Source organism: Chaetodon auriga, chromosome 9 (genome assembly GCF_051107435.1).
Source record: "Chaetodon auriga isolate fChaAug3 chromosome 9, fChaAug3.hap1, whole genome shotgun sequence".
NCBI classification, from domain to species: domain Eukaryota; kingdom Metazoa; phylum Chordata; class Actinopteri; order Chaetodontiformes; family Chaetodontidae; genus Chaetodon; species Chaetodon auriga.
This window is the reverse complement of record NC_135082.1, coordinates 6896182-6967912: the sequence shown is the minus strand read 5'-3', so window position 1 is coordinate 6967912 and position 71731 is coordinate 6896182. Positions and strand designations below refer to the sequence as shown.

The 71731-nt window shown below is 41.7% G+C and overlaps 3 protein-coding genes and 2 non-coding genes across 8 annotated transcripts; 1 reads left to right on the top strand and 4 right to left on the bottom strand.

Annotated features, from left to right (window-relative positions):
• Positions 1-27384: 27384 nt before the first annotated feature.
• LOC143326131 (centrosome and spindle pole associated protein 1-like) lies at positions 27385-41671 on the bottom strand. 4 transcript variants are annotated; one of them, XM_076739643.1, is made up of 29 exons: positions 41552-41669; positions 40470-40616; positions 40236-40308; positions 39945-40048; positions 39557-39616; positions 38567-38895; positions 38345-38445; positions 38075-38171; positions 37735-37792; positions 37284-37555; positions 36113-36231; positions 35836-35977; positions 35540-35645; positions 35010-35045; positions 34513-34660; positions 34267-34395; positions 33785-33897; positions 33386-33535; positions 33103-33246; positions 31975-32085; positions 31744-31810; positions 31456-31582; positions 30888-31027; positions 30656-30784; positions 30247-30287; positions 30074-30134; positions 29369-29478; positions 29121-29268; positions 27704-27982 (listed from the first exon to the last, which is right to left on the bottom strand). In XM_076739643.1, exons 2-29 carry the CDS (start codon positions 40566-40568, stop codon positions 27840-27842), a joined length of 3357 nt encoding a protein of 1118 aa, XP_076595758.1. In that variant the 5' UTR covers positions 40569-40616; positions 41552-41669; the 3' UTR covers positions 27704-27839. The 4 variants fall into 4 exon arrangements, with proteins under 4 accessions (XP_076595760.1, XP_076595758.1, XP_076595759.1 ...); XM_076739644.1 differs by having other exon boundaries at positions 38567-38892; XM_076739645.1 differs by lacking the exon at positions 35010-35045 and having other exon boundaries at positions 27385-27982.
• Positions 41672-43357: 1686 nt separating this feature from the next.
• snx25 (sorting nexin 25) lies at positions 43358-59579 on the bottom strand. Its single transcript, XM_076739123.1, has 22 exons — positions 59366-59579; positions 58364-59103; positions 57479-57563; positions 53173-53389; positions 52295-52467; positions 50607-50793; positions 49973-50043; positions 49562-49752; positions 49186-49317; positions 48707-48856; positions 48418-48543; positions 48147-48311; positions 47439-47570; positions 46917-47057; positions 46350-46463; positions 45884-45961; positions 45523-45606; positions 45296-45413; positions 44982-45048; positions 44542-44723; positions 44340-44440; positions 43358-44252 (listed from the first exon to the last, which is right to left on the bottom strand). The coding sequence occupies exons 2-22, from the start codon at positions 58712-58714 to the stop codon at positions 44187-44189; spliced, it is 2931 nt and encodes a 976-aa protein (XP_076595238.1). The 5' UTR covers positions 58715-59103; positions 59366-59579; the 3' UTR covers positions 43358-44186.
• A 1246-nt stretch (positions 59580-60825) lies between these two features.
• Positions 60826-63729, bottom strand: fgl1 (fibrinogen-like 1). Its single transcript, XM_076739122.1, has 7 exons — positions 63664-63729; positions 62722-62890; positions 62426-62585; positions 62204-62301; positions 61655-61743; positions 61138-61325; positions 60826-61024 (listed from the first exon to the last, which is right to left on the bottom strand). The coding sequence occupies exons 1-7, from the start codon at positions 63727-63729 to the stop codon at positions 60826-60828; spliced, it is 969 nt and encodes a 322-aa protein (XP_076595237.1).
• A 2491-nt stretch (positions 63730-66220) lies between these two features.
• trnal-cag (transfer RNA leucine (anticodon CAG)) lies at positions 66221-66303 on the top strand. Its single transcript has one exon. It is a non-coding gene; the product is annotated as a tRNA-Leu (tRNA).
• Positions 66304-66784: 481 nt separating this feature from the next.
• Positions 66785-66867, bottom strand: trnal-cag (transfer RNA leucine (anticodon CAG)). Its single transcript has one exon. It is a non-coding gene; the product is annotated as a tRNA-Leu (tRNA).
• Positions 66868-71731: the final 4864 nt, after the last annotated feature.

Sequence of the window (71731 nt, the reverse complement as noted above, 5' to 3'; positions counted from 1 at the left end):
AGGAGGTGCTGATAATGCCATGATTAATGATGAGAAGTAAATGTATGTACAGAAAAACAGGCTGAATGTTGTGCAAGACCCTTTAAGCTTTGGTGGCTCCAAATGGCCATTGACGTGGACAATGATATGATTAAACTAGAGGTGTGGTGGAGATACTTCCCCTATATGGCATTTTTCATGCCTCCCTTGTCATCAAGAGCAAATCTTGTTGCTGGTGACCTCGAGCAATTTTATCTTTGACCACATCATAAACAAAAGCATCAAGCCTCTTTGAGAATCATTGGAGGGCAACTTGGGGGCTGCTGCTCTGATGTTAGCATAGCTTCGCTTTGAAGTGGCTCTGTGGAGTTTTCTTAAGACAAAAAAGCAAATGTTACATTTACATTCAGCATTAAATATTTCAAATCTGTAACAGGGGGGTTTAGGACACAATCACAGTACCACCAGAACACAGGTATATCACTGGTACCAACTTTAATTTTAGACTTGGCAGAAACAGATATGCAGCACAAGTTGAAAGACTCTTGAAATGTTTGGTGGACCAAACACTAGTCACAGGAAGGTTAAGATCCAGGAAGTGCATGATCAAATTTCAGAGACACTTTAAGTGTTTGGTGCAACACACACCAAACAGTCACAGACAAACAAAGATCCAGGAAGTGCAAGTTAAGGCTCGTAGTCAGAGACAAAAGGCTGAGATGTTTACAGGAGAACAGGAAAACAGACTTGGTCAAACGCAGGCAGGTTAAATACTGGACTGATTGGGAATGAAACTCAGGTGTGTGATCAGGTCAGTGGGCAGGTGGGCGTGGCTGCTAGAAACTCAGAAATGTTATGGGTTTTATTCTAGGCATCCGAAAACATCAAAATCATATTTCAGAGAAGTAGTGGGCTGAAAAGCTTGTAGTTTTTATCTAAACAGATATTTGCATTATAAAAACCGAAACAGTCGCCCTGGCAGTGCTTGTGATAAGGTGCGTTTCAGTCACTACAAGCAGTTTGTTTTTTTTTTTTATCACAAATCAGCCAAATTAGTTTTTCCTGCAAGAGCGAGACAGTCGAGGTAGATGTGGTCAAGACATCTGAATTCATGAGCAATGGATCATCTACTACTACATGTGCGGGAGAAAACCAGGGATTTCATCTATTTTTCCTTTGAAAGGTTTTCTCAGGAACATGATTGTCGATATTTGGGATAAAGCAGGCTTTTCCACACTACATCCCCAAAATCAATGGTTCCCTCAGTGGGGGCCTTAAGGACATTGTTGATTTCATTGTTTATTGATTTGAGTATTTCTAATAACATTTCATCATTCATCAACAAGGCAAAATTTACATTAACCATATTTTGTTGTAGTTTTTAGACACATCAAAACAGAGAACTAAGCAATGCAAATGAAAGAAATACATTCAACCAATTAGCATACTTGATTTTATGCATTGTTAATTCTAAGCTGAATATCTGCAAAGCACCATATCTCCACAAAGCACCAAAGCCTAAAACTGCTCACTTCTTTCATTCTCAGTGATTAAGAATCAGCCTATATTAGTGGCCTTTGTACTGACATAATAGAATACTGAAACATTCTTATGAAGGGGTGCCTTGGTGAAAAAATGTTTAGGAACCACAAGTCCTGCAGAGCTGTAAAGTCCCAGGAGTAGCTAATAAGTGTAACCATGGTTCTGTTTCTCCCTGGAATTTAGGCATACTTACTGTTACAGGTGACGCCTGTGTTTGACAAGTCAAAAGGTCTATATATGCAGTGACTGGAGTGAAATGGGTGCTGTGTTTGGACTGCGACTGGCAAACAGTTGGTGAATGTGTTAAACATTCAAAAGCATAACAGCCACAATGTCCTCTTCACAGCATTTCATTTACAGTATTTTGTCAGGCTCGAGGGGCTGGATGTCCGCCAAGGGTAATAACAAGCCAGAAAAGAATGATCCGCTATTTTAACTTGTGATGGAAACCTCTCCTCTGGCTATACTCTGTGTAGTGTCATTTTGTTAAAACTTTGTGGGAACAAGGCTGCCATACTCCTCCCCTCATCATTTATTTAGACTGGTAACTCTCATGATCCATCCTTTCACTGGAATATTTTCACTAAAGACCACACCAATAAGATATGGAATTAGAATAGTTCATACCACGGATATTATGGGAGAAGAGCAGAGATGATGAAGGTGGGGTGCATAAGAGTTGGGAGGGAGAAAAGTGGGGTTAAGGGATGATGGGTGAAGGATGGAGGCATGAGGGTGGAAGGATGAAGGGAAACGGGGAAGAAGGGTGAGGGATGAGGGGGGAAATCTGTGTCGTGAACAAATGGATGGAGGAGTGCGATGATGGACAGGTGTAGCTGGCCGCAGGGAAACAGGCGGGAACCTGAGTCAAAGTGGAAGGGAATGCACCAGGTGAGCTTAAATACCTGAGATGTGTTCAAGGTGTGGTCTTTGTTCCTGAACCTAGTTATAAAACTTCATTTAACTTTTGTTCCAGTGCGACACCCCCAACCTTGAAACTGTCCTGCCAGCCTTCGTCTTTTCTCTTCACTTCACATATGTCATCATGTAGATATTTATAGATATTTATCCAAATTGTTTTGAACACTCTCACTCATTGAACAATTACCTTACCTCATGCCTGTATCGTACCTCTGATGTCCAAACGTTAAATAATACACTTTGTGCTGGACTGTGAGTTCTTTCTTTGTCCTCAATCCAACCATGGCTGGTTGGAGGTACCTGTCTCATTGTTTTGGATAGTTTTTTTTTTTCTAGCCAGCTTGTGGATGTTTGAATGAATTTCAGTATTAGATTGGCACCATGTAGCAGAGTTTCCAAACAAAATGTGATAGTATGTGAGACAGATGTGTCGTAGGCGTGACTTTTGAGAACCTGGTGCCGACTAACCAGGAAATAAGCATTGAAAGAAACATTGCCTCTAGCATGGAATGCAATTTTTGTCTTCTTTCATGGTAGTCAAACTTACCATCACTGTGACATAAGGAGAAACAACATTTATGATAAGTAACGTGTAGTTTTATTTAACACATGCATTGCATGGTGATTCTAAGGTAGCCTATCCAAGGTGCATCCCAGTCCTCCAGCTAAATGATCTGAAGTTGAATAAATCTTTTTACCCACTCATCAATTTCAGCCCCTGAGCTGTCCTCCCCACAAGCCCCCCGACACAGCTGGGATAGGTCATCTGTAAAAGTAACACAGGCATTCATGTAGTCTAATGCTGATCCAAACAGGACTTTTAAGTATACCAGGTAAAGTACTCTACACATCAATCATTCAGCAAGGATGCTGCCACGCTCTGCCTCAACCATCCCTATTGCTCCACAGGGTACTGGACATCTTATCTGAGCAAGATCTGCTCTGCAAGCTAAAAAGTTTCTGATAAGTATATTCATGATGACTGATAGTGCATGCCATTGTTTCCTTCACCTCTACTGGATTTTCTTTAATATTGTCTCTCTTACACTGGCACAGTAGACACTGAGCAATCTAAATAGACTTATATCATTTCATAATTATGGTGAATATTATGTAAAAAGAATCCCCATATCTAAATCTGATCAGTAGACAGTATCAGCAGGCATTATGAGCATAAAATCACCCAGGACAGCAGCAGAACTTTAGTGCACTGTCAATCCAAAAACATGTTTTCTTCTTTTCCAAAACTACACATTCCACTCCTCTGTCTTCCACTATTGAGCCGCCATGTATATTCCACCTCATTATTTTGAAGATACCAACTCACCCACTTGCAAATGTCATCCTCCATGCCAGGCCAATAGTAACGATTTGTAATGGAACTGTGGGTTTTTTCCACTCCTGCCTTCACCAAAAGGGCTGGAATGAATATTTTGAACTGGAATATTTTCTTTACTTCTTCTGCACTGGACACGACTTTTACAAGCTGTTCTGACTTCTTTCCTTTGCATCTGTAGATGTAGTGCACGTCGCCATCTGGGGTCAAATGTATAAACAATGCGAGGACATGAAAAGTGGACTTACTGCACTATCCATGCAGTTTTTTGAATGTCTAAAAATGCACAGGTGGTGTGATTGTGCTCGCTGGTACGCATCTGTCACATCACGCGTACCGTTCAGTCTTTGGAGTCTGATTGGCATGATGTTGTGAGTTGGCAAAAATGTTGTGAATTTGGGTGGCATTTTATTTAGATCATTTTCCACCACATTGCATTAGAATGTGAAAAAAAATATCCAATTCAAGTGATGCATGATAGTGTGTTTTTTTTCAAGCCTTAATTTTGTTCTATCTTGAGTCAATATGTTTGCCACTAATTAGAATGATCTTTGTATAAACATGTTAAGATCCTATTAGGAGAAAGAATAACCTTCAGGTGTGACCATGTAACAGATTGTTAAAACACCACTTTATGGCTCACAAATCGTCGCTGTGTGTAGTAATGCATTTCTTGGCCTCACGCTTGAACTCAGACAGCTTTTTTAATCTCCTCCAGGATCCATGCCATTCAACTTCTTTCATTTTGTTGGTAATGCCAGCGCTCAGGCTTCCAAATACGATGATCCAAATCCAGATTACGTCGGTCAATCTGATCAGCCATTATTTCAAATTCACACTTGTTCTTCTTCTCCTCCTCCTTGTTAAAAATAAACCAAATGCCGGCCATTCATATGCAAATCGAGCAATTGGGGGTGTGTTCAAAGCCATTTATAGTAAATTGTGGGGACGGTCAGAAGGCTTCTGCACTGCACACAATTTCAGTATGATTGAGATTAAAAAAAAAAAAAAAAACCCTTGGGAACAGATGTGTGTGGGGATTTATAAACCCAACAAAAAGCCTGTGTATGCAGAGTTTTATCATGGCACATGAGCATCCTTACCCTTTATCCTGACAGTGTCAGCTCCTAATTATGTTTATGTCTTTTCTGGTTAACCTCTCAGGACACCAGTCATGGAGTTTCAGGTCCAGAACCTCTCAAACTATTTTGGGATCCATTGTTAAGCACTCTACCTGTCCCCCTTTCTGCACCCACCCCTACCTGTCTGCTATAGTAGTAGACAGTCTCCTGTGATACCCTTATCTGCTTCTTCTATGTCTACCTGCTTACTTTCACCTGCTTACCTCTTTACAAACACAAACCACACTGCCAGAGGCAAAGAGACTCCCCAAACCTCTGAATCACACTGAAAAATGCACAACATCAGCCTCTCTCACATACACACAAGCACACCTCAATTATTCACCCACTATCACTCTGTTGCAATCAACACTCGATCACTCCTCAGTATCTCTTACTATCACTGTCTAATCGTTGTCCAAACTCCTGAAAAATCCACAGACTTGTGACATGTTAACCAAACTGGACTGGTCCGTGCCCCTAGTAGTGTTTGTTTTCCACACGTGTGCATAAGTGTCACCCAGTTTCTGTCCCTGTTTATAGAGTGAGTTCACCTGCTGATTTATTATAAAGAAGTTTGGTATCTGCATGCTTTGTGACTTAATCAGACATAACGAAAACATATTGATTACCATCATCGGTTAGGGTGACCTTAATCAGGTCCAATCACCAATACCAATAGACCTGTAAGCTGTAAGATTTGAGTGTGCATCCAGCATCTGAACTGGAAGTGTGTACAGCAGAAAAGCAAGTTTGAAGACATATTGTTCTGCAGATTGGTTCATTCATTTGCTTCAATTCCTAAAAAGCAGATGTAAACCTATATCAGAGAATATGATGCCAGCTGCTATCAATAAACTTACCTGTTTAGCGATGTACGCCTCTGTTCCAGGCCAGTGATAATGGCTGACCACCACATTGTGTGTTTTCTCAACACAACAGTGTGTCCCAAAATGGCTGTAGTGAAACTACGTTGCCCTCTTCTTCTTTTGTGAGGTGTTGTTGCTTGCTGTGAATTCTACAAATGTAGGAAAGATCTCCATCTGGCCAAATAACACTTCATGAATTTAAGAGAATAAATGGGATTACCAATGGCATTTTTACTTTAAGCCGTGCTCTACGGACTCAAAGGTGCTGCACTCCCCAACAGGTTTGTCCAGTTGAGAGAATTACATGTACTGATAAGAATGAAAAAGGGGTATGTTGTCCAACCAAAAAGAACAAAAACAAAAGAAGGCAGCGACATATAAGCAGCCTCAGTGTGTACCGGTGCCGAGATATTGAACGTGTGCACTTCAACACCTGCAACATTAAAACATGTATATAACAAATATGTGTATCGCTGCAGTTTCACTCACAATTACCACCACCCCCTGAACAAACCTGTTAACTCATTTCCAATTTAAATTTGTGCTGCACACAAATGTGCTTTTTCTTTTTCACTTTGAATGAGCTTGTAGAAGTTTCAATTAAACTACATTTCTTCATTATGTTGCAAATAAATACCATACAAATATAATTCCTAGGAGATGACAAAGAAGTGTAAATATAAAACTTACATAATACATTCTTCAGGTAATGTGAACTTTTTTTGCAAACAGTTGCGTATTTACACATGCAGCAGACATGGAGTAACATTTGTATTCATCTGGAGTCAGTTCATGAATGTAAATTCAAGATTCACTCTCCTTTTTGCCTTTGCTTTGGTCTGCACCAGTACCTGAGGGAAGTATCTGGCTCTTAAGCTTAATGCCTCTTAATGCTTTAGCATGTTCACTAGCTGGTCACTAAGATAAAGTTGGGCACTGAAACAATGAACTGCTAAAATGCTTCAGAGAGCTGAGGGCACCTGCAGAATTGTGTTCTTAAGTCAGTGGCTTTCAGCCTTTTTTGGGTCAGCGCCCTGCCATCCATTATCCAGGTCCATTATATCATTAAAAAAGCACGCCATTGAATGCCAAATTACAGATTTGATTTAACTGGAGTTGGAATATTAGAATCATTAGTTTGCAGGGAGCAAAAAAGCCATGTGAATACAAATTGTATTTCTGTTGCAGAGAAGTTAGTGTCAGCCCTAGTGCGCCTGACATCACCCACAGTTTCCTGAAGAACCACTGTAAAGCTCAGTGACAGTGCCTCTGGCCGTCGCCATCTTGGCAGTGCCTGACTCTGCCTACTTCCTGGCTAATCCAAAAATGGTCAAAGAGGTGATGCAGGGGTGGAGCTGAGGTGGGCTGAATGAAGCCTGCTTGCTGTCACCTAGCAATTAACTATCACTCAAAGTGACCATGCACATAATTATGCAGAACTTTAAGCCTTAATGTAATGTAAATGAGTGTGTTATGTGGTTTCCCTGAACAGTTACCATGAATGTGGAAATTAGCATATATGTAACCGTGTTTATATCCACTGTAAGGTTATCTGTAAATAGATAAATACTTTTTCATTGTAAATATCTTGTGTAAATTTGTAACCATGGCAAAAACAAGGTATTCATGGTGTTGAATTCAATGCCTTCAAGAAGTAGAAACTCAGGGAACACCAAGAAACAGAGCGTCCATTTTCCTAAGCCGACACACTGAACACTGTGTTGGTGAAATTTTATAGATGGTAGTCTGACGTCTCGCTCCTGTGAGGACAGCAGGAACTGTACTACAGAAAGCTGGACCTGAACTGAAGAGTTGTTGCTATGGAAACAATATACCATCTCGTCTAATGGCATCGGTGTAGACTAGCAGGTTTTAGATCACTGCAGACCACATTCTTTTACAATCAGGTGCACGTTTCAACTCATTTTGTTGTGAATCTTTAGTGTAAACTCGCCTTAAACAATTGACCCCCTTTCAAAAATATTTTCTGAACGCCCCTGTTGAGAAGCGCTGATGAAGGTGGTAAATCATCAGTGTAACTACCAACTTTTACATCCTGTAGTCATTTCCTCTTTTATTGTCGAGAGAGTACATGTCGGTCCAATGATATCTATGTAACTCAAAAACTAAATCAGAATAACGGGACTCAAAAAACGAGGATAAACATCAATGAGATTCGTTAGGGGCATAATTATACATGGTGGCCCATAATGCTGTCCACCAGCAGAAGAGACGGGCGGTGCCGTAATGAAGTTGAAATGCCAAGCAAATGTCATAAAGCTGAAATATCACAGAGTTGAATTGGAGTTAATTATGAAAACAAACAGCCATGTGATCAAAGATGGAGTGTGATCTATTAGAGCGAGGGGAGGTACTGGTCCCGGGAGTGAAGCGCGGGACCTGCAGTTTATTAATATGGATGAGGCTCGTTCTCTCTCTGAAGTTCGAATTCAGTCTCATTTACACACTTATGCACGCACACACACACACACATACACACACACACACACACACACACACACACACACACACACACTCACAAACAGGCTCTCTCATCTCTTTGTCAGTTCAGTTCCTTTCAAATATTTTTTTCCTCTCTGTGTGTTCTCCCATGAGGAGCCTTGGAACAGCTGTACAACAGTTTATTATATCAACGATGAAGACTTTAATTTGCTCAAAGAGACACAACGAAAAAGAGTGGAGGAGGAAGGGGGACTGATAGCAGAGTTCGTCAGTGATTATCTCATTCATCGCCTCTTCATCACCCCAGCCTTTCTGTTCCCAACTTCTGTTCTTCTTCTCTTTTTGTTTGTACTCTAAATTTTCGGTAATCTTCTGAGGTTCCCAGATGCAAAATATTAATTTGGAAAGTAAAGTGTTACATTGCCAACAAAATCAGTAAAAAGTCTACGCTCAACGTCCGCTAGCTGTTTCCCTTGCACATCTCACAGTCTTCCCTCAGCAGATGGAGTTTGCTCAGTTGTCATCACATGGAGATAATAACCAATTATAACAACCTGATGTAAAGATTAACTGCGTTTCTAAAAAAAAAAATAGATCCATTCTAAATTTTAAAAAAAGCACTGTGCTCCTGAAAACAGTGGTTAAAAATGTACGAAACGTATTTTAAAGTTGCATTAACAGGCCTTTTCCACAGCTGACATTTTGCCTTGTCATAGTCAGGAAAGCAGGTTGCTAATAGCATTAACGCCTTGTGTGTGATGTCTGTATTCATCCACCTCCACTGCAACAAACTGCCACACTCAGATCCTCTTTTATGCCTTCCTTCAGTTGCAGTCGCTTCAATTAAGTCATTTTGGATGCTGTGTGACGTGCTGGAAAACACTGTAGATGATGCCTAGTGGGAGGTTAAATTAGCATCCTCGCTGGCAATTAGGTGCAACAGTTCAATGACATTCCCCCACTTTGAGGAACTTGCATGCTCATTGTTAGCTCGCTCCTCTTTAACAAGGAAACATACAGCATCAATGAGACTTTTTAGGATTTCTCTGTTCTTCTGTACCGTATCATTGTGGATGATAATGCTCAGCCGCTGTTCATCCAAATCCAGGTCGATTCTGTTGTGTCCAAATGTTTTCAGAGCAGTCTGGCTGTGAATATGGACCACAGGCTTTTCATGCTTGGTTATCACCAAAGCAAGTCGTTCAAGTCGCAATATCCCGCATTAGTCCAGACCATGTCGGTGGTGCCGCCTAACAGCAAACATGGGAAACAGAAAAGCCTGTTCAGTGTAGCACAAAGCCAATCCTTCCTTTTGTACCATTCAGTGCAAACAATTTTCCGTCCCTTCCTTTGTTGAAGATCCCTTAGGTCAGGTGTTGGCCTCCCATCACTTATTTTTTGTATTCTTATTCTTCCGATTCTTCTGAAGGCTGTGAAAATTGTTTTAGCTGCAATAGCAGTGTCATCATGTTGGTGAGCCAGCTTGAACTTGCTGGACCTATGAAGGAGCTGGAGGGTGTGTGAGTGTCAAATCACGGAAGCACTGTGAACTTAGGACAGCGGCACTAGCACAGTAACATTTAAAGGTAGCGTAGTGAGTTAAATAAATGATATCAAACTATATGGGAACTGACTGCACATGCTCAGAAGCACAATGTTAGCTGTCAAGATATTTCACTAAAAAACAAAACCTCATGGTGGCGCTAGAGGAAAAGTCAGAGAATCACCAAAGTTCGTAAGTTTCACCCTGAATGTCTGTACAAAATTTGTGGTGGTCCACCTATAAATGTTTGACCAACAGACCAATATTTCCACCCATAGCCAGGTTGCTATGGCTAAAATATGTGGCTCTTTAGCGGCTAAATGCTCCACTAGTTGCAAGCTTGTTTTTCATATATCCAAACACAATTTGTAACCATTAAAGTGAGTTTGCCCGACACTACATTAATGTATTTGTGTGTGTGTGTGTGTGTGTATGTATATATATACATACATACACACACACACACACACACACACACACACACATTTTGTCTCACAGAGCAGAGTTGAGGGAGACAAATCACCTCTCTGGCCCTCCACAGCAGGAGACAGCTCTTTGACAGAGGAACACAAATTGTCACACACTAGCACTGTGACACACATACACAGATATACATACACAGGACCCTCACGAGACTCCCGGGTAGGGAGACAAGCGACAAGCTGTCATTGTGCACGCGTGTGTGTCGGTGTGAGAGAAGCTCTTCTTAATTAGTGAGCTATCCTGATGACAACAGACTAGGGTCAAACTGTGCTGGGCTGCTCTGAGTGTGTGTGGGTGTTAAGGAGCGCCGTTTGACTTCTCTCCTTCATGACATGTCTCAGAGCTGAAAACACTCCCTAATCACTTCTGAGGCACGCACCCCCACCACCATCACCAGGAAATCCGTGCGCACACACACACAGTTCATGATGCATGTGATGGATTGCACCCAGGCCAGGCAGAGTATAGCTGCTCTCCCCTTTGTTTCTTGTTTGTTGAACAGATGCTTCACAATGACACAAACACGAAACCTGGAGCTGCTCCACTTAAAATCAACAGGAAATAACCTTTGTGGGTGCACTGGATATTGCCACAAATGGTGACTTGTTGTGACAAGTCTTTTAATTGCAGGAAAATGAGAGTTTCTTGAAACCAATCAATGTATGATAGATTTGTTTTTAGACCAGAAATAACCCGTCTAACCTTGAAGGCATTAGCTCTGTCCACTCAGCTGTCTGGCACTGTGCTCTTTTTCCATCCCATCAACTAAGACCACTACATTTGGCCATAAAAATCTGGGGGCTGCAGACGGCCCACATGTAGACCTTTCAATTAATAACCATAAGGCTGCTGGCTGCACAGGAGGCCACTTCCAGCTGTGTATCATGTTTTAAGTGGTTAAGTGCACATGATTTAATGATATCATTTTGTGCCTTCAGTGGTTGTGACTGCAGAAGAGGTCAGTTCAGTGAGTGAATCAGCTTGATAAGGGGCTGTAGCTGGAAGTACTGGAATTAGATTGACTTGATGCAACAGTTTATTTTGATGAGGTTTAGAGAGTAAAATGATGCCAGGCTGAAGAGTAGTGTGATCCTCTAGTAATATTTTTAGTGTAAAAGATATAGATATAGATATAGATATAGATATATATGTAAGTATTTCTGTCTTGTAAAATAAGTGGTTTCAATTTCACAATAAGTATTCAGTAGTGATTAAATTTCACAGTAAGGTATTCAGATACCTATGAGATTCAGATTAATTTGGCCTTTCTTTGCTTCCATACTCCAGATTCTTTAGATGAAAAATGCTCCATGTGCTGGCACTCAGTATTACGCTTCCATCATGAATGCATGGCATTCTAAAAGACTTTTCCCCCTCCTCTTTAGACAGCATGAAATATAATGATAGCTGTCACTAAGGTGTGAAAACAACTTGACCAGCACTAATCAATTCTTCAAAGAGTTTTCCATTTTCTGTCAGTTCACAGCCCACAATATTTCAGGCAGCTTATTTATCTGTATCAGACAAATGGGTGGAAGCAAAGCTAATTGAGACATTTCAAAAGTTTGAGGTTGGACAGCTTGATAGTCAGGTGGAAACGCAGCTCGGGTGGTGTAGGCTGTCTCTCCTGCCAAAAACTTCCTGCCTGTGTCTTTGAGTGTGTAATAGCCCTGCTTGTACTGCTGCCCCTTCTGCTATCATTATTTAGCTACTTAACACCATAAAGAGATACGGAATATAAAGAAGAGAATGAGGCCATGAGGCTGCAGTAATGGGCTTGTAATGGACTATAAAACAGCAGTAAAATCCACACACTTATCCTCACAGGCCAAATAACACACACACACACACACACACACACACACACACAACCCACATCTTCCACTCACTTCGCTCGACTGTCGTAGATCAAACGATAATGATAAATAAACTGTTGCAAACATCCAGTTTGACAATTGCACTTAAATATATTACAGGGAGAACCGGTTATGTTTGTTTTCTATAACATCTACCATTGTGTGTCAAAGCGTTTTGTAAAAGTGATTTTCAGTCTCCAGGAAAATGTCAATACCCATAATGCAGAAGAATAGAATGGAATAGGAATAGATATCGAAGCAGACAGCAATCACACACACACACACACACAGAGAGAGAGAGAGAGAGAGAGAGAGAGAGAGACAGAGAGAGAGAGAGAGAGCACTCACCAGCCCTGATAAAAGAGTCTTTGAGGCTGTAGCCTGGGGATTAGTTTTGAGGATTGCCCTGGGTTGTTTCTCCCCTGTCCTCCTCACTACCCTGTGCTGCCTTCTCCACCACATTTATACAGTGAAGTCCACTATGTGGATGTCCATCTAACTGATCCTTTAGATACATATTCATTTTTCAAATTGAACTCAAAACCGACGCTAAAGCGAGATCCAGGTTTTAACATGCTGAAAGACTGCATGATTCCCATAGCAAAATCATTTGCATTGAAAATGCAACAGTGCTTTGTTAAGGTTTTAATGAAGAAGTGGATTTAAGATTTAATGTTGAAGCAAATGACAGTTTAGGCATATATTTATTCACGCCAGACAACTGCTTCTGTTTCTAATCTCTTCTGATGAAAAATCAATTAACCACAATAACATTTGCAGTGGGAGAGAAAAGGCTAAAGAGAGCAGTGGGACCAAGATGCTGTTCATTTATTCAAGATTTCCCACTTCTCACACTATCTAGAAATCCAAGCTTACGATGACTCTCTCCTGTGTGCAGAGGATTTGATTTCCTGTTAAAAACGAGTCAGCAGGCCAAAACCTGCCGGGCTTAGACATTTGTCACACAGATATGGAAATAAAGCTGAAGCTGTGTCCCACTTCCACGCTACACACTAATTCTAAGAAAGGTTGAAAGAATAGGTTCACATGTTTTAGATGTCTGTCTTAAAACAATACTCACGTGTATGAGGTTCAGCAGCTCAGTCCTCCTGCTCGTACTTCCCTCTTTATGTTTTCTTAGACAGGCTATTATTTTAAGACCAGCTGTCATTTAACTATGTTGTGTGTTCTCAGTGGAAAAGTGACTAAATAAAGTCAGTATGCATACTAAAAAAAAAACACTTCAGTGCATTACACAAGGGGAATGGATAGTGGATGGTTGTACAACAGATTTGTGAGCATGGCAGAAAAGAAAAGTTAATAATTAGATCTTTAGATTTTGACTATTTGTGGAGTTTAATTGTTGCAGCCAGACTGACACACAGTGGAGCAGATATTGCATGATTTCCTGCCAGTATAAAATGGTTAAGTTGGGGGTTTCGTCTATTAATCTGCATAAACAGACAAACATTACTGAATTATGAAGATTATACTGAATGTCAGACATCCAGTATAGTCTGTATAATTAATATGTAGCTGAAAGCTAAATGGTAATGTTGGCATGCTAACATGCTCACATCACAGTGTTCACATGCTGATGTTTAGCCAGCCATGTTTAGCATGTGCATTATCTTTGTCTACCATGTTAGCATGCTATCCTTTGACATCCAACACTAAACAGCCCAACAAACAGGTAGCCATACCTGAAGGATGCTGCAGTGTCATTAGCTCTGTCAGTATCTGGTCATCAATATCATTGGATTCATCCTCTGGGCGACATGAATGTCTGTGCCAAATGGCATTTCTCTTGATAGTTGTACAAATATTTCACTCCAAACTAACTTTGTGAGCAGGCTTGATTGATATTGCCTTGCTTAGAGCCATACTGCTTGCTTGGGTAAAAGCTGTTTGGTAACAGACAGAGTGTAGGCGAATCACCGTCTCACACTGAGCTACTGAAGAGGGAAATGGCATGAAGTAGACTTTGGACATCATCACTGATTGGTTTTCTCTTTAACCATATGAAAGAAAGCCAATGATCCTGATAGGTCAACGTAAGAGAGGGTGCAACCACCAGTCAGGAGGGATAATAGCGCATGATGTAACAAACAGTGCAATGGCTCATGGCTCCCAGGAACCACGAGCACCCAAAAAAACTTGTCATCTCGTTTCCTGTTTCTGGGCTCGGTGGACTAAAACGTGTCGCATATCATCCTGTCACATAACTGTCCCATCAATCTCTTTTTTCACCACTAAAATAATCTTAAAGCAACCCTTGCAGGGAAGTAGTAAGAGAAAAGAAATCTCTTTGGTGATTCAGGCTGCAGGCAAGACATCAGAAACTAGACACTCAATTTTAGTTTCACAGTAATCTCTGTGCGTCTACCTGTAATCTGTACAGTGAGACACAAGCTTGAACTAAATCTCTCCCTTGTTTCTGGAGGGCAGAACACAATTTGTATGCCTTCAACAGCGTGCTGGTTTGAAGGCATACAAATTGAATTCAATGCTTGTGTGAGTGTGTGCATGTGTGTTGTGCTGTGTTGTGTTTAGAGCTAATAAAGCTGATGGCTCTTTGAGCTACTGGTTTGATTAAAGAGACTTACTCTGTCTTCTTGTGCGTCTTTGTTCCCTCATTCTCATTCCGAGTCTCTCTTTCTCATTTCCTCTTTCCCTCCGCTACAAACGCTCAGCAAGAAAGAATCAGAGAGGAGAGAAAGCAAAGGGAGGAGAGGCAGAGGGAAGAAGGTGGGTGGTTGTTAACCTTTATAGAGATGCCACTTTGTTGATTTTCCTCTGTGTTTCATCTTACTCTTCAACTAATTAAAACCATCAAACACACACACATGCACACACGCAGAGCTACGGGCATTTCTCAGTCTGCTAATTAAAGCATCTGTTTCTACCTGATCTCAGCTGCTTTGGCCTCGACTGCTCTCCTCTTTCACTCCATCCCTCCATCGCAACAACCTTTAATTAGATGAGAACTGGTCTATCACTTGTATGTCCTGATCATTTATGAGTCTGCGCTGCTTTTGCTGCTTACATTATTTTCTGCGATGATGCAGATTGATTCAGGTTTGTAGATGTGCTGATTTACTCCTTTCACCCCTCCCTATCATTTTTCCTCTGGCTCTCCTCTTCTTTTCCCACCTCACCAAACTTATCCTCCGATCCTTTCTGCCCCTGTTGGTGAAGAGGCTCAGTCATCATGAATGAACCCAGCACTACCTTGCCACAGTTTTGTAGAGACTTTTGGGAGTTTGAAGACAAAAATGTCATTTTTGCAAGGAAGGTGAATCTCAGTTCAGCAGAATGGAAAACTCTTCTCTGATGATGAAAGCCTTTAGCATTTCAGCAGTTTTAAAACAAGACATTAACCTCTGATAAGTGACAAGCACGTCAGGCAGAGCTACTAAATACACTTTGAGGTAAATCCTGTTAAATTATCAACAATAAAATAAGGGGTTTCCCAACATCCATTCCACTGTCTTCTGGATTTCACACAGATAAAACAAGAGTGTGATATCAGCCAAGGGCTTATATACCATCTTATTTTAACAGTAGCTGCAAATGTATAAAGCTTGTCCTTGTGAAATAATGTTGAGGAAGCACAGTGACGTTCCTGTAGTCTGTAAACTGAGGCTGGAATTATGTTCCTGCTCTAGAGACCTTGCAGGGAAGGGTGTTATGGGTAAGGGTAGGTCACAGAAGCTTGCAGAGGAACCAGTGTGGACTCCTTCCAAATTTCAACAAAGCGTTGTGTGGAATCACATCAAGCACACTCAGTGGCTGACCTGACTTCTGTCAAGAGATGAATGTAATGGAGAGAAGAAAAACAAAGGTAATCATGATACTTTTGAAATGCAGAACTTAGCATGGTCTAGCTTTAAAAGCAAGAGCTAGTGCAGACTGCAAGCTTTGGAACTACAAAACATACACAACTCATCTTAGACAACATGTATTCTTTGAAAGATTGTTGTAGTTGGAGGGATCTGTGAGTGGTGTGAGTAATTGCAATGTTCAGCAAGAACAAGCAGTAAGTGTCCTCTGCCTCTGGCTTCCTGTTGAGAGCTCAATGGACACTGCTTATCTAACATTTCAAGGTGCTGCAACTACAAGCACATCTTGTTTCTGACTATGATACAGTCAGACTCTTAAGTATGGGGGCCAACCACCTATACGGCTCAGCCCAAGGGTTAGACATGTAGCGACATGTGGAGCAGCAGGTGAAGGCTGCCATCATGGCGTACTGAACCTGGGTTGCGCATCCCGGGTCAGTAATTTAGAAGTTCTACCACACTGTTGATTTCCCTACTACCCTAAGAATGAGATTGTGGACAGGGATGTAAGACATCCAGAAGGAGTTTAGAGTACAACCAGTGCTCCTTCACAGTAAAAGGAAGAAATAAATGTGATTTGGCCACGTGATTTGGATGCCTTCAGGACTGAGCAGGTGTGTCTTGCCCGTCCAAGTGGGAGGACACCCATCTTCTGATGATACTGTCAAGATGTGTCGTGGAACCACTCCACCCAAGCAGTGATTTGAGCCTTGTCTCATTCCCAGAGTGTAAAATATTAACTTTGTCATGCCCCTCAGCATCAAGGTGGGCACCTTGTGCTTCTGTATGTGCCACACTGGGCTTTCAACTAACTCCAATATAAACCAATCCAGGGCAATATTTGACACTCAGAGCAAGGTGATGTAGTATATAGAGCAAGAATGTCCATGAACGGAGGAAGGTAGGGTGGATGAATGGGTCAAACACATGAATTTCACTAGTTTTGCGTTACTATGGTGAGAACGTGTTGGATGGCAGGAGCAGTTGCTGTTGGTGTCTAATATTGGCGTGAATGGGTTTACATTGGAGGTGGATGCTTCTTATGGAGATGCTAAAGGGTACCTCGTGCATCTGCATGAGATGTCGAGGGGTATGACAGTGTGTTGGTATATGACACTCTGGGAATGAGAATGGGCTGCTGGGTCCATGCTAACTTTCTCAAATCTCTAAAATTTGTCTCTGACAGGAGAACGTGGGTAAGTTGCGTTGTCTGCTTTAGGCTTAAAAATGCTAAAGTTTGTATACCTCAATTTAACTAGATACCAGCCAGCTGTTTTTTGCTGATAAAAACTGATATCTTAAACTAAAGGTCTTGTCTTTTGCCCCCCTCGTCCTTATTCTTAGCTTCCCCTCCTCCTTCTCCTCCTTTCATGTGTTGCTGTTTTCATCTGTTCCTGTACCCCACTGGGAAAATCCATAAATGGCCAAATAACAGATTTTCCCAACACAAATACTTGGTTTGTACTTGGAAAGAAAGAAAATAAGCGTTTTTTCATAGTCTACTGAGCAACATGGTCGAAGCAAACTATCTTTTCTGTCAAAAATCCATAACTCTGCAGGATGTTCATGTCAACCAATCAGAAAGCAAGAATCTTGCCAACACTCCCCTCCATCTCCCTGTGTCCCTCAACGATTTTTTTCTCCAGCAACACACACATATGTACAGTACACACACTCACACACACACACCCTGCCAAGCAAGAGACTCGGGGCTGGCAGCCGACTAGCGCTGTCATTTGTCAGCTACATCCCAGAGGAAACATAAGGGATAGGCCGCACAAGTGTGTATCAGTGTGTGTTGGTGTGCATTTGTGTGTCAGCTAAATTGGGCGTAGCAGTGATGTTGTATGGAATGATCAAACAATTGATCCGAAATTTAGTTTGATGTTTCCTAGCTTGTTTTTGAGGAGGGGGGTGGAGGGGGTGGGGGGGCAGGGAGGGTCAGAAGAAAAAAGGGGAAGAGGACAGGAGAGGCAAAGAAACAAAAAAGTTGTAGAGATTTTGGAGGAGACACTGAGTTTGAAACACTGCCAGCAGAGATCACAGTCCCAATCTGAATACATTTAAATACATTCTTTCTGTTCTTTTTAATCATAGTCACTGTGGCGACTGAAACAAGCCCCGTCTGCCTCATGCGTGAATATGTTATCTCACCATCTGAAGTTTATTGTTTGGAGAGGGACTTTTGAATTATGGTACGTCAGGTAGTCCTGTGTGATACACTACTGCCATCCAATGGTGAGACTAAAGAATTACTCATTCCCACTGGTGTCACAAACATTATTTTAAGATTAAAAACCTCTCAATGACATAGCACAGGATTAAAAGGATATAATATTTTTCTGTGTTCAGTTTCAATGAACTCTGGACATTTTCTATGCTTTATTAGAGCTGCAGTCCCCTCAAACACACAGAAATAGCTGCACAAAAACACTTAACTCATTAAAAAACACTCAGATACACAAAGTCATTCATACACACACATACGCTCACACACAAACTGTAGTGGGCAGTGCAGCCTTAATACCATCCATTACGCTGTGATCTCCTCTAATAGGCCGCTCCAGTGGCAGGCTAATTCAAGAGACTGATTAGCATAAGTGAGCTATGGCGTTCATTAGCCTTATCAGGGATTCATAACGCTGACCAAAATGAATGGGATCCTCGACACACTGTCCAAGACAAGCACTGAAGTCGTTTACATAGACTGTGTTTTCTCTCCACTGATACTGATACACACATAAACACTGAGACACAGTACAGTGGTTACATGTATGTCACAGTAATTTTTGAGGCAATGGAGGGCAGCATTGCCTTCAGTAGGTAAATGGAGAGGAAGTTTAAACAAAATGAATGAATGCTGACGAAACATTCAGCTAAAGTATAAAGTGCAACCAGCATAGATGGCTGTAAATCAACTAATGCCTGTGTCTTTCTGCTAACACGGTGACTCATAAGGAACTGAAACATAAAATATTCAACTTTTTCAGTACAGTAGTGACAAATTAAAGAGATATACACTACCAGCTAAGTCCATATGCATAAATTCAGGCACTAAAAAGCTGGGCTAATGCCCTCTGTGTCCCAAAATATGTATTTTTGGTGACTCATTATGCTCAGCTTGTTGGTCTAAAAGCTAATTTGATCACTGTCTTAAAGTTATGAGTGATGTCAAAGAAAAAGTTCTGATAAACTCATTGTACACTGCAGGTTTTAGTGCTAGGCAGGTAAAGTTAGATACACTGTATGACCAAAAGTTAGTGGACACCTGATGATCACGCCTTAATGAGCTTGTTAGGCATCCCATTCTAAAATCACAGGCATTAATATAGAGCTGGACCCCACAGTGGGGCTATAACAACTGCCACTCCTCTGGGCTTCCCACAGCATTTTGGTGTCTGTGAGAATTTGTGCACGTTCAGTCAAAAGAGCATTTGTGATGTCAGGCACTGATGATGGACGAGAAGGCCTGACTCTCAGTCGATAATTGCTCTGTGCAGGCCGTCAAGTTCCTCCACATCGAACTAATCATGTTTTCATGGACCTGGCTTAAGCACAGGGGCACAGGCATACTGGAACAGCAGAGGGCCTTCTCCACACACAAAGTTGGAAACACCCAAGTGGTCAAAATGTCTTTGTTTTCTGTCACATTAAGAAGACCCTTCAGTCAATCAAAGGGGCCTAGCCCAAACCTTGAAACAGCCCCAGAACAATACCCCTCCTCCACCAAACTTTGCAGTTGGCACTAAGCACTCTGGTAGGTCGTGTTCTCCTGGCATCCTCCAAACCCAGGTTCGTCCATCAGACTGTCTCACAGTGTAGTGATTCATCACTCCAACTCATTTCCACTGCTCCAGAGCCTTGTTGCAGTGTGCTTTACACCACTGACTGTTGCTTGGCATTGCACATGGCGATGTGAGGCTTGCATGCAGCTGCTCAACCATGGAAACCCTTTTAATGAAGGTCTTGACACACAGTACTTGTGCTAGTGTTGTTTCCAGAACTTTGTAGTGAATAATGCCACAGCTGCTCGGTGATTTTATGCACCTGTCTATGGAGATTTCATGGCTGTGTGCTGGAGTTTATGCACCTGCTAGCAATGAGTGTGGCTGAAACACCTGAACTCAATAATTAGCTGAGGTGTCCACTGACTTTTGCTTAGTTTATTTCCCACAGGACGCCAAAACAGTGCTGAGAGGAGAGTGATTTGTTTGTTGGCCAGAAACATGAGTCAAAATGAATAGCTAGCCATAACATGTTTAAGGTATCAACATGTCAATGTTGTGTATAAAGGGTGTTGCACTGCTCCTAAGTGGCTGAAAAGAAGGATTTCATTAGGAAGCCTGTTTTACAGGGATATGCACTTGAATGGTACTAGTAGCATTATCACTTGAGCTAATATCGTTCCACCACCAAGTACAGGAACTTGCAATTGACGAGTTAAGTGGCCTTGATGTGTAGAAATCGGTGCAGTCTGGCATTTTTTGGATGCCTGTTCACATTATTACAAGCATGAAAAGTGAGAGCTTAATGTGGCTGGGTCCTGCTTACAGGGAAGGTGAAGCAAAAGGCTTCCTGTTCCCCTCTTGTTTTGGACTGGACTGGCAGGAAAGTTAAAGACCATAAAATTAGTTTGGAGCAATAAATTCAACCAGCTGAGGGGTTTTTTTTGCCCGGACAATCAATTTTTGGATGAAGTTGCTAGCCATGCTATGCTGCTGTGGCCTGTTCTGAGTCAGTGTAATGCTGAGTGGGATGCAGTGTGTGTGTGTGTGTGTGTGTGTGTGTGTGTGTGTGTGTGTGTGTGTGTGTGTAGGTATATTGACACTGGTGTGTCTGGTTGAGTAATGGGGGCATAGCAGAGTTTAGATGGCTTCTATCCTCCTTCCTATCCAATGCTGGAGAAGGTCATCACTCATACAGACAGAGGGAGAGAGAGAGAGTGAGCAAGCGACAGTGCTCAACCAGGCAGGAAAGGGAGTGTGAACAAGCAAGAGGGTGTGTGTGTGTGTGTGTGTGTGTGTGTGTGTGTGTGTGTGTGTGTGTGTGTGTGTGTGTGCCCGCGCAAGCAAGAGAGCATGAATGAGACAGAGAACAGAGTGATGGTACTGAGAGGGACAAAGACAATGGAAGGAGACAGACAGAGGTGGAAAACGTGTGTGTGTGTGTGTGTGTGTGTGTGTGTGTGTGTGTGTGTGTGTGTGTGTGTAGTGTGCAAGTATAACAAATGTTCTCCCTTTTAGGATACAATAACCATGCCCTCAAACCCTCTGTCATCCCTTTGTTTTCACATTTTCCAATTGAATTTTCATATGCTGACCTGCTTCCCAGCACTGCGAAAGATGTTTATACGTGAGGACTGTTGTTAGCCGCTAGCTCAACCACTACAAAGCTCTAAACCCTCATTAAGCACAGCAAACACTCCAGTCTGTACCATCCCTGCATCAAACCTAGACTCCATCACCTCATCATAGAGCTGTCATACTTGTTAGTTGCTGTATAATTAAAAATTTGCATTGGCTTTGGTGGACAGATCATCAGTTATTCTCTCTGTTAGGTGGTAATCCACATCTTGGGTTTCTGCCATTACTGTAGTTTTGCTTGTAGCCTTTCTTGTTATGCAGCATTTATGTTGTAGTGGGGGAATCCAACATCAGAAATTTGATGGTAAACAGCTCTGCTTTCATGTAGTATGCAGAAAATCAGACCCAGAGGACAAATGATAAATGACCGCAGGCTCTGCAGCTTTTCATTTTCTTGTTCTCACTTGTTCAGGTTTTGGTGGATGATGCTGAAAACAAGCTCCCACGGGTTTTCTAGACACAGGCAAAATTCAGCTTCAAATGGTTTCACATATCGTCTTGGAGTAATTCTTAGTTTTAATTGAAACAGAGTTCTCTGCACATCTTCCTGCAACATACAGCTGAATCAAGTGCTTTGAGGACAGCAAACCTTCAGAGGACAAAAGGGACTGGGGCTCACCAATTAGCTCAAAGCCTTCATACAAACAGACTTTTGACATTGCTGCGTCTTCATCAGAGTCAAAGTGGATGAAGAAATGAGGCTAACGGCATACAGAATACAAGCTAGACCAGGTGTACAATAGTCACGGGACAATTGCTTGAACGGGGCTTCAAATCTATTGGATGATAAATCCAAGGGTGGGAGTTGCCATATTAAGTGGGTCTGCTCCATTACCATGCCGGCATTGGCCTGTGGTGCAATGAGCAGGTGGAGTCTGCACACCTTTTAAAATGCATCTCAGCAAGCACATACACCGGATGCCCCACTTAGTTCAAATGGCAGAGGCAGTGTGTACACCAACGTTAACCACCTGTTTATATATATATATATATATATATATATATATATATATATATATATATATATATATATATACTACGCATATAAATATTCACAAGCCTGTACACAAATCTACCAGAACTGGGACCACACAGCCGTTCTGCCCAATCAGTTTAGTATTGATCTACCTACTTTTGTCATGAAAAATCACTATTTTAACTTGAGTGGAGATTTCTATTCATAAGTTTCTGGCACAATGATGGATTCCCTTTGTGTGCCCAATTATAAGAATCTAGTCTATTCTATCTTTTTTTTTTTTTTTTTTTTCCAGAGAGAAATTTTGTTTTGAACCCTGACAAAGACACACATTTGCCCAAAATCTTGAAGCCAAGCTTAATGAATTTAACAATGTATCACCAAAGACTTTATGGAAAAAACTGAGGACATGAAATTAAGATTTGTCCAGCGAGGAACGCCTACTGACTGGACTGAGAGGGTTTATGAGATTGCACTGAGAAAACCCTGCTTGGAATAGTTGAAAAAAAAAATAAAAACTGACACAAAAAAAGGAAAAACTACTGATTCTCATCACTCACATGTCATAAAATCTGTTATTAAAACGGCATCTTTTAAAATGAGATCCCGAACTACCCCCCGATTTTCAAAGATTTGCCTCTTTTTGTTTGTAAACCGAGGGGGAAAAGACCAGAAAGTTGAAGCAACATTTAAGTGAACATAAACGTGTTATATGTAAAAAATGACTGAGATTATTCTGCAGTTGTACATTTTAATGTTTAAAATCATGACACCTCTACTGTTTTGTGGTATTGAAAAGGTCAGCCAAGAGGTGGCGCCCTTGAATTGCTGTTAAAGAGACATGAACCTTTTGGAGCTTCACTCGACAGACCCTGAGGTTTAAATGACACTGTTTGAATGTGCACTGGAACAAGTGCTCTGTAAATGACGGCACTATATTCAAGCAGTAATTTGTGACCCTTCTGTGATCCTCTGCAGAACAAGTGTTTAAAGCAGGGTTATTATGAGGTTGGCTCCATTGTAGGAAATGTAGAAAAACACCTCATTCCTAACTCACTCAACATTGCGATTTCAGTCTTAGCCCTGAATAGTGGAGGGCAGTGAATTATACTATTCCAACTGAATGAGTGAATACCAGAAAATATACTTAACATACAGCGGAGCAGCCAGCAGGTGATTGCTGGTATAATTTCTTTTCTGTGTGGCATCTGTGATGGCTCTGACAGATCATGCTTTGTTTAAGGAGACGTCTCCTCCCTCGCTGCTTGTCATTACTTCTCTCTGGATTGCGCCCCGGCTGTAGGAGAAGGAGTGCACCCAGCGTCCAACTGCTACACCCCAAACACATGTGTAAACATCCATCACATGTGACACATTAGAGGAAACATGACAAATTCACTCCTTCAGTGATGCCAAAGGGCTTCACTGTGTTCAGAGTGTGAATCCAATGTGCCTCTCTGTGGAGCAGCAAGGTGATGATGTCCCCACCTCGAGGAGAAAGATGAAGAGGAAGCTGATTTTTTTCTATTCCCCAGAACTTTAATGCTGTGAAGCCATGGTGAGCCTGTGCATAGTGTCAAGCAGCAGCATAATTCCTGTTTTGTGTACGCATTGCAGTTTTATGTTAATCTTTAAATCTCTTTTGTTTGTCCAACATAAACCAGACTACAGGGACGTTTCAGTATATAGACACATGTGCTGCTGCAGCTGATGAAGGATTTAATCTATCCTCTGTCATCTCTCCATATGACCATGACATCATCAACGTATCTTTTCCACAAAGCAGTCTTAAGCAGAACTGTGTTTTTGAGTGGGTTATGAACGAATTGTCTTCCCATAGACTCAAAACAAGACAAGCACAGGATGTGGCAGAAGCGCTGCACATCGCTGTGCTAAAGGATTACAAGTATAGGGATACTTGAGGAGGTTTGTGGTAAGAATCATTTCTGACTGTGGAAGAAGGAACTCATTAAGAGGCAAAATAGAAATCTGGAGACTAAGTAAATATGTGTGAAGTGAAATTGTGGTCAGTTGCTCAAAGATCTATTTAAATAGGAGATGTTTTTTTAAAACATGATTTGAAAATTGTTAAAGAAGATGATGACTTCAAATATGGATTTAGTGAATTCCAGAGATAAGGGCCTCTAAATTTGAGGGAAAAGAGATGATTTGAAGTGCAACAGTCAGGTAAATGAAAGCCCCTTGAACGTCTTGTTGAGTATGAATGAAGGTGATGATGATGATAAAATGAAGAAATTCTGAAATGTATCTGGAAGGTTATGGTTATGATACATGAATTAAAACATAAACACACATATTAGACAAGTATTTACAGAACGAATGGACAAGATGTTAAAGTACCTAAACAAAGGTGCTGGTGGCTCTTGAGGACTTGAGTTTGGAATCATTCTTAGAATTGTGATGGATATGTACCAGCCCAATCAATATTACAATAATTAATATATGGATATATAAAACTATAATACAGAATTACATCTGCAGAAAGGTGAATCAGAGAGCAACGTTTCCTCAATATTTCATCACTTTCATTGACCTTTTGCAAACATATTCAATGTGTCTTTGAGATATATCATATCATTTCCAGGGTACAGTAAAGAGGTAAACAGGTGCTGGTATCCAGATCAGGAGGAGGAGATGATACTTTTACCATCAAATAGTGCACAAGGAACTCCAGGGAACAATGTCTCTGCCTCAGTCTCGGCAAATTCAAGGCTAAGCGCCTTTCTTTTAGTGAAGTTAAAATCACTCAGTAAATACATTGAAACTCCAGCTCCTACTCTATTCTTCCTATAGGAGTGGGCAGCATTATATTGTGACATTGGATAAAGACAGGCTATATCCTCAGGTAGCCAAGTTTCTGATAAACCAATCATTGAAAATGTATGATTTATAGTAGTTAAGTATCAGGTTGGTGATCATAATTTATAGGAAGACTATGGATATTCAAGTGTAAAGCTGAAAAAATACATACTTCATTGTGTAAAATGATTTAACTGATCCTCATTCTAGAATTGGCATGATAAATGTGCATTTTTAAAATAATCAAGATTATTAACAGGATTAAAAAAATTCCTCATAGATGCCTGCATCATCATGGTTTCAGAGGGGTTGGTAATCCAGTTTAGTCTTCATCTTAACAAGACCATCAACACAGGAGATAGTGGAGTTAACCAAAATCTGCAGACATGTTTTAAAACTCCTCTCCTGTTGTTCAAAGCGATTCTTTGTAAAAAAAAAAAAAAAGAAAAAAAAAAAGACTTCTGATGTTCCAGCAGCTTATGAACCTCAGACAGAACCTCTTCTTCATTTCTTCTAGTCATTTTGATGATGTGAATTGTAAATGAAGAGCTTGCTCTGAAGAGATAGTCAATGAGAGGAGGTGGGATGAAGGTGATCCCGGTAGGCCCGGGCTGCTAATCCATCAAAAATCTCTTAGTGTGTTGACCATCCACACATTAGGAACTCATCACCTTATATTATTTAGATATTTCAGTAAAAACTGTTCATATGATTTTAAAATACATTTAAATAGTCCAGAAAAGAAAACCTAGATACAATCAGAAAGGCTTGTGGTCAAAGACCATGCTGCTGACAGGAAACAGGAAGTTCCAACTCAGAACATACAGCAGCTTGATAAGATAATCGACTTGATAGAGAAAAAGTGTTTGAGATGCAGCCGTATAAAACATGTGAATGCAGAGACTCAAAGATTTTAATCTCTGTGTTTTCCTGTCGCACTCATGTGCCAGAAGAATCCCATTTCTTTCATTCGGAGGTCTTCAATGCCTCTGATGAGACTGAGTAGGTTCCTCCGATTGGTTGTAAAACGTTGTTAAAAAGGAAGCATGGGGCCATGATGTTTTGTAGAGTTGAAACCCTGTTCAACCAATTATCCAATGACAACTGTGCACCTGGTCTATGTTGACTGAACACTATATGTTGTTCTCTACTCTGTTTGCACAATTAAAGGTGATGAATTAATCGGTGCACTCAAGTCGCTTCTGTCCTCTGGAAGCTTTAGTTTTAGTATGTGTCTTTGCTTTCACCAAACAGCAGAGAAAAGACATTATTCCGGCTGTGATTTAGAGACTCATCCTAGAGTCTGCTCCACAGACAGTGAATAATGTAACGGCTGCTTGGAGACTGACTCTGCAAGATTTCATTGGGATATGAGAGTATTTAACAGCAGCGAGCCCCAAAAACTGTAAAACCTGTGTGAGTGAAATACCTCAAACAGTGATACAAAGAGTCTGCAGCCACACCATTAGCTCTGTGAGACTATACTTAGATCTCAAAAATGACAATATGAACAATCGAGTGAAATCCTGCAGGTGAAGTGAAACGTAACTGCAGGTTCAGCATTTTCTGTCTCAGTGTCTTGACAGCATAAAGTCGATCACTTCATAGAATTTCTTTTGGATGGTATCGTGTCAACCCAACAGCAGATGGGAAAGTCTTGTTCCTTTAAGGAAAGAATGATTTTCTGAAGACTACTTTCCCTGACTAGACATTAATGCAGTGCTATTGGCAGATGATGTATGGCCTGGAGGACAGAGGTCCAAGCTGTAATGGCATTTCACCTGTATTTAATACAATATGAAAGTCTGGAGAATGAGATTTTAAAGTTTCTAGGTCAAAAGTTAATAGTGAATAATGACCAGTAGGATTCAGATATAGACTGTAAAATTACTGTTTCTTCATATTCTTTTTACAATATGTCCTCTCCCATAGTTCACTGTTCACGCTTCATGTTTTACAATCCTTAACCGCAGCCATCTGTTTCAGGAATAAGTCAACATTTTGGGAAATATACTGTTTACCACTACTTTTCAGTCAAGAGTTAGTGCAGAGATTTTGTCACCTTTGAACAGAACAAGGCAACAGTTGTGTTTGAGGAGGCACTAATCTGCATGTAAATGTAAACGATTTTTAATCCCTGAAAAAAACGGAGTTAATTACAGCCACAGGAAGTGTGGCGAAGTTCTATGTAGGATTAAACACAATGTGTTGGAGAACATCCGGTTTGTAAATTTGAGGCTGTGATGCAAACAAAGAAAATACACAGTTCATATAATCAAAATAGAATTTATTTAAGAATAACTTAGTCATCAATAAAATAATCAATTCCTATCAAAAAGAACACCTAGTTCTCAGCATGGTATCAGATATTGAGGTTCTCTGATGTAAACAATGGTTTAAAGGTCCAGTGTGGAGGATTTAGAGGCATCTAGTGGTGAGGTTTGGAGCTAACTGAACCCTCGCCTCACCCTCTGCAGATATGAAGAATTCATTCTTAGTTAACGAAAACAATGTTTGCTATTTTCAGGTAATTATACGTAAATGAAAACATATGTGTGATCATTATTGTGAAAATTCTATTCCATTTAAGCCATATTCTGTCCACACATGCCCCTAAATCTTCCACACTGGACCCTTAACAAAAAGCACATCCCCTTACGCATCATGATTCAGACGTTCATATTCACATATTCATTTGTCACAAAAGCCATGAGCCTCCTCATTGTCACTCCAAACATTTCAGAGCGTCCGATGTTCCCGGCTGCATCCAGGGATCCGTGGCGACAGTTTCTACAGAGCTCTGATGGTTTAGATTGTGAAGAGAAAAGCGGGGAGGGGAGGAGTCGTCATCAGACAGATCCAGCAGTCCTGCAGAAGAGTAGCAAAGAGCTAAAGACCAAACTTAGATACCCACTTTGTCTTTGTCGTGAAACAAGTGATTGCATCCTGCATGGACAGAGTCAGGTGTGTTGAATATACTGAACAAATATTTGCTGAGGAAATATTGTTATTATTGTTCTATATTATGGATGTAATGAATCTCACGGTACCACGATAGCAATATGGATCGATGCAATAGTGGGACTGTGACACTATCTGCCGTGACATTACATGGACATTCACCATCTATCCTTGTCAAAAATTATGTTGTTTTCGTTTGAACAGCAGAGGGCACAATCATAGTAGTCAGGAAGACACACTCCCATCATCCTTTGCATGCAAGCCAAGCTGCTAAAAATACAGCCAATGAGAAAATGACTGATGAACATGCCAATAACAAAAAAGAGATTGAGGATGCTCCATTGACTTTCAGAGCTGAGAGTGGCAGCATTTTGGTTTTCCCATTTCAAGAACTGACAACAGCAAAAAGGAAAATGACAAACGCAGAGCAACTTGCAAATACTGCCAGACGACAGTCAACTACACTGTGGGAAACGCATCAAACATGAGAAGCCATTTTACACATCGCCACCCAGAAAAACAACAGTAAAGCTTCAGCCAGGCCAAAGGAGCCTGAAAGAAGCATTTGGAGTTCTGCTTCCCTGCAACAGTCCAGAGCTGAAGAATAACAAGAATAACAAGATGCATCAGTGAATAAACAGCTGAAGACTTCAGGCCGTTTCCTGTGGTCGATGGATTTCAGAGGTTTGTAAACACACTGGAGCCAAAGTTGACAGTTCCACCAAGGCCACACTTTGGTCACTAATTTATTAATAAAGGGCATTTTTTCAAGTCTTTTGTCTTTTCTTTCTTTTTTTTAAATATTGCAATAAATATCATATTGTCGACTTTTTATCGAGGTATTATTGTACTATGAGCTTTTGGTATTGCTACATCCCTCTTCTCTATCAACAGTTTCATGCTTATTTGAATATTGGCTGAATTTAATGGCCCCTGTTTCAATTCTGATTCACTTAATTCCTGAATAACTGTTTCGTTCATGTGTGGATACATCCAAAAAAAACTGAAATAATTAAACAGCAGAACTCAATCTGTCAAGTGATACCGGCTGTGTTGCCATGACGACTGAGAGCCATCAGACGACACGTCCTGTCCTGGCTCCTCGCCTCACCGCCGGGCTCTGCTTCCTGCTGCAGCCTGTTACCCATGTAGTCATCATGTTGGTCAAAGTGCTGGCTGGAAGCAGCGCGACCCTGAAGCAACCAGAGGACATGACAGCAACGTTGTAGCTTACTTGGTGAATTCTTGAGCTACACCACAAGACATCCATACTAAACCTGTGAGGTGTAGTACCTGGGGGCGCTGTGACTGTTTGGCCAGCCTCCTCCTCTCCCTGGCTGACAGCAGAGGGGTTTTCTCAAGTTCTGGAGTACGCGGCACTGGCAAGGCATCGCCTAGGGGGTCTTAACAAGCCACACACACACACGTACAAACACACTGAAAAGCCAAATAAGCCCCAGGCATCTCAAATACACTGACTTACAGGGGGTACACTGTGCTGTAGCAGCTCAGTCATTATCAAACGCCTGCACCTCAGTGATGCCAGACGAAAAATGCTGCACGTCTTGATTCAAATAATATTTTTGCGGGGCGGCACGGTGGCGCAGCAGGTACTGCGCGTGCCTCACAGCAAGAAGGTTGCTGGTTCGAACCCGGGGTCGGGCAGGGCCTTTCTGTGTGAAGTTTGCATGTTCTTCCCGTGCATGCGTGGGTTCTCTCCGGGCACTCCGGCTTCCTCCCACAGACCAAAAACATGCTCATTAGGTTAATTGGTCTCTAAAATTGTCCGTAGGTGTGAGTGTGAGTGTGTGAGTTGTCTGTCTGTGTGTCTGTATATGTAGCCCTGCGATCGGCTGGCGACCGGTTCAGGGTGTACCCCGCCTCTCGCCCATTGCTAGCTGGGATAGGCTCCAGCCCCCCGCAACCCCGAAATGGGATGCGCGGGTAAAGAAGATGAATGAATGAATAAAATATTTGCATCATCATGCATCGTCTTACCAATGAAAGCACTCTCTGACTCCAGCAGAGAACCTCTTGCAGACCCCGCCATCACACTCTTCTGCAACACAGACAACTCGTTCAAGAATTCCACTCCAACAGTTACAAGTTAGTTGTTACAGTTCATATAAAGCAGGTAGAATTTATAGCTGAAGCATTTCTTTTCAACTCACCAGAAAATCATTTTGCTGTGGTGGGGACAGGTCAAAATAATCTGCAACACAAGGACATTATTTAGTTTCTCTCTTTTTACAATCGCATACAGCTGCTTTTACACAGCATTAACATGTGATCTGCATCTGGTTATCCCATCTCAATAATAAGGAAAGAAGCATGTTGACGCAGGTCACATCAGCTAGGCTACATCTGGAGGTGGTCTGCTTCACACAATGCAATCCATAGAGCATCAGTACATTTTTAAGAAAAATATCTGCCCAGCAAGTTCAAAGGTCACTAGCCCCGCCTCTTCCTGCTGTCTTAAATAAGCATGGTAAAAAATACATGTAGCAGCAGTCGCTAGCAAGTCTTTCCTAGCATTAATGACGCCCTTCCATGACTTCAACAAAAGCAGTGAGCTCTAACCATCCTGGGCTGTTGACCTCTGGTTGCTCAACTGGTGACATGGATCTCTGTAGTCCCTCCTCCTCCTGTTGCCCACACCCACTTCCTCCATCTTTGGAACCTCACTGAAGCAAAGCCTGGACTCACCATCTGTCTCATTAACACACACACACACACACACACACAAAACAGTCACAGCTAATAATCTCTTAATAATTAGAGTGCAGTGAAGACTGGAAGGCTCGTGTATTACCTGAGTATTTGAGCTGAAGGGAGTCGTGGATTTGCAGCAGGTTTCTGGGCCCCATGTTTCTGGAGTTTGGCCTTCGGACTGGAGCCTGCAGCCGCAGCCTGGCCATATCAAACACGTCCACAAGGGGGCGCTCCCGATGTCTGAACAAATACAAGCAAGGACACACACTATAACTTAGTAACAAAAATGCTATCAGTCACTCACACGGCGCAGCAGAATGCTTCCACTCACTGTTAACATAAGGTCTGAGAGTAAAGGGCCAATCATGGCTGACCAGGCTCTTTGATCTCACAGTATTCAATAAATAAAACTCCCCCAAAATCTTTCCATGTAACCCCAAGCAGCCGCACAGGTACCCCGTGGAGTACAAGTACCACTGGACAGGGTTTAAAAAGTGTGAAATGCACAGCAACAGATCCTCAACTACCAGTATATCCATTTGTAGTCGGATTCATGTGTCAACACTGAAGGTAAGTAACCAGCACGTCTAAATATGTCCAAATACTGCATTTATGAGATTAAATATAATAGGTCTGCAGTGAGAGTGGTGTATCTGCCGAGGTCTGACCTGTCGCTCAGAGGAGAGTCGAATTCCTCCCAGTCGCCCTGCTGCAGTCGACCCTCCAGACGTTTTTGTTCACTGCGAAGCTGCCGACGCAACGCTGACAGCTCACTGAACACATCATGCTGGTCACCTGAAACACACACAGACTACATCTGATACAGTCTTTTCACCCCCAATACTAATTATCAGCACTAAGCTTCAACTACAGGATAATCTGTGTGACAGACTGCTAAAGCTGCAGTGTCTTCATGTGTTTGGTTCAAACAACTAACTGCATAACTTCTACAGTACCTGCGGCTCGGAGCTGATTCCTACGAGCAGGGACAGGAGGGGACTGGAGACCAGACAAGGAGCGCTCCTGAAAGACAGAGAGACAAATGAACAGGTATGAAGACACATAGAAGGGGGAGAGAACACAGCGCTAACCTTTACTTATTCAGGGAAGAAGACGCTGAGAAAATATCCTCTTTTAAACAAAGACAAAGTTTGTGTCAAATGTTTGTCTGTGTGTGTGTGACTCACAGATAGGGGGGCAGAGTGCTGGCTATCAACAGTGGGGGGCCTGGGGGTGTACTGGTGTTGCCCATGTTTCTTCTGCAGAGTGGGGATTGGAGGCGACGGCTCCCTGCAGACCTAAGAACACACAGCCGTCCGTTCTCTACATGAAAGTTTCAAACACTATGGTTCAATTAAATTCAACTTGATGGTTGTCTCCCACTGTGTGTGTTTTGGTGTAAGTGAAGACGACCAAACGGGAAATGCTAAAACTGGCTACAGGGGACATATAAAGTATTTATTAAATGTTTATATACTGCTCATCAACATTAAATAGGGTGATTGACAGTGTTGCCAGTTGCTGCAAAAGGTGATTTCAGTCAATCAACTTCACCACATGATGTCAAATTTAAATTTGTTTCTTGTTTCTTGTTTCTGGGTTGTAGTTTTAATTTAACAAAAAAAAATCTTTGTCTGAGACTGTCTGTTTAGAAAAACATTCAACTCGTGCTCAAGTGAAGCGACACTGCTGCCACAGGCTAGTCCTGCATCCAAATGAAGAACGTCAAAGCAGAAGAAACATTACCACTTCCTACTTCTTAATGGCCCTGCCACCAAACACAGCATGTTGAAAATGTTGCTGAAAGAGAGCTCTGTGGCTGGTCAGATTCACGCCTTACACTGATTCATACTGTGGCAGTAAGTCGGCTGCTCTCTGTTGCTTTTCAAACTACCAATACGGACAACTGACCAGGGTTTTTCGGCCTCACTCATATGCAGAACATACATGTCAGCTGGCTGTCAGCTGTGACAAAAGAGAGAAGAGCACTCAAACTGTTCCTGAACAGGACCAGGTCCAGGTCCAGGTCCATTACACATCTGCTTATCACTGGATGCTAATTGCTGTATACTAAAATATGAAGAAGAAAGAAGAATCGGGGGGAGACATTCCCCTTCATTGTCACACATCATGCACATGCGGAACACTGCACACGAAGGTGAAATGATGTAATTACTGTACTAATAATTACATCATTTAAATGAAAAGAGGACTGACATTTTCAAAACTTGTCAACTTATCATTTCATGTCTGCTGTTGGAACTTTTACTGTCATTAACTGCAGTGTGATGGTGTTTGTTTTGGAGCCGTCTCACCTCCTCCATCCGAGCCTGCCTCTCCCTCTCGTACTGCCTCCTCAGGGCTGCGCTCTCCTTCTCTTCTGCCTCCTTCTTCTTCCTCTCTGCTTCCCTCTTCCTCTGCTCAGCCAGATGAATCAGCTCTTCGTTCTTGGCTTTTTGCTGAGAGGCAGAGAGGAAAGAGAGGCAGGCAGCGACAGATGAGTGAGGAAAGAAAGAAGACGCCGGAGGCAAAGGAGAAAGAATTGGAGGTTCAAGTTTAACTTCAAACACAAGTGTAAATGTTTGTTTAACTCCTCACCTCCATTTCCTTCCGTTTCTTCCTCTCTTGCTCTTCCTCATACTCCCTCTGGATGCGAGCCCTCTGCTCCGCCAGCCTCTTCTCCTCTTTCTCCTCCTCAAGTCTCGTCCGTTCCTTCTCCTCTGCCTTTTTACGCATTTTCTCCTCAATCTGTGACCAAACCCACATTAATGAGACAACATAAACCCACTGACATGACCCCAAAACCCAGAGCAGCTCTTTACTCGCAGGCAGGAAGGCAGAGGCAAAATGTTAGCAAGTGCTGGTGCTGGTAAATTCAAATTCACTTGCACTGCTCTACAAGCACGTAGCTACACTTCTAGAGAACAGGATGGTCGACAAGACAGGCCACCATAAGACACAGCCAGTACAAGTGCCAGCAGCTGTTTAAAGCAGTACCTGTTGTTTGAGGTAAGCTTTGTACTTGTCCTGCTCCTGCAGCTGTTGTTGGGTGGGCTGGTTGGCAAACACGTTGCCTCTGGCAAACTGGGGGGATTGGACATGGGTGAAACCTACGAAAGAACCAGGAAGAAATTCTATTGTAAGTTGGACCAAAGCACATTCTTTTCAAAATAAATTTTCCTTCAAGTCGAGGAGAGATCTCTCTGGGCAGGAGCCAAGGGTGTGACAACATTAGACGATGACCTTACGCCATGCTGCGGTGCTGCAGTGTATCAAAGCTCCATTCATGAGACCAGCTGTTGTACATATTCTACTCTGTGTTTTCTACTGTAATAATCTCAGTTTAAGCTGTCTGTTCTTTTTCTTTCTGTGTTTTTCCAGTGCAGGCTGCAGTGCTAGCAGTGCTAAATACATTGAGAATGAAGGTGGTTCTGGCAGCCTGTCACTACTGTCATGGATACTGCACTCTGCTACAGTACCAGAGACCCTCTCGTTGGGGTCAGGGAACTCTGGCCGGCGGGCCGTCATGGCAGCCGTGGCTCTCCTCTGCCACTGCTCAGGGTTGCTGTAGGCCTCCTCATTCAGCTTGTGCATCTGGTTGAGATCAGCTGGGCACAAGAATAGGAGATAAGACTTACTTATCCATGGAGAGGATGTGTGTATGTGTTATTATCTTGCATGGAAAAAAAAATTTATTGTGCCGTTCTCAGCAGTGTGGGACATACCGATGAGATTTCCAGTGCTGTCTCTGAGTGGGGCTCCTCCTCCGCCTCGACCCCAGGGCTGGTGCTTCTTCATGTCGGCCTCCAGCTGGGCCTCGTAACGTGCCGCCTCCTCCCTCTCCAGGAGCCTCCGTTCCTGTTGCTCCTGGATCTACATTACAAGTGTTTTACGTCAGAATTCTCTAAAGACAATCATTATTCTCTAAAACACAAAGAAATATTCTTTATCAGCAGCCAGTTTTCTTCACAACATCTGAGCTTGCATCAAAGTGCAAGCTCAGGCAGCAGTACAGAGGACTTCTGTAGCTTCACTATCATACAACAACTAGAGGAGTAAGGGGAAGGACTGGGATGGGACTGAGGTGGTACTGGGGTATGATGTAACACCTGACTAGAGGGAGATCTTGCAAACACTTCTACTGCAAACTCTATCAACACATTAATGAGGAAATAAGGGCGTAGCTTCACTTGCTTTGGGGTCTTAACTGGATCATGTTTACCTTGTAACGCTCGCTGCTCCCTCTCCTGGAAGCTTCCTGCCAACATATCACAGACTAGGATGCAGTGTTACCTCCAAAGTTACCTGCAGCCACTTCATTTCTGTTACTTCCTAATAATAAACTAGACCTGAGCCAAGGTGATCCTGTTCATACACAGCCATTATGGTCTGTTTACCCCACGATAAAGGTTGCAAGAACTGACTCAGCAGAATCCATCCAAAATGTTCAGACATATGGATCCATATCTGGCTCACTCTGCTTTTGTGCAGTAATCAATTTTGATTAAATCCACATCCATCAACCTTTTGCTGTGCTTCTACCTTTAGTGTCAATCATTGTTTGGGTTTGGTAATTTCATCCATACGCTTGTTGGGTACAGTCAATACAACTAAAAAGCAGTAGTGGAGTCACTTGTGTTTAGGAAAATTCTAATTATAATGAATGATGATGGCAGTGTGGAGGCCTATCTGTTGAACCAATCTGAGAAAAGACAGCACTTTAAATAGAGAGTCAAAATGAGTTTAACCCACCTGTTGATTCAGAGCCTCCCTGTAGCTCAGAATCCTGTCCCTGGTTGATCTGGATCTCTCTGGAGGGAAAACCCTGACTTGTACAGCACCAGCCTCATTGTTAGGCCTGTTGAAAAAGATTCAGACCCACACTGTCATATTCATATCCCCTGCAGCAATCTGTTTCACTGAAATCACTAAATGATAAGTAATAAGATGCCTGTGTGCTGGCAAAGTAGCTAAATTCACTGCCACGTTCATTTGGCTGCTAATAATATTCTGAGCCTGCTTTCCAAAAGTGAAGAGGAGATATTTACTGTATGAGGGGCTCAGGGAAGCTGCTTCCACTGTGCTGGCTGTGAGGACTGTGATTACCAAACTGGCTGGGCACACCTCCCCCTGGTGGTATGCTCCAGTAGGACATGGGAGGGCCAGCACCAGGAGCAGAGAAGTGACCATCTGGACAGAAAAATGAAATGAGTTCAAATCATGATGATGATGATGCTGAATGTGGCAGATTTATATAGCCTACAGCCAATACCACAGTTAAGAAAGTTGTTTTACTCCCATTTAACAGAGGAGACCAGGACTTACAGTAGGCCATGTTTGGGTCAAGCAGGTTTCTGGTGCCGTAGTAGTGATTAGGCTCTCCATACGGGCTCCTGTAGGCCTCACTGAGAGTTGAAGGAGGATGAGGAGGGAACAAGGGGATTCTGGAGATGCAAAGTAGTATATTTAATAATTAATGAAGGAATGTAACCCTTCAAATTTTCATGAATGGATTCAAATTACTATCCAACTCACAAGAGATCTACAGGAAATGATGCATGCATGCAAACCAGCATCAACTATGTCTAATCTCACCTCACAGACCATCACCATCACTATTCAGTATGCACTCTGCTACAGCCATATCAGAGCTGCAACAAGTGTAACAACATCCCATCACATTAACAGTGTTCAATCAGCAAACACAGGCGGGCTTTTATTGTGAAGGTGTCACACGAAACACAGTGAGCTGTTAAATGAAGAGCTGCACACCTCCAACTCTTCAGCAATCAAACTAACTCTATTGTACTGTACATAAAAAAAGATTTCCCAGTCGCTTTATCCACGTCCATATCAAATAATGTGAGTTTGTTTGGCTGCACTGTAGGGCGATAAACCAATTTCTATATTGTGATAAAATTGTGTCATTGTGTTATGTTGATAACAATGATAAACTTTGCAGTCAATGAACACAATGCTCATTACCCATAAGAGCAAGAAAGGGAGACAGTATGATCACTGGATCAAACACCTGTTAAACGAGCGGAACACAAATTTAGAGAAATGTGCCGACCACTCTGTCAGCAGTAAATCGCTGCCTTCTCTTAATCCAGTTTGTTTTAATCTACCATACAGAGGCTTGTTATGCTAATGCGCTGAAAGTGAACTTACATTACCCCCCACAACTGAGGGCACTGGTTTAAAAAAAGTAACATGACGTCATTTATTTGGAACAATTAGGACAGTCTGCAAAATATTTTATCAGTCAGTACCAACCAAGAAATCTTTCTGTATGTTATTCTATTTACTTCAGCTAAACTATATTCAGCTGATGAAGCTGATGAACCCTCTGATTTCTTCAGGCTTCAGTCATCAGGATACGCTTCAAACTGACACTGCACTTGCTGTTAGCACAGCGATCACCTGTGTACCCAAATCAACCAGGACTGACATCTTGAGGATTATGACTTCCATGTGGTTTATGTTTAACAGGTACCTGGGTGTGTCCATGGCTCTGGGGAAGGATGGGGCAGCAGGCTGGCTGTTGGGAGACAGACCACCTCCCCCCAGGGCAGGGCTGTACTCCAGCAGAGGGGACTGGAAGGCCACGTGGGGCTGTTCAGGAGGAGGCGTCTCTCTGTCTCTAACACCGATCTTCTCATTGTTAGGTAGACTTCTGGATGATGTTTCACTCGCTCCTGTTGCTGAGGGCTCCAAAACCCAAAGGTCTTTTCTCCTGTGCAGTCCAAATTGTCTGATTCTGTCCGGCTGGTTTGTGGATAGAGACAAAAGTGAAAGATAAACAAATATACCAGAAGCAGTAACACACTGAAAATCTTTGATATCTCCCTGTAACACTAGTTTCATCATATTTTTCTGCCTTTTGGTGATCAAAACTGAGATAATCAACAGTCTTCTCGAGGGTTGCTTGTCAGTTGCCAGCTGACCTGTTTCTCTGGATCATTGGCCCCTGTCGCCGCGACTTTCAGCTCCAAATCTTTCTCCCTGTAACAAGCACACGCACATACACAGCTGTTTTACAGTTACACACATAATAAGCATGACACTGATCTGCAGGGATGTTCAACAAGTCAGCAAGAAGTACTTCGGGATTTTGCTTTAGACCCTCGAAAGACACATTAGCTGTTGTCAGGATGGTAGCTGGCCATATCTTATAATACAGCCTTTCAGAGGCAAGTCTCTCTGAATATGTAGCATCTACATGACTAAAATGTATTATTTAGGTATTTAATTGTACATAAAAAGACAAGGATCACGACAACATACCTCTTCTTGTTCCTGTGCTGTTCAGCGATCTGCTCCTGCAGCTCCTGTCTGTAGCGCTCCTTCCTCCTCTGTAAGGCATCCTCTGTATCTGCCGCTCCTGAACAGGTGAGAAACAAAGAGGCCACATGGATGCAGTAGTTTAGTTTGCGCCTCTTGAACTTGTCATGCCATCAAATGGGTGATCTAACAAAACTTCTTGTAAGCCTTGTAAATGTTCATCAAATGCTGGACCCTTTAAAATAAACTGTTGCCAAAGGTAAAATGTCTAACCTATTACAAGACCAGTGGCAAATTCAGCATCCTCATTTCTGACCAGTGCTTTTGATCTCCTGCCTTCTCTGACTGCATCTGCTGGATTCTCCCTCTTCTCTCTAGGGAAAAAAAATAGAAAGACCTCATAGATAAGGACAAACAACAAGTCAACTATTTTACAACATGCTTTTAACATACACACATAAATAAAGAAAATAATGGACAATTCCCCTCAGGTACCTGCCGTCCGTCTTATTGGCTCGTCTTCTCTCATAATCGGCCTCAACCCCCGTAAGCCTGTGCCTTCTGGCTTCCATCAGGTCCAACTCCTCCCTGAAGCATTCCTCCTCCTCCTCTGACTCCTGGTCCACCGGCCTCCCCAGTCTGTCGTGATGCCTGGGAAATTGTGGTGACAGCTCCTCATCCTCCTCAGGGCACAGCCTCTTCACTTCAGCGAGGCGCAAAGCTCTGTGCAACCCTCTACTGTCCTCTGTCAGAGTGGCTGCATCCCTCCGAAGGGCGGGTCGCTGCTTGGGAAAAGCACCTGCCTGGTCTTCGAGCAGGTGCTGCTAAAGGAAACATGATTGTGGAAGGAGTGTTTGTTAAAAAAGAGGGTATGAAGCCATCATCATCATGGCAACATCAACCATCTGAAGTATGAAGTTGGGTACGATCACAGCACTTCATTCCAAAAGCAACAGTTTCTTTTGTCTGACGGAAATCAATGATTGCTGAACATTTTTGTACCAACACAGTTCTGTCACATGAGCTCAAACACCCCTTAATCAACAGTATCTATCATGGTCCAAATGCATTCATTTGAACCATTTATGCATAACATTTACCTACTTCAACTTCCCTGCTCACTTCATAACTAGATTTCACTATGTGACACTTGTCATTTCTACTTTTCTATTCTGAACATGTTTTGGGAAACACAGGGACGCTCTTTGGATCTTCTTCTGCAAAGAATGAATGTGGAAGTTTGTGCTGGGTCTCTGTATCACTCATTCATTTCAAGTATGCTCTTCCACAAATTTTGGCAGCCATCCAGTAAAAAGCAGGACATTCACCTACTTTCCTTCATTAAAAAAAGGTCGCTCATAAAACAGTAGAGGTTATTAGTTAAACTTTTGTGTAACACAGTCAGATTTTTAGAAAAACATAATCAACCTGTCCAGTTAAAGACATCATTTTCAAATCACTCAGTCATTAAAGAGAGACATTTACCTTGAGACACCTCCTGTTATCAAGGTGAATTAATGGTCCAGGCTCTGCAAAGTGCTTTTTCTGGAACATAAAATATCACTATCATGACTCTAAAATTATTACTTTCCCTCCTCCTAAAATACACATTCAACAAAAAAAAAATGAATCACCAAGCTAGAGCTGAAATCTAAAGCTGAAAGGATCCCCAGCACAATCACTGGAGACTCAAATGAACCCACCTCTATCATATTGGTGGAAAGAATACCTAAGTTTACAGTGTAATCAGTGATACTCAACTTGAATAGTTTTTTTATATTCAGTGGACCTCTGCAGAAGTGATCACTTACTTCTATATAAAACTAGCATCAAGTATTGAGCATGAGTAAACAAGTAAGTCTGTGACAGTCACCTGAGCCATGTAGCGCCTGTAGTCCATGCGGAGCTCATGCTGCAGCCTCTGTTTCTTCCTCTCATACTCCACACCAAGAGGCAGACCCACGCTGCAACTCTCCTCTGACAAAACACATCCATCCATTTTTAATGGAGACACAACCTAACATCTACCCTGTCAGACACTGTTCACATGACATGGGTTAATATCAGTGATAGACTTAAGGCATTTGCTATGTTTTTATGAAAATAATCATCTAAAATAGAAAAAAAAATAATTAAAAGGGGGTAATGTGGTCAGGTAGTGTACCTTTCACCTGTGCTATAGACTTGGGAGGGATGTTCTCCTTAACAGTGGACCCATAGACTCTGTGGGGTTTTGCCTGTCAGTCAAATAGAGAGGGAATAGGGGGGTTAGTGAAAATGTCATATGCATCACAATTTAATAAAATGCCTATGTCCGTTTAATGTGCACTATTCATCCACAACCCTGACTCTGAACCAGATCAAAACCAATAACCAAACAACCATCGTTCCAGCACACCTTTATTTCCATGTAAGGAGGGTCTTGCTCTAAACTGGCTTTATCCTCAGCCACCCTCGCCTTCCGCTCCCTGATGAAGTTCTCCAGCTCTTCATCCATCTCCACACTGACAATGCAAAATGCCCCGATTGCTTATGTTCATCACTACTGCAGAAAGAGCATAAAGTAAGACAGTGTAAAATTATGAAAGACTTTAGGCTGCGACATTTATGCTTTTAACTAGAGAAGATTAGAAACAATATTTAACAGGCCTTATTATCCTTTATGAAGGGTGTTCAACTGTGTGCCATAGAGGGCCAAATGTATATGAGTTTTATCAAAATCAAAGACTACAGCAGGTGATTTCACTCATTAGTTACTCATTAGTGGTCTAATGAAGTGTGCTAATCAATTCAATCACGTGCTAGCTGGATTGGCAATCGTTTTGTACTGTTGAGGCATTTTATTGGTGCATTGATGCCATCTGTGGTGATGAATCCCAAGAAAAGTCCTTTACAGCACTGCCTTGGGTGCCGTTAACATTTGCTTTTAAGGCGGTAGGCAAAACAGTGATGATACGCACCAGATTATATGGTAAAATGACCACAGTCAATGTCAACATCATATGACGGAATTACGTTAGTTACATGTCACCTCGACTCTGTATTTGATAGTAACAACAGCGCTTAACACATATTGATTGACGACCGAGTCGGTAACGTTACTGTCTCTTTAATTTTCCGTTGTCAAGCAACCACAACGAACACGATAGCGTCACATTCCATACAGATAGCGTTAACCCGCTTAGCTAACACTATTAGCTTAGCGACTATCATTGTGTCAATACAAACATTATGCGTATGGCGAATAACTTTAACACTTTATATGGGCTGATTGTTGAGTTAGTTTAACGTAGCCTGTATGTCGCGTTAAGAAGCTTGTTAGCTTTAACTAAAGGAAAAGCAAACCCACATTTAAACCAATAAGAATGACACAAAAACAATAGAAAAGCTAACTTTAGCTAATGACGAGCTTCTCGCCCAGCTAGCGTTAGTTTTCCATGGTAAATTATCAGTATTACTGTCGTTAGCATGAAAACTTACCATTGAGCGACGTTTGAATATGACGTTACCGGATAAGGCAATGTTCGCTTGCTTGCAAATGTTTATGGCGCCTTGGTAATCTTCGTTGAGCCTAGCATCACCAGCAGCTGTATCATAATGGTGTAGTACTTCCGGTTTCAAGTGTCAAAATAAACACGGTGGAGAAAAAAAAACAGCTGCAACAAGTGTTTCCTTAGGCTTATTGTTAAGATTATTTTAGCTCATCTGGTTACACAGTTGTGCAACATTGAAAGCACTTGGTGTCATTTGATGACCTACATACAGTTTCGTCTCAGTTAGGATTAGGCAAAACCAAATATCTAACACTGCATCACATCATCAGATACTGCAACGTTTCATTTTAGATGACTAAGACTGAAACGTGTCTTATTGCAGTATCACTTTCTTTGTGACATCATCATGGACAATATACTGTCATGATACTAGCAGATGGCAACTTACCTTCCATTCCCATCAATCAAGATCAATATTCCTTTATTTGTCCCGCGAGGGGAAATTCCAGAATACAGCAGCATCAGTAAAGGTTAATATAAGAAGTGCAATGCAGATTAGAAACAAAAAACAGTATATACAAAAAGAGTGAGGATTTAAATAAAAATAAAAAGAAAGAAATTGTAGAAAAAATTGTAAGAAATTGTAGACCGTATTTACAGACTGTTATGTACATGTCCATGCCTTCCATTCCACTGGTGGTGGGGGGGACATATCCGCTTCTTTCAAAATGCTGTTTTGTGCCAGTGGACCAGAAGCCAACCAAGACATTACTGCAGTTATCCATGTTAAAGTGATTGACCAGTAGCAATACTAGCTTCCATCAAATAAGGAGAATGCATACACAAAATTGTGTAAATTGTTGTATGACAAAACCTACTTGCTGCTATGGCTATGTTCATTTCAGAAACAAGAATACTTCTGTAACTTTCTATATCCTTTCAGGCACACATTAAGGTTTACTGTTTCTTTTGTTTTCTACTACATGAGGTTGTCATGACCATACTTTTCCTCGATTGGTTTGAGTGATGACTGGTTAGGGTTAGGCTGAGAATATCAGGGTAGCCAATCAGAGGCACAGTGGGGTGTGTCATTCCTATCCTACAGGACAGCACGTGAGTTATTCTTTCCAACTGGTTTTGACTCTGATTCTTTTCTGAACATTTTGACATACTTGAATCACATTATTACAATCTCCTACCTTGTGGAATTGACAACCATAAACAGTCACAAGGACAAGATGTGAGAGCCACTCAGTTGCATTATTTGAAAATTATCAATACATTTGGTGCAGGCCTATAATTGCTTAATGCATTTTTGGGGATTATGGAATTTTCTCCAGGCATTTTATGCTCTTATTTTGAAAGCAAGGGCTACACTTCCTGTTATTTGACCTACTCTCTACACCTTGACGAAACCCGGCTAAGCTGTGTTGTAGGTCTATTACCAAGGCGTCACGGCAGCGCTCGCGCCCACTTCCCCTGCAGTCTCAGCTCAGTCTGTGGGGAACACATGGTGCATTCATGTCTTTGGGGAAAAAAAAAAAACAAACTGTTACACCGTTTTGCAATCACACTATTTTGTTGTTTGAGGGGGGAAATGGTGCCTTTTTCTTTTGTGTGATGAATACATATTAACTTTTTACATCTTTTTGTACTGTTCAGTGTTTTCAGGTTCAGGACACCTGATCAGTTGACAAGCTGTGTCAATAATATTCATATTTTAGATTCATGGATGTTTCATTTGAGTAAAATCTTTTTTAAGACCATTTTAAGAAAAATCAAAATGCCACATCAAATTTTTGTTTGCAATTTATTGCTTATATAAATGTTCTCTAAACAATTTTTGGTAAAAATAAAATCTATCAATAATAATCATAAATAAAATCATCACAATGACGCTTACATGACATTATATTGCACAATTATAAGCCTTAACAAGAATCACAGAACACAAGTGTTGTTGCTCAGGTTGTGTGTAGGAGGAATGTTCAGAGGTCCATGGGCACTGACACACACTGATAATCTGAACTTTGACTGTCTTTGCGGCATTTACTTGAGGTCTTTAGATTATCAGATCTAGAAACTGGTGACCAAACAATCAAATTCTTAACCTGTCTTTTAACCTATAGCCATGATTTACACAGGAACAGAAGATTTCATCTCTGTTTGCTGTGGTACAGATCTGTTTCACTACTACTGACATAATTTAAAAAAAAGAAAAAGAAACCGCAGACGTGGGTCACGTAATGCCAAAAATACAATTTGTTCTCGTGTGAATTTGGACTTTCAGTCAGAGATGTGATCTGTCGAGTGAGACGGCTGCCTAAACAGGAAGAAGTCACGCTCCATATGGTTTCTCCCTGTTCAAGTTTAGACCTGTACCACATCAAAGTCAAACATCAGGCCCTTTCTGTCTGGTGTCAGCCCACCTTTCCATCATTTCACAGCAAAGTTCAACCAATAGAGTCAGCGTGCGTCTCAGTTCTGACCAGCACAGCTGCTTCCTGTTGGAAGTTTCACCAGACGGCCATCTCCCTGTCTCTTAGCTTGGCAGTTTATGATTTGGTCAGCTACAGAGAGACTGCGTGTGGTCAGTGATATGTGTGTGTGTGTGTGTGTGTTCAGATGTTGTCCACCTCCGCGTTGAGTTCAGGGCACATTTCCTTGAGTAGCATTTCCATCAATACCTAACAGAGACAATGAGACAAAATAATATGATGAAATCTCTTCTTTATGACAAAGATGCTGTTTGATATAATAAGTATTATTCTTACATAGAGGAGATGTTTGTTGGCACTAGCCTCCTGCAGGGCATTGAAGATCTTGATGATTCCGTAGCGGGCATTCTGCTGGCCAACTAGATTTGCTAGTGCATCTGATAGAGACAATCAGATTGAAACAAATGGTAGAAGTCAGATGATGCACATTTGAGGTACTCTGAAGATTTACAGGTCACATTTGTGTTTCAGTTGCTACCTGGGATATTGTCAAGTAGTTTCTGTTGAGCCCGCTCCTTAGTTTCACTGCGTTCACTGTCAGTTCGGACCTTGACTTGTGGTGCCAACTTCCCATTGGGCCAGAAGGTGTCCCTGAACACACTGATGTAACACACCAACATCTGTTCACAGAAGATCCAGTTTACTGTGTCCCGGATCTGCCTAAAATAAAGCAGACGGGAGGACGTTACTCTCGTAGACCCAATCTCAAATCTCTCAATAAAACAACAGCAGGAGGTCTCTCATGTACTGTAACTTTCAGGCTGTTACCTGCAGGAACATTACCACAGCAACAAATCTGAAGTCACCTGTTAGCTTCTTACTCAATCAGGCAGCAGAGCAAAGGCTGCTTCAAACTGATTCAAATGAATTACGCGTTCATTGTTATTCATTAAAACTTGCGAACTTGCTAGAACTTACTTGTTGATAGTTCGTCCAAATGTCACCTGGACTAGTGCAATTAGAGTCTTCCTCACCCACTTAAACACTGAGACAGACAGACAGACAGACAGACAGACAGACAGACAGACAGACGGACAGATAGGCAGGCAGGCAGGCAGTGAGAGAAGGAAAATGATTAAATAAATTCACCCAGAAGCAGTCAGAATTCAGACTTTGGTCCCAAAAAGTCAGGACCTCGCTAACCACTTAAACCACAAACAACAAAGATGTGCCCTCATGTTTTAAAATGGACAATGCAACAGCGATCAGAAAGTCAACAGTGTATGACTCACTTCCTCTGAGTTCAAAGATCTCTCCTATGAGCATGAAGCAGGGCTCAGCCAGGGCATCTCTCCTCCCGTCCGCCTCATCACCGTAGTCTGACAAGTCACTGTCATCATCAGCTTCCTCCTGTGAACAGCAGTCACACACAACACACAAGATCCAGATGAGTATTAGCTCCAGTGCTGAGACAGTCCACAGTTTACTGTTGCTTTACAAGTCATGAATGAATGTGTACCTCAGTGTGGGAGAAGAAATCTCCAGGAAGCCTCTCCAGGAAGGAGGCCAGAGAGAAAGACGATTTCTTCTGGATTGACATCACCTTCAAACATCAAAAAGATATCATCACTATACAATATAGTGTCTACAACACACCAGTGTACCCACACAATAAAATATCTCTATTGGTTTATACTTGTTGTGACTCATTAGCACTCAGTTAGGTGTTTATTTTAATAGATAACATGACAACACACCTTATGTGGTAGCTCTGGGACAGAAGAAAGGTTTTTCTATATGATGCATGTTTGCATGACACATGACAATAACACATAAGTAGTCTTATCTTATTTGAAATGCAAATACGAGATGTGAATTACCTTGAGATGTTCTGGGGACGGGCTGAGGAACGCGTAGAGAGCCTCTGACTGGCACAATCGCTCATCTGTCAGCAGACGCTACACACACACAGACACACACACAGCTAAAGTTGTCATCAATATTACTTAGCTGGCATCATAAATTAGAAAGAGGCAGTGTGAGCTTGTTCCAGCCTTTTTGTGAGACCTATTTCAATATCTTTTCAAAAACATGTCCGTTACTTATAGCAATTTCAACCAATTATCCATTATTCTAATTTCAACCATTTATTCTTCCCTGAATATCTGCTCCAGTGTTTCCAAACTTGTGTGTCTTTATGTTCAAATGAACACAGCTTACTTGCAAGTATAAAGAGAAGCACTTTTAAGACTAACAGACTGTGGAAAAGGCACTGATATTATCCTCCTGTCAAGTTAGCAGTGATATCCGCCAAGTGTAACATAACGTGCATATTTGTATGTTTACCTGGAGAAAGGCATTGAGCTGAGTTTTGCTCTTGTCTAAGAATTTCTGGTCGATGGATTTGAAGGGGAGTTTACTGAGTGATGGTAACTGGAGTTTCTTCAGTGATGGAAAACACTGAAAAGGACAGACACACAGAGATTGAACTGTGATTTCACAGGCATGAGAGACACAGCCCACAAACTGAAGTATTTTGCAGTAGATTTCCATGTTTTTTCCTTCATTCTAGATAAATGGTTTTGTGTAGTAAATGTAGGCTATAAAAGCTGCAAACAGACTCCTCTCACTGGTTTGTATGATGCGCAATCTGCAATAAATTCACCATCAAATCTACAGAGACTGTAACATTTCTTTGTTTAAAAAAAAAAAGTCTTTCTGCTGCAGTGCTGCATATGGAGTTTCTTCCTCATCGCTGCAGTGAAATACAATTTGCTCTCATGTGGAGGAGGGGGTGAAGCATTAGAACAGCAAGGCTAACAGTTAGATATTTCTCCAATAACACACAGTGAGAACTGCTTACTGATGTTCAGAAAGGATTATTATCCACATGGGTTTGGGGTTTGGCGTTACCTCAGTAAGTTTGCGGTGCAGCATCTGGAATTCGGTGAGTTTCCTCTGCACGCTCCAGCGACTGTTCGCCATCTCCTCTGCTTCTACCAGGCTAACACACACGCTGTAACAAGCTACTGTCTCACCACCCTCCTCTGTAGCCTGGAACACACACATAATTTCACACACAAATGACTACATATTCACATTAGCTTCATATACCAGATCTGACAACAACCATGAATGCATATCTATATAATGCCTGCAACATCAGGTGTAGAGAGGTTAAAGGTCAGTGGTATTAAATGTACATTTGTCTGCTCATCTGTTACTTTTTTCACAACTTATACTGACTTACTGTGATAGCTGTGTGTTTACACGTGTGGTGTACTTAATTTCGTCATTAAATCATACAAATCAGCAGGTCACACAATGCTGGGAAATTTATGGCTAGCTTGTTTCTTCAGCGTTAGAATTAGAATCAGGTGTTTATTGTTTGTGATCAAGGAAAATGGATTTTAATGTAAAACAAAGACACATTACCTCGGCAGTGGTAATAGTGGCCCTCCAGTGGCCCAGGTTTTCACACCACCAGTCAGTCCTGGTGATATGTTGCTGGAGTTCACTGTGTTCTCTCTCCATGGCTCCTATCTCTTCCTTTAGTTTGCTCACAATCTACAAACACGGACAAGAGACAGATTTTAATGAGTACGCAAATCATAGAAATAAAGAAATGGCATTCAGATGACTAATCATCATGTGGCATCAGTGCTGTGGATATTCTTTCATGTGACTGACATCCAAGAACACAAAGTATACAAGTGCACATGAGTATCCTGCACACCGACCACAATTTGTATGTTTACTCAAGCCAGATTTCAAGAAATGGCAGTCTGCAAAACCACACCATAGTCATCTGACGGAGGGTAGATATTCCTGTTTGGTTGCTTATGAAAGCGTGTTCAAAAGAAAGGATATCCTCTATTGTTCCTGTATGTTTGTGTCATGCTGAAGATGATGTCATGGCAGTTTCACCCGGCATCACTATAATTGAAGAATCCAGCCTACACCACAAGGGTACTAGCTGCAGAGGAACAAAATCTTTAAAAGCAGCCAGTGCTAAAACCACGCTGAACTGAGTTGAGCCGAGCTGTACCATGCAGTGGAATGAAGAAAAAATAAGTTTATGCCATCCTCCTGTGAATTTTTGGAATGAGGTGCATTTTATCTCATTTGCTTGAATTTCGTTACCTTTTTGTCTGGTTTGGGTGCATTCTGGATAGAGCCCAGGGCCTGTCGCTTGTACTCCAGTTTGTCATACAGTTGGCGGAGTTTCGTAGCAGCGTAGCTGGCCTGCTCATTGATTCCTTTACTGCCTTCATCACCCCCCTCCTCTCCTGCATCTAGACCCTGACACTGCAGAGTAAAAACACAGATTTATTAAAAGAAGCAACAGCAGAGGTAAACAAACATACACATGATTAAAAGACGAACAATTTTCACAACATTGTATATGTCTGACCCCTTCCTCCTTTTCCTCAGTGCTACACCGTGATTGGCTATGCTGCTCGTCTCGTCTGATCAGCCTGTCGTAGAGGTCAGAAACCAGGAAAGAGGGGTAGTAACGCTCTCTCATCGTCTCAGCCACCTAGAAGATATACGACAGTAACAGAGATGCTTTATTGTCTCCGCAGAACATTTTGAGACTGAATAACTATAGTTGTAACTCTAGCTCCCAGTTCTTTTGACATTTCTGAGGAAGACATTCTCCACTACAGCTGCAGTTAGTTAGTTGCAAAAGTGGCAGTTACCTGTTCCTGTAGTCTAACAAAGACCTGTGTTCCTCTGTTCCCCACCAGGCTCTGCTGGATCTCCTTAAGGAGAAACTTTTCCACTGGAATCTCTCTGCTCTCCACAAAGAACTTCTGGTAGATTTCCCCAACGATCTGGGGCACCTCATTCTGTCACGCACAAATAACCAGTTACTCGTGTACTTTTTCCACCTCTTTAATGTGCTCTACTATAGAACTGATGTCAAAGTACAGGGATATCTTCATTTCACTGGCAATACAGGTGCAAATTACACCTGACACAATGTGTATTCTGATGGAAAGGAACAGTGGCAATATTTGCAATGTGTGACAACAAAACCCAAGTTCAGCACCGGCATACAGCTCACTGTTTCAGCAACAGGAAAACATCATCACTCATTACCATATCACTGTTCCCCTAATACCATATACTATGAGCAGTGTCAGGCTAAGCCCTCTGGAATGTGTGTACACGTTACCTTGTTGGCAGTTTTCAGTGTTTCCACCAGTTCCCAGAAGCTTATCAGAGCCCTCTTATCAACTCTCTCCATGTAAACTCTGAAATGCTCCCTGTACCCTGGATTACACATGATGTCATCAAACTGCAGAATCTGGATTTGACGGAGGAGAGAGACAGAATGACAAAACATCAGCCATGTGGAGCACGCTTTAATCCAAATCACACAACACCAGACAAGAAGTTTATAATCAAAACTTTCAACATCAGACATAATATTCTAAAGAATCCCTCAAATACAGTGTTGGGATTTTTAATCATATGGAAACTTGACAAAAGCTTCTTTTCGATCAAAGATCCCACCAGCTACATCACAGTCCACATCAAACGAGTCTTACCTTCTGACTCTGAGGCTCGTCGCTGTCTTCAGCCCCTCCTTCCTCATTATTCTCATAATTTGGTCCACCAAGTAGGCGGATCCGTTTCTCACATTGTTTCTTTGCAACAGTCAGCTGATTGATGTATCGTTTCATATCTCTGGCCCTGAGCAGGTCTGCCTTCATGGCTGCGGACTCTTTACCTTTTCGCTCTAAGAGAAAGTGAAAGCAGTGGTTGAAAAACAATGTGTGGAATCAGAGTTGTAGAACAACTGGTTTTCTCACGTATAAACAGCAGATCAGCTAAACTGTTTAATTGCAAGGGATTTTTAATTGTTCTGGCCAACACCACAATGCTTAAGTTTCCACACTGTTTTGATGAATCACTTTTGCGCCTTTCTGTCAAATGGATAAGCTGTAGTGTCTCTGTACCTTTCTGCTTCTTGAGCTGAGGCAGGCTGCTGATGGTGGTGGCATGAATAATCTCTACCACTATCTGATACCTACAAAGAGACAGACACATGTTCAGTTTCAATCAGTTCAGTTGGAATCAGTCAATAAAATGCAAAACAGGCTGTCTTAGGATGAAGTAAATAAGATGTGAATACAGGATGACATGACACAATGGAAACATTTGACATGCAAAGTTATACTAAAGCAAGTACAACATATAGTGCAGTGTGCAAACATGGAGGTGACTAAGATGTTTACAGAAATGATCAAGTGCATAAGCAACAAGTCAGTGTTGAGCCATCATTTCTCAGACTAACAAGACAATACAGCTGTAACATGCCTACCCCACATTTAGATATGTCTGTTCCCATGGTAACTCCACAGCAGCAAATAGACTAGTGGTTAATACTGTCTAGTTAACGTGTGTGTATGTGTGTATCTATGCAAATCTCTCTCTCTCTCTCTCTCTCTATATATATATATATATACAGTATATAAATCTACATGTATAGTGTGGTTCATTAAAGGAAGTCTATGCAAGTGCAGGGTAGTCTCAGTTTAACAAAGCGGTCGGTGAGTGAGTGAGTGTGTGTGTGTGCCGTTCGTGTCATGCCTGAGTTGTTTGAGGAAATTGACATCAGCAGAAGTTGATATTAGTTTGATGAAGTCTTCATAGGAGGCAGCGTAGGTGTAGGCTTTCTTCTGCTGCTCAGCCTGCTGCTCCCTCTGCTCCAGCTGAGACAACAGCATCCTGTTTATGGAGTCTGGATCGCTCAGCACTTCTACCAAAGGCTTCAACACTGGAGCACACAGACACAAATATATAAAAGGTACTGTTTGTATAAACAGGGAAGGCGAGTAAATGCTGTTCCTTGAGTCTGAATCACTGACGACTTCTATGAAATGCTGTTACCTTTCAGGCTTAACCTGTTAGGTATAGCACAGAGAAATGGATCCACATGCCACTGAACTGAGATGAATCCATCTCCACAATACCCAAAGACCGCTTACACTCCCACCTCACAGTTCTCTCAGATCATTGCTATACCAGTCTGTCTTGTGCCAAAGCCCTTACCCCATCAAATAGTCTTCCCCTCCTGTTCAAAAGCTGTTTCCTTTAGCATCCTCCCTCTCCATTTGGGGTCGAGGCTTAGGTTAGGGTTAGGCATGACAGAGATAACTGGTTGGGGTGAAGGTGAGGTTGGGGTAAGGTTAAGCATCTCAGAAGAGGACTGGTTGGGGTTAGCAACAAGGTTGGGCACAAGTCAAGGTGAGAGCACCTACAAGGGTTTGTTTATCACTGGTACAACACAAGGCATCTTTTTTTTTTAACCCACCAAAACCAAAAGCAGTGAAAGTGACTTCATTCACACCAAGTCCAAATCTTCACTGACACTGGAAATGTCATTCTAACACTTTTGGGGGGGTCAAGAGGACAGACTTACTGGATTTTGTCTGGACAAAGGAAAATGACTTTTGTTGTAATGAATACTGTAGAATAGCAAGGGGATAATATGATGTGCAGTAAATTGACTGTATACAGAATTTAATAATTCAAAAAAGTGGCTGTTTAAGCATTCAAAGGGCTAAATTTGTAGGAAATGCAGTTCTATGGACAGATTCTCAGCTAGATATCAAGATAATGGATGATGGATTTTTACTCCCATATAATGTCATACACAAACACTGCCACGAAGACCGCTGATTTACTCTATTACCAAACTACAGCAGGAAAAGCACCAGAATAATGAATAACACTAATAAAGACAGTTGCATCCAATTCAGGTTTTCCACTTCTGGTATTGTCCTGGCTTATTGGGATGTGTCAATGAAACAGAGCCACTGCTGACTTAGCTGACTCAATATTGGTACTATACAGGAGGAAAGGACAGACACACACAAAAAACAGCAAACAGACATTCAGACATTTGTGTTATTGAAAATCTAATAAAAGTCATAGGTATCAGACATATTTTTCAGAGTGGTTTCTAATGAGAATGTCTAACTTTATTGCAAAATAGCTGAAGACACTGCAAGCATTATGATGTTATCTATATGTAGTTTTACATCTGTCATTGTCAGCCATTAAATGGTAACAATGGACCTTTTTCACTGCAGACATTATCATTTGTCCTTGCAGGTGCAACACCTGGTCGAGCGTCTAAGGGAAATGCAGCCTTTGTTAATGTCAATAATTACACCTGTGCTTCTCCTGCTGTCACATAAAAATATCTGCCACGAAAAAGGTGTATTAACACACACACACACACACACACACATACATGCACGCACACACAGTACCTTTAGTAGTGATGACTTCTGTGAGGCAGCAGCGTAGTGTGTGTGACTTGGCATCCTTTTGTGGCAGCAGACATAGCAGCAGTATTCTGGCTACACAGCGGAGGAAGGCCAGCTCTGAGTCCGGACTGACCAAACAGGGATGGAGAGGAAAAGGCCGAGCACACTCCTCTGGTCTGGACACACACAAAAGAGACGCAGATTAAGGGTGAGATATAAACAGAACGAGACAGGGTGAATTTGAATTGTTATTCCGGCAGAGCTAGATGTCAGATGATATTATAGGAGATAGAAGAACTTCACTGGCAAAGCTAACACTGCCATCGTTATTCATACTTCATCTGTGCCACATCTCACCGGGTTTGCTTCCAAAACTTGACTAAACAAGACACACTGCTGCTCCATTGTTCTCAAACTACTGAAGACAAGGTAGGCCAGACATCTCAGTAGTGTGATCAAATCATACGTCTCGCCTGACTTGCCAGGAGGATGAAAGCACATGATATGTGAACCATCCCTCTGTCTGTACGTGCAGCTGGCAGGTGCTGCATGGAGACGAAGGAAGTGACTGAGGAGGATTTTAATGTCATCTAAGCTGTGATGAATTGCCATAATTTCACCCCATCTGTGCGCATAAAATGATGGTACTGGTTATGGACACTGATGGGAGGGGAAATCTTTCAAAGCTGAAACATAATTTCTATTAAACATCAGTGTCAGAACACCGTAAAACGGAAACTGTACTCAGAAGTGAACATCTTCTTTTACTGGCTTTCATTATATACGGTTGATGAACACATTGGGACACACAAGCATTAGCGAAGCAAATGTGAATTTAACTATTTACAATTATAAGTGAGTGTGTGCGTGTGTTTGTGTACCTTGCAGACGCAGCCTTGAGATCAGTGAAGTGTGTGTGGAGGATTCGGATGGTGTCATAACACACCACATTGACAAGGTCAATGTCAGCAAGCCTCGATCTTAACTGGCCAATCATCTGCCACCAGTCCTCCGACAGCATGGAGTACAACTGGCCCTCATCACGACTCAGAGGGATGTACCAGGACAGGATGTAGTCTCTGTAGGCATAGTCAAATACTGGGGAAAGGCAGGCAGAGAGAGAGAGAGAGAGAGAGAGAGAGAGAGAGAGAGAGAGAGAGAGAGAGAGAGAGAGAGAGAGAAACATCATTTTTAGCTGCATCAAGCAAGAGGAGATTTTTGAAAGCTAAAGACTTATCTATGTTACAATTTCAATCCATTTTGTGCACTAATACAAGCCCTCTGTCATCAAATGGCTGCTGAGACTTCAAGCTTTCTGAACAATAAGAGGGTCTGTTTCATTGTGAATGGTCTAACCTCCCAGCCCCTCTGAACTACACACTGTGTGCACTGTACTATGTTTCATTTCCCCAAAACCACACTGGTGCAGCATTTGAAAGGTGGAGGAAGCGACATCCATCCATTTTCTATATGCACTCATCATGTGCAGGGTCACAGTGGCTGGATCCTATCCCAGGATAAGGAGTACACCATGAACAGAGACACATAAAGACAGATGGACAAACAGCATCTCACACTCACATTCACATGGTGACTACTGGTAATTTAGAGTCACCAATTCACCTGACCTGAATTTCATCAGACCAGAGCACCTGGAGAAAACAACAGGTGCAGAACAGGCGACACTGTAAAGTTTCTGTTTACACAGTATTAAACACATACTGTAGATAAGCTGTTTCCCACCTGGGGGTGATGTGATCCTTTCAAGAGGCCACAAGATGATTATCAGTGGAGTAAATAAGACAAAGCTGAGTCATGCAACACAAAATTGGAAAAAAAAAAAAAAAAACTTGTTCTGTAATATTTGTCTATCTTCTTGTTAAATACTATTTGCTCTTATTTCTTTACAGCGCTGAAAATAATCTGATGAGAGGGAGTTAGTACACTGCTTCATATTAAAGGATCACACACAAAGAAGTGGTCACTGTATTTTTAGCTTTACTCTTTAATTATTGCTCTTTTACTTACCATTTGCACATCTGCATTTGACTTTGGCACATACACTTTTGCATATTTTTACTATTAGAATTAGTAGTATAGTTAAGTCATCTATATACCTTAAAGTAGTTTGTAACTTAGTTGCTTAGCTCAATACAGTTTACTGAATCTGAATTGTGGTGACCTTGAAACTTACAAACAAAATCTGAACATTTCTTAATATGTTGTAGCTTTCCACGGCTGGAAACGGGTGTTATTTATATCTTATATCATATTTTACTGTATTTACAGCAGCAAAAAGAGACTGCAACTAGAGTATCATAAACAACTGCTTAAAGTAGACTAAACAGCACTGCTTGTGCATTAAAGAGGAAAGTCAACAGTGAAATTTTAAGGAACATTAATGCTGTAATATCTTGCATACTGATGTTACTAATTCAGATTTGCTTTGAAGTTAAGAGCATGGTTCTTCTCCTTCTTGACTCATAACTAACGTGAAAATTCATAAAACGTGAATCAAATCAATCTTTCTTATCATTGACAGGAAACACCCTCTAGCCTTTCATCTCTATGCGCTTCAAGGGATTTTAATATCTTTACTCTTTACAAAGATAACTGAAGAGCACACAGTGTTATCACACATGACACGAAGGTTACAGCAAGTCTAGGCAGTTTTAATGAATCCAATCAGTGCTAAGACCATCACTGTGTATATATACACAGTCAGCTTTGGAAGGTAGATGCAATTTTGTTTCCCCATAAAAAAGGGTTCTACACATTTCCATTTATCTGCACACATTTTCTCCCTCCTCTCATAGTGCAGGTCTGTAGCACAGGCAGGTTGGGTGAATTGGTGACTCTACTGTCTGTAGATGAGAAGGCATTTGTCTGCCTGTATGAGTTAGTCCTGTGACAGACTGCTGACCTATCAAATGTGTGCAGCCTCAAGCCACCATGCGCCTGGAAAGGATCAGTGGTTCAGGAAAAAGAAGGTTAGATAGGAAAATTTTTCCATTTTCAGTCCTAATCATTTTAAAATTAAATGAGATCCAATATCGAGCACTTCTTTTTTCCTTGTTCATTTGGGATGTCAATGGTTAACTGTTAACTGCTTAACCACCAAGAATATTTTGACCACTTACACATCGGTCTATAATCGCTATAATCTATAGTTTGCACATACACACACACATGCACGCACACACACATACACAGTGTGGCACGCTCCTATCTGAGGCCATCACTGAGTTGGTGTTGGATTGTGTATGATTAAGATCCGTATGCAGTCAATCAGTGTGGTATAGGGCGAGGGATTCAAAGAGCTAGTTCGGTACCTCAGGCCTAAATACCTGATGCCATTAAGAGCTACTGTGACTGAACACATTGAAAAACAGCTGCTGGACAGCTCTCACAGTCGAAAGCTACATCACGGCTACCTTCACTTCATCAGTGCTGACTGAGAACAGGGTTTCCGTTATCCGGTAATTGTATTTTTTTAACCAGGGAAGTATGTTGAAGCCTGACATCTTTAAGTCTCCCAGTCATAACATCCAGTGAAAATAATCTCTGAGTTAAATGTGAAAAGATGGTTTCTGCCACTGTTTGTCTGATGTTCACGCTCTCTCACTCCTCTCCCAATCAGGTGAATTAAGGGTTTGTTTGAACCAAACCAGAGCTGGTGAGACTTAACCTTTAACCTTTTAACAAAAAGGTCTCTCTTTCAGCCTGCCTTCCGTTATGTTGTCAGACACTTACAATAATCTGAGCCTGTCAGTGGCAAAAACAAGCACTTTCAGTGGGCATTCACGACGGTGCATAAACACACGGAAGGATTACATTGCAGCCCACTTTGTGGCCGCAGCGAAAAATTGGTGTCCCCTTTAAAATACGACAAAAACATAGGAAAGTAATCCATAACACTACTCTTTACAACAATTCAAATAAGGTCATAATGAGTGCTTGATTTAAATCCAAGAATGGAGCAAATCAGCAACAGAAACACTGTAAATCAAAATAACTGGCACAGCAGGTCTTAATTGCAGACCTACTAATGTCATCATAAACTCATACCACACGACCAAAAGAACCTTTTCAAAACACACACGGGAGCATGTGCAAATACACACAGTCAGTGTAAATCCTGGGGCCATCTGTTGCTTGGCAGCCAGACATACTGTTCCACTGACTGTGCCTCTGTGTGTGTGTGTGTGTGTGTGTGTGTGTGTGTGTGTGCTTGTGTGTGTGTGCGTATTTGTACTTGTTCTTAACCAACAGAGTGAGGACATTTTTGGAAAGTGAGGACATTTTGGCCAGTCCTCACAACTTTAAAGGCCTGTTTGAGGGTTCAGAGGCATTTAGTTGCGAATGATTAATGTTGGTCAATTAGTGTTCACAAGGATATATGTATATTTGTGTGTGTGTGTGTGTGTGTGTGTGTGTGTGAGAGTGAGTGAGAGAGAGAGAGAGACGTTATAACCAGGACGTTCTATTGCTGTAATCCTCTATGAGTGGGAGGGATCACGGACAGGTTATGGTGTCTGACAGAAACAAAGCTCCTTCAGTCAGCAGTTTTCTCAAAAACAGAAGTTGCCTGTTTTCCCAATAGTGTCAGAAACATTTCACGAAGAGTCAAGTCAAGCCAGGTCAGCCAGGACACCCATTAAAACAGAGACTCCCAGTTTGAACTTTTAAAATAAAGAGAAAACATTCTCTAAATTGGGAGCTCTTTAGTGATGAGTAATACCATAATTTAAAGGGGGATTTTTAGAAAAGCAGTAGGAGTTTGCTATATCATATTGTTTATCTCACATGCTAATGCCAGAAGCATTTGGGCACAAAAATACCTTGCAATCTCATCATATTATTGTAAGGCATATTCCACTGGGATCCATTGATCCAAATAAAGACTTGTGACTTGCTGGAGCACTTTGTTCTTCATACTTCCTCTGTAATGAACAAAAACAACAAAAACCCACTCGGCAGTAACGGTAAAAACTGCTGGCTGAAGTGTCCTGTGCACCCCAAGTAGAAGAGATGTATGTGTTTTTCTTCTGTTTTAATGGTTCAGTGTTTACAGCCATCTCTAACAAAACACTCTGGAGCCTGTAGTGCTGAACAAAATGTCTCACACATAAACAGCTTCCAAATGGAGATACAGGGGGTCATAAAATACCTTACAAAATGCATTACCTTCCTTCAGAGCTTTATCCACATTGTGTGACACCACCACCCTCCTGCTCTGGCTTGACTCCTGAACTGGCACCAAAAAACGGGCCTGAAAAACAACATGAGTATCAGATCACATCTCTGCACTTCACAGACGGGGATGACAGCACAAAATCAGGAAATATTGGCCAACAACAGGAAGAGAAAGTAGAGAAAATTTTGAGCTGTGTGTCTAACAAGCCTGAAATTCTGCAGCCCCAATCTGTCGTGGCTCATATAACATGTCAACCAGACAAATGCTTGTGACAATCTTCCTCCACTGTCAACATCAATAAGTCATCAGCACACAGCAGCACACAAACACTGCTGAAAGGCAGCTGCTGGACTGGGGCGGCCTGTTAAGGCAAATCACCAGCAGGTTGCGATGACACAATCACTTTCCTTGAAGAATAAAATCACCCTACAATATATGCGTGTGCACATGGTTGTCTGCGTGTTTAAGTACGTCTAAATCCAGCAGCATGACTCTGCCTCATCTATTATAGATCAACACAGTGAGGCTCCTTGGGCAGGGAACAAGATGAGAGAGGGGAGAACGATGGGGAGGGTTGGGAAATAATTGACAGGAGAGCAGTAGAAAGGACCAAAAGACAGGTGCAAAAATTGAAAATATATCAAACTGCCTGTTCAACATGAGCTCCAGTCTGTTGGAGTTGAGGTTAGATGTGACAGTGGTGCCATTAAATAACAGGAGAATTTCGCAGCTTTTCTCTCCATCATAGAATTCCAGCAGTTGACTATAATCCATGGAGTAATGCTTGTATATTATCATGGGGCAGATGGAGAATGTGTGTGGTGCCAAAGGTGTACTATATGTGAGTGATGAGTTTATGGATACCAGCATCTTACCATGAGCTTGTTGAAGAACTCCAGCTGCACAGCAGACTGCCTCCTGTTCCTGTCAAAGCAGCTGATTTTGAGAGGACTCTTCCTGACTAGCAGAACGAAGCTCCCAGCCAGGAAACACAATAGGGCGAATGACACATAGATGAACAACTTCAAGAAGAAAGAGGTGAGAGTCAGGCCTCCCCAGGCCAGCTGAAACGCTACTGCTGCCACCACGCCCAGACAGAAAGCCGGGACGAACCGGAAAGAGGAGCCGATAGAAGAGGTGGAGGTGGCAGACATGGGCCCCTCTTCTCCTCCGGTACTGCTACTCCCTCCAGCCGGTGGTGTAATGGTAGTTGAGGGGGTGGGCATACTGCGACCCCACCATCCATATATGTGTCACTACTAGTTAGGCTGAAAAGTTGGTCCGCTAGTCTATACGCCAAGTCAGAAAGGGAGGTATACTGTGTAGACTGGTGTATACCCTCGACTACAACACAGTCTCCAGGACGAGGCATTCCCGCTCTGACATCTCCTCACCGACCCGCACCGCTACGTTTTCCACGCTCCTAGCATCGGCCCGCCCGGCGGCCAAAGGCACGGAGCCCCGTCAGCTTAGTCATCCACAACACGATACTCCAGACAACAGAACAGGGCACCAGGCTTGTCTTGGAACAGGCGACAGAAGCTGACAGTCGCCCGGAAAGCAGACGGCGAGAGACCCGGGGTGATGGGATGGATCTAGCAACATCCACCGTCACCTTGGAGACAAATAGGTGGAAGGGTAACGTTAGCTTAGTGACTGTTGCTAACCAACCGGGCTAACTAAAGTAAGAAGCCGATATCTGTTACTGTTACCTGCTGCTTTACAACCAAAAACACATGCGATGCAACTAACAGCCAGCTAATAATCTCGTACTGCTCTACGGTTTGGCCACTAAGCCAACTATAATAACGCCAGCTAGCGAACTAGCTTGCTTGCTAAGTAACCAATTCAACATCAGCTAATGTTAGCTTACTTACCTATCGTTTAAAAAAAGGTGTGCGGTAACAACACTGCATTCTCGCTTTCCTCTGTGTAAAAGAATGTATGTATGATGATTTGCAATGACGAATTAAAAGTATTACAAGCGAAACGACTAAATTTGTCAGGTCCAAAATCCCCGACAGATAAAAACAAGTAAGTTGTTATTTTCCTCGAGCTCCGCTCCAGCTGACTGACAATCTCGCTGAACGCGAAAGGGTGTCAGCCAATCAGCGCTCGTGTTAACCATGGACGGTATGCTTGTTTTAAGAGCCAAGACCGTCCGAATGGAGAGGGGTGGTTTGTTTGAACGTTGCGGTGAATGCAGCGGAAAAAAACATCAACCAACTGGTTGACGACGTACTGTAATCAAACGTCTAAGGAGATAAAGGATCGTGACACCTCGTTTCTCTGGCGACTGATTTTTCTTTCAGACACTGTCTTAAATGGCTGTCACATAAATAATGGTCATTTTTTATGGTACAAAGGCGTCATGAGGTGGAAATAAAAAAGATATTTTTAAAAGCAATCGTTATATTTCATACTCCATGGCTAAATTATGTAATCATTATATCTGGTCTATATGAACTTTCAATCATCGCAATGGTAATATATAAAGCGTGTTAGAGGTTATGGTTAAGGTATAATTGTTCTTGACTGAGTAAGACCTACAGTTGGTCAGGCCTCACATATGGCCATGCAACAATATGAAATAATGGAAAAGACAAAGGACATTTTTTCCTTGTTTTATTTCATGAATTGTGATTATAATGTAAAGACTGAGCTGCAGGTGAGAATTTGTGAGATTGAATACAGAGTATACCAAAACTCTCAATGAAATCCTTTATATCAGTGTTTTTCTTTAAATTCCAAGTCACCTCAACAAAAAACTCCAATTTATCTTTATCTTCATTAAATTTGAGAAATCCAGCTGCTGCTTTTATTATATAAAAGGTCAAGATCTCGTTACAACCAGTTTCCATGACATGATAATGGTTCCTTTCAACGCCTTCAGTCCAATGTTCTTGTCTGTGTCTGCAAACACACTGATATCAGATTTCCCTTTTCTCCACCAAACCAGACAGCTGGGTGAGCGACTTCCCCTTGCAACATTCATGTCTCTATAATAGGCAGTAAGTTTCACAAGTCCTGTTACAAGCATGATTCCATATAAGCTTCAAAAGTCTTTAAGGATTGCACTATGCTGTGAAAGTGTACAGATTTATTTAAGACCACTTCAACCACTTGATGAATCTTTCAGTCATCCTGGCTATATTTTCTCTACTTAGTGCTTGCTAGTCCACATTGGATTTGAGAAGATTACAAGATGAGATTTATGTTTGTGTTTTGGAATTGGAAATATGACTTGACACCATATAATAAATGTTTGCCAAGCCGTTTCTCCCCAAATAATCAGTCCAAGAACACTGGATATCTGCCCATGCTCCCGATATCTCATCTAGGAAAGAAGTGTGCGGTGAACAGCATTGGGGTCATCAAAAGGGTCAATTTTGAAGTCAATGGGCCGGAGCTTCATGATGCTGGTCTTCATGGAGTACCACCAACCTCTCCATGTGTACCAAACTATGCCATCATCTGTCAATGCACTATAGTGCCCATTGGGGTAGTACATGCCGTTGAGATGGGCTGAGTGACACCTGGAATGGATAGAATTGAGAATTTGAATGATTTGTTTACTGTCATGAATGACTGTGAGCATCTTGCTCCATGTTTGCATCTATGTGCATCTTCTTATCACAAAACGCCGTACTTGTTGAACCACCAGCCTCCTTTGTCTTCCTGGGCGCAGTTTCCGTTGTAGTTATCGTTATCCTGGTCGTAGGTGCTGAATTTGATACCCTGGTGACTTGCCCACTCTGACACACCAGCCTGATAACTTCCAGAGAGAGCATCTCCAGCTGTGCCTACGTAGGTCCCAAAGGTAAGCTGGTAGTGATTCTGCAGAGATAAATGTGAGGAGAGCTGGTCAGTCTGCATGATCTTAAAAATGAAAGGAATAGGTTGACATTTTGGAAAATATATGTATTTACTTTCTTTTGCAGTGTTAGATTAAAAAAAAAAAAGTCAATACCATGGAAGACTGGACTGTCCAGGAAATAGTGTTAGCTGTTAACTCGCACTAAAATTAGACTAAACTAGATGCACGAAGTAGAGATGATATATACACAGGACTGAAGGTCACTTTCCTCAGCATTATTAAAAAATGGTGTATTTTTGATATCAAGTGTAAAATGAAATGTGTGTGAGTGGTCAGTTAGGATCAACACCTTTTCGTCGTCCACTTTGAAGTTCTTGTACTCTGCATAGCGTTGATTACCATCAAAGTCTTCCAGGTTAATCCTCAGGGAATAGTTCCCTGGAACAAACAAAAAACTATCAGCAGGAGAATAAGTGTTTGCAAACAGTTGACTATTAACACATTCTGCAGACCTGGACTCATGTTTCTGGCCACATTATGAATAATAAGTCCAATATTCACTCGTGTCCAAGTTCTGTTTTTGGTCTCTTCCAACTCATGCTGTACCACGTTCATCAGCCAGTCGCTAACTTTGTCTGCTGTTTGGTGGTGAGCAGGGGTTCAACAGCTGTTTATTGCTAAAAAAAAAAACTTCCTGCTGTCGCTGGAAATGAGGTTGATGATAATAGTAGTGAGAGTGAAACATTAAAGTTACGAGCCAGAAAACAAAAAAAACAGTTGGGTGATACTTATCTCTGTCTGTCACTCTGAGTACAACCCTTTACATTACACACAGCCATTTGATTAGTGCATCTTCAATGACAAAATTTAGTAAATGGTTTTTAGAAGCAGTATTGACCTTGTGCGGTGATGTAATGCAGGTTGTCATTTCCAAGCCAAAACTCTCCTAATTCTGCATCCATGTCTCCAAAACCATCTTTATACTCTGCCCACGACCTGAAAGAAAGAACATAGACAGATAGATAGATAGATAGATAGATAGATAGATAGATAGATAGACACGATGTGGTGCTTTTCATATGATTTCATCACTTTGCATTAATATCTGTCACTGACACACCTGTTAAACTTCTCCATTCCATTGATCCGTCTCTGAATGACGATCCAACCACCTCCATCACTCATGTCACAGTAGACTCTGACTGGAGAAGGGCTGCCGTGGGGTTTGATTTTGTAGAATCCGCTGGATTTGGAGCCAGAGCTGTAGAGCTGGGAGCAGTCTGACACACACACAAATACACACTCTGAATGTTTTACATTATCTGATTCCTGTTCCTGCAATATGAGATGTGGAACAAGATATTTTAAGCTTAGTTTTCAAGCGTTGTTCTCCAGTCCTGAGGCTGTGGCCCTGACCTCTGTGCTGGGTGTCCTGGCTCTGGTCAGATACTGCTTTGTCCTTGTTGCCAGGTTGGTTCAGCAGTTGTAATCTGTGTAGCAGGAGTTCTTGTTTCTGAAGCTGGTCTTTCAGGAGCTTCTCCTGCTCCCGCAGATGACTCACCTCCTCACGGCACCTGTCTGACGCCTACACATATTTGGATTGCTATATTTGTGAGGATTATCACTTACATTCATTCCCTAACTCTGAGAAAAAAACTATACAGAGTTAAACATATGCATTAAAGACAAACAGTCTGTGGAGAACTACAGTATTTCTTATACGTGTTAATGAATGATCTTTAGAGAGCAGGCAGGCTGAGACAAATACCTTTGGACAGAGCCAGGCTACCTGGTTCTCTCAGCTTCCAGTTGTTAACCCCAGCTAACCAGCTGCTGGCTCTAGCTTCATATTAAGTATACAAATATGAGAGTAGTAATCTTGTCCTCAAATTCCCAACAACATTTTAATCTTTTCATTACAATGTGCTGTTCACAGGGACAGAAATACAAGAACACCCTGACTAACAAATCACACCTACCATTGTCGGGATGTGGTTAACTCTCCCGACTGCGGTTAAAACAGGTGGTGAGTGTTTAAATAGAAACTGTGCTTGAGCCTTAGTGTGAAATTGGAATGAGTCCTGCGAATGAAAAAACTTTATTCATGAAGTAAATTCATACATCTCTCAGCCAAAGCTTTTTAATAGCACTCCCTGCCAAATTCATCAACACTATACACAAATGCTGATAGTCAACAACAGTGACAGCCACATGAAGATGGTGAATAATCACATTTGCAAATGTAAAAAATACACACATGCACAATGAAGCATGTGAAGTCACGATATGTGGCTTAGAAGTGAAATATTTCTGAATTTAGTGTGAAGCAGCAAAGCACTCTGGCTGATTAGTACTTACACAGAGAGATTTAGAACAAGCTGTGATGGCCATCAGTCCTGTGAACAGCAACAGCTGGCCGTCCATCTTCTTCGTGTTTTGTTAATGCAAAATTAAAAGGTCAGTAGTTAGGAAAGGAGGACACTTGTACTTCTCAAGGTTAAGTTGAATGTGTTTGGTTTACTTAGAGAGCATGTTAGGTATTTGAAATGTTCCCCACCCCTGGATCCAGAGAAAGCTGGCGGAATACCTGATTCTCCACAGTCATAAAATATATAAAATATGCAGGGAGTGTCTGACAGATGCAAGAATATCTTTTTAAGTATTATGTAATAGAATATAATAAATAAGAATAAAGGATCCAGGCATGGCATTGATTTATTAACAGAAGGTATGAAAAACTGTAAACATATTCTTCCATAAACATGCATTTGATCAGAGGAAACGATGCCAACAGAGCATCAGAAAGTGTTGCTCAACATCCCCAAATCTCTCTCCTTCTGCCCATGATCTGCCATCTGTTTCGCCTTCTCTTCCCTCTCATCTCTCTGTTGTTCTCCACTCACCACCTCTTTGATTTTCCCATTCTGTCATGGCCACTTATCCGGCTAATATTCTCTGAGAGCGTCATGAGCAGTGTTCTGCCATTTCCAATCAATGTTGTGAGCAGCTAAGTGCCCCTGAAGGACGAGGGCGAGCAGAGAGAGGCATTTTGTTTCAAAGGATCACAAAGGAGCGTGACTGAATAATGTGGCTGTGGGTGATTTCAAATGATGTGATGAGAGATATGAGGTCTGCCTGAGGAAAGGAGAGAAGGTTTTAATAGCCATAGCACATGGACACAGTTCAGACAGTGAAGCTGCACTCACAGCAGGTGAGCATTTTGGGAAGGAAGCTTATTGTCTTTTTTTGGCAACTGTTAGATGAGAAGATCGATACCACTCTCATGTCTGTACTGTTAATATGTAGCTACTGCAAGTAGCCTGTTAGCTTCGCTTAGAGTTCATTGTTGGGGATGTCTAACACCACATCTAACACCAAGAGTCTTGGTATCATCTTTGATCAGTATGTGACTTTTGATCAATATCTTAATAAGCTTGTTCAGTTAGTTCAGATTGCAGCTGTCAGGCTGTTAGCTAGAACTAGCTGATGGTCCCACATTACTCCTGTTCTTGCCTCCCTCCACTGGCTTCCTGTAAAATTCAGAATAAACCGCAAGATCCTGTTGATTACTTATAAGACTCTGTCCCAAATGACATTTCTGATCTCCTCATTCTGTATTCCACTTCTGGATGGCTCTGATCCTCTAATCTCCACCTTTTCTCCATCCGCCCTGCTTCAACTGCAAAAACAAAAGGTGATCGTGCCTTTGCTGTCTTAGCCCCAGCCCTCTGGAATCTTCCTCTCCCATCTATCACATTTGCTGAATCTTTGGACTGTTTCAAGCAGCTACCAAACAGGCATTTTTATTGGCTAGCCTTTTATAGATCTCCATTCTGTGTTTTGGTTTGTTTTTGTCTGCTCTGTTTCTCATTGTGCTGTTCTATATTGCAAGATATTTTACCTTATATGTCTATTCATTTCTAACTTTTTGCGTGTGAAGCACTTTGGAATTGTGTGTTCTAAATAAAGCTTTATTTAGTTACTTAGTAAGACAGTTTATGTCGGTTTTTCGTCTTCATTTTTGCATCTTGCCAATGAGATCAGAGATAGATGAGTCTCGGATCAGAGGAAAGAGAAAGGAACTCCTGAACCTCCTCAATGACTCATATTGCCTCTTGTGAAATGAAAATGTCACCGCAGCAGATGGTTTCCTTCAAAGCACAGAAAGATGACCACAGTTCAGTTTTCATTTCCTCTAACACTATAATCCAATAGAAGGCTGTGTGATGGTCCTCAAGTGCCCAGGCATCATTGGATGTTCAGAGATCTGTCATGTAGCTCTACTGGACATCTTTGTAAGAAATTGCAAGATTATTTTTAAATGAAAAATATTTTGGCATTTGGTTCTTGTTTCAACTCAAGTGGTCTGTCTCTTCTTTTCTTCTTCTCTTCTTTCAAGATGAGAAATATCTGTAAAAGAAAAAAACTCCATATTTTGAGTAATTTAGGTTTTTGGGCAACACACCACAAAGCTTTTCAATCATGTTTTATCATCTAAGAAATATTTTACAATCCATTTTATCTGTTAAGCTCACAGAGATCATTTTATACGCCTTCATCTCATCACAGCCTATTTAGTTGCTTGCTATTGATCAACTCTGTGCAGACCTCAGCTGCCAGACTTCATTTTTGCTGATCTGTCTTTTTAACCTTTTTAACCATTTTCAGCACTGTATAGATGTAACACTGTACACACCTTATTGTTCTTTTGTTTGGATATTATTCACTTTTATGGAACTGATCTATTAACAAGCAGCGCATATTAGTACAGTCTAGAAATGTCTATGCATCGAGCATTTGAGTAATACATATATTTTCCTGTGTATTTGTCCCAAGTAAATAAACATTAGTGTACATTAAATATAGATATACTTTAGTAAACTCCGAGAATGAATACATTTTTGACACAATAGCAGTCAGGATGGCCGAGCGGTCTAAGGCGCTGCGTTCAGGTCGCAGTCTCCCCTGGAGGCGTGGGTTCGAATCCCACTTCTGACATGTAACCTTTTCAGTGGAGATGTGATTCTGTGATGACTCCTGTTAGAATATACCTGTCATCAAGTCAGCTTACCTCACATATAACCACAACACTACGTAAAAGACACATCTGTCGGGATTCTCCCTATGTATCATGCAAAATAGCAAGCCTGGGTTAAAACATCTTTGTGTTTTTACAATTAGAATGTTTAGTTTTTACCTCTTAACACAATAAAGTCATCAAACCTTGTAAAATGTATGTATTCAGCTTAAGATTCACGAAGCAGACCGGACAGTGAAAAGACTTCCACTTGCACACTAGTCACTACTGCCCTCTAGCGGATTTTCTTAGTACAAATTTCTGTAAACATGCCAACCAAAGCAGACAGATAAGGAATGTGGCTTAAACGCAGTTTTGTGGTTATGTATGAAAGTCCATCACTTCGTGTCAGGTAAACAGAGGAGTTCCCATTACAGGTGTTGCTCCACCGAAAACGTTTCATGTCAGAAGTGGGATTCGAACCCACGCCTCCAGAGGAGACTGCGACCTGAACGCAGCGCCTTAGACCGCTCGGCCATCCTGACTTGCCTTATTCGTTAATTTATCCATTTTCGGATTTTAGAACTGACTTAATATTGTTTTTGGATACAGCATATGTGCTCTTTTGGGAACTGAGTCAAAAAATACGGACAAAAATTGGAAAATATTGTGACCACAGGTGATCGCTCACAAACTTGAAATAGCTCCTTAAAGCTGCGTTCACGGACAGGACTAACGGTAAGGGGAAGCAGACCTTATATAAAAAGTTATTTCCATCAGTGATTCTAGAGTCGATACTGACAAAATCAGGTGAAGGTAGTTAGTTTGTTTGGTCCATAGTAATGTGTCAATCTGTCTGTGTCAACAGTGGTAAATAACTAATGTCATCTTATTAAAAAAGAAATCCAAACTTTAATTGTGAAAAGTAATTTGTGGTTATTTAGGTTTCAAGAAATGCAATAGTCCAGAAAAATATATCATATATCAATATAAAATGAAAGGAATGAAATCCAGAGTACAGGCCGCCTCTTCTTGATACTGGAGGCTGAATATGTGGTAGATTGCAAACACAGCAGCAAGTCCCATCAAAGAAATTGGAGTGATGACCTCAGATATGACACCACACTCATCCAGGGTCCATTAGTGACTTGACCCTTTCCACCTGACACTTCAAATGATCGCAGCATCAGAAGGCATCTGACCTTGTGTAAACTCAAAGAATGATGTTGAGCAATGAAATGCATATCAAGCAGTATCAAATGAGAGTAAAAGCCCTTCAAGTTCTCACATCTTGTACTGCAGAAGTCAGCATGGCTGATTAATTCAACTATACTACTCAAACTAGGCCTCCCTCCACCTTATGTCTATAAGTGTGACCCTGCAAAGTTGAAAAGAAGAGACACACAGACACAAGGTGTGTGTTAGCTCCCAATCATTCATATTGATCCAGAGTGAAGCTCATGGTTGTGATCAGGAAACTCGTTTCATGTTGTATCAGTGTGGTTGGAAAGCTCCAAATGATGATATCATATTTTAACTTGTTCAATGTTACGGCCCCTTAGCTCGTGATGGAAAAGGGAACGAAACATAAAACCAGATGTACTTGGTGAAATAAAGTTATTTATTAACCAAAGGTCGATTAATTGTCCAAGAGTACAAAGGAGAGCAAAACTTACAGGAGGAGACAGGGCCGACGGGTGCTGCTCAACACAAAGAAATAAATATAACAAAAAGAGGACTCCCTAAAATCGAGCCAACCACTATAAGGATAAAACAAACCAGAGGAAATAAAACCAAACTCTATACGGGCGTAAAACGTAAATACAAGAGAGTCAGCACCCCTGTGCCTAGTGTAACCTAATACAATGAGTTTTCTCCTACCAGGAGTGCACAACGGGATCAGTATTGAACCTCTCCTGGCCCGGCTCCTCTCAACATAACTAAAGTGCCTCGTCTTAAACAAAACTCTCTCAATATAGACTTAGAGGCACATGTGGCAAGCCCTGCGTCTTGGTGACAGCCGCCCCGTCTGGTGCGCTCGGCGAGCTCTAAAACTGGTCAGCAGGAGCTGGTGATGACGCCGGCCACGCCTCCCCTCCACAGGAGCCAACCACGAGTCGGAGGCGACACACTGCAATCAGCATAAAGGGAACTACAAGACGAAAGGTTTACACACACACGGGAGGGAACGGCGGTGGCCGTAACATGTAGTGCCCACAGCTCAGATGGTCAATGGTCACGCTAGGGAGCACCAACCCTAACTTGTAGCGTACCAGAATGACGGGGAGACGGGGAGGTTTCTTATTTCTTTAGCTTTATACATGCATGAATTGTCAATTTATTTATTTGTTTGTATAGGAGCACATCTGGAAAGTGTGCAACAATGCAGTCAGAGCCTGAGAACATATGCTGCCAGGATGTGCCACAGGTCACATTGTCTTTACCTACACTTATGATCACAGTGGATGATTGCAGATAAGATGCCACTGCAGATACTCACCTTATGTTATGAATAAAAGGTTACAACACGGCTGCAGCAGCTGGACGAAAGGCCTCCATGCATGATCGACCATCCAGGTTTAGAACCTGTTTGCCTAAATGTGTTCTCGCTGCAGAACGCATACAATATTTACAGGGCTGATTACAGCTATGGGGGACAGAGCAGTGAGTTTTATCTATAATAACCTATTTAACTTCACTGTTCATGGACCATAATAAACTAAATATAGTCAGCAAATGCCACAAATTCAGATCATATTTTTTCTTGAATATATAGCCAAGTTTGTTGTTGTTGTTGTTGTTGTTGTTTTGGTTTATTTATTGTGTTGAAAGTACCGAGCTGTGGTACTTTGTGTCATATACAGTGTTTATTTTTGAGTGAAAAAAAAGAAGTTAATACTTACGAATGTGGCCTCAGTCTTCACTGGTTTGGCTCTGCACACCCTTCATCGACTTTGGAAAACTCAGTTTGAAGAGGATCCTCTGATGATGTGGTGGCTTGTCCTCTATCAGCATTCTTGTTGTAATGCAGCGCAAAGGTGAAACGCCACTAAAGACGTAAAGTGTCCCAAAGCGTTTATGCTTAATTTAATAGCTAATGTCACACCATTTCCACTATTAGCCGACTCACCTCCCCCCGACAGCAGACAAGCCATTTCTTCCGGTGTTTTTCGCTCAATTTCTTGCATTTTTCACCCTGTACTGAATAAAAGCTCTTTGTGATTTCTTTGATCGATCTGAGCAACCACAAACGACGCAACACACAGGCATTCTCCATGTGTGTTGTAGTGTTTCCCATGCAGAAATTCACTTCCAGCCCTCCATCTGCAGTTCATTCTTTTGTTGAAAAGAGTGACGTGACGTCATCTGCAAACAGGAGTTCTTCTGCCCCTTAGTGACCAGAAATCAATGAATGCAGCTTTAACCCATTCATTTCACTTCCTGAGGCAAACACAACTAAACACAGTGGATGTACAGTGTGTTATCGATGTGTCTTTTTCACATTTACTATGTCATGATATTTTTGATAGAACATTAAATATGTCATGAGATAACACATTATAGGACACTTTGCCATGATGTATTATAGCTCAACTGCAATGCAACGTCCAGTAAAGCGCTGTGCTGGCCATACGTGCAAGTGCCCACTCCTGGTAATAACTTTGTCATTTTAACACCATTTGTTTCCTTGTAGTTGTGAAACATAAATACCTACTGCTGTCCTGTGCAGTCTTTCTGCCATCTAATAAGCATTTAAATACATTTATCAGTTCCTTACACTGGAATTTGGTGTCATTTTGTTTATGTGAACTCTTTTATGTGTCACCGGCTTTAAGTTACATTGAGATTTGAACTCAAATCACTAGATTCAAAGTCCAGAGAGTAAACTGCTACACAACTATATTAAGTATAATGATATCACCATGCATGTTATACAGACCATATGACAGAACTAGTATAAAACCAGAGATACACTCGTTTATTTTATGAAAAAGGTAAATGGAACTAGTTACTTGACATTTTCTGAGTGTGTAGCATGGAGGGGGCTACAGTTGCATTTCATTGTGCAAGAAAAAATCTTTAATATGTTCATCTGATGCTAAATTTCTCAAAGACAGTGTCAAAAAAATTCTATTCTACTTCACCTTACTGCTATCATATAACTTTAAATAAGATGTGTCATGAACCTTTTTTACTTGTCATATGCAGTGAGTGTGGATATCCTGATGACTGGTTTTACAGAACACATATCCTGGTAGAAATGTACAGTATGGAATCAGTTTATTTTTCATATGACTACAATGCAAACACACACTGTAACTTGTCCTGTTAAACTTAGTTTATGAGACAAAATGCAGTACTTTACAATGACACACAATGCCACAGTGTAACTAGGAAACATGACAAATGTAGCTGTAACTCTGATCATTTTCAGGACAGTAAACTGACATCTGGAGCCGCTCGTCCTCACTGAAAATGGACAGAGACAGACAAGATGCAATAACAGTTACTAACCTCATCGACCCAACAAACAGTATTCATCAATATATGAACTCTGATAACAGCATGACATAAATGTATATTGACCTTTTTAAATGAGTGGTTTCACAGTGCATGCTGGATCATTCTGCTCTCCACTTGGCTGGACTCCTCTTCTCTGAAGGACAAATGACAGATAAGAGTGAATAACAGTTACTAATTTCATCAAAACTGTGTCAAAAGAAGAACTGTTGATCAATATAAAAATTCTGGCAATATATATTTACCATTTTTGAGAAGAGGGTTCACAGTGCATGCTCAAACGTTTCTTTGGTGGAGACTGGCTGCTGCTGTCTTCCTCTGCATCCCTCCTCTTCCCCTGTCCTGGAGTCACTGCATACCTTGCAGACTGTCTGTCAAACTGACAGAGGACTGACATGAGAAGGTGACCATCTGTACTGTAGTCGGTCACTCTCCAGCGGTTGGTCAGCTCTGTGCTTTCAGTGCGGTACACAGTGGAGATGACTCTGGTGAAGTTAGTGTCTTCAAACTCCATCTTGAAGACCTTGTTTCTGGGGTCGGATTTCAGGCCTCCCAGTTCTGTCTTCTCAGGAAGAACTGGGGTCAACAGTTGGAGAAGAAGAGCTGGAGGCTGCAGGAGGAACCATCACACCTGTCAGTGCATCCATTAAAGCAGAGGGCGAGGCGTTCTCCTCCTGCTCTCAGAGGGTGTGGCTGTCTGCACTGAGCTGAAGAAACTTTTGAATGGAGACAAAGGGAAGTCCCTGAGAGCCTGCGACGAGGCTGTGGAACAGGGCGAGGATGGACTTTTTCGTGGAGATCATGTTAATGCTGGTCAGAGGATGGATCCTCAGGTTTGTAACAACCATCTGAAGGATAGGTCCTGGCCTCAGGAGTTCAGCTAAATGG

Coding starts and splice junctions, on each gene's coding strand:
- LOC143326131 (XM_076739643.1), bottom strand. CDS start 40,568: ATGGATGAAGAGCTGGAGAACTTCATCAGGGAGCGGAAGGCGAGGGTG. Junction 29,269..29,368: donor AACAGTCACAGCGCCCCCAG/GTACTACACCTC, acceptor TGGTTGCTTCAG/GGTCGCGCTGCTTCCAGCCA. Junction 27,983..29,120: donor TCGTCATGGCAACACAGCCG/GTATCACTTGAC, acceptor ACTCTTCTGCAG/GACTGCTGGATCTGTCTGAT.
- snx25 (XM_076739123.1), bottom strand. CDS start 58,714: ATGCCCACCCCCTCAACTACCATTACACCACCGGCTGGAGGGAGTAGC. Junction 53,390..57,478: donor GGATAAAGCTCTGAAGGAAG/GTAATGCATTTT, acceptor GCCTTTCCCCAG/TATTTGACTATGCCTACAGA. Junction 45,962..46,349: donor AGCTCAATGCCTTTCTCCAG/GTAAACATACAA, acceptor GTGTGTGTGTAG/CGTCTGCTGACAGATGAGCG.
- fgl1 (XM_076739122.1), bottom strand. CDS start 63,729: ATGGACGGCCAGCTGTTGCTGTTCACAGGACTGATGGCCATCACAGCT. Junction 61,326..61,654: donor TCAAAGTGGACGACGAAAAG/GTGTTGATCCTA, acceptor TTATCTCTGCAG/AATCACTACCAGCTTACCTT. Junction 61,025..61,137: donor GGAGGCTGGTGGTTCAACAA/GTACGGCGTTTT, acceptor TATCCATTCCAG/GTGTCACTCAGCCCATCTCA.